Source organism: Lampetra fluviatilis, chromosome 3, assembly GCF_964198595.1.
Source record: "Lampetra fluviatilis chromosome 3, kcLamFluv1.1, whole genome shotgun sequence".
NCBI lineage: Eukaryota > Metazoa > Chordata > Hyperoartia > Petromyzontiformes > Petromyzontidae > Lampetra > Lampetra fluviatilis.
The window spans coordinates 29,878,809-29,935,027 of NC_136277.1; the positions used below are offsets into that span (position 1 = coordinate 29,878,809).

The window sequence follows — 56,219 nt, forward strand, 5'->3', positions numbered from 1 at the left end:
CGCACACACGCCGACACGACACTTTAACAGCTAAAAGGGGTACCAATTTGTACCTGCCGTTCTAATCCATTTATGTTGTGATACTTGTAACCGTAAGCTCTGGGATGAATTGTATCCGGTACGCATTTTAAAATAATATTCTCACAGCCACTCGTTTATTTATGAGTCTTGGAATTCCATTTGTAGCAAACGCCTCCAGTGAACGTACCGAAATATGTCCTGTTTCTGCATTTATAACGACCGTACCGCAATGGAATTCTGATTATCAGATTTTAATTAATTGGGGCAGAGTGTATAGTTCGTTAATAGGTTACTATTATCGTTAACAATCGTACATTGCATAAGGAAGGAGTAATTGGGCAGAAGCCCACAGTCATTCATTCACCAGCCACAATCCGCGAGTTCGAGTTTGAAGTTGTCGTGCCGACCTCCTCGCTGAACTTTGACGGGTCGTCCGTCTTGATCCTGGAGATGGAGCACTATTTGGAGGTTAAGGTCATCTTCTTGGCGCTCCTGTTCTTCTTGACGCTGCTATTTGGCCTGCTACCGCTCAAGTTCGTCAGGTCTTCTTCCAGCGCGTCGGGAGGACAACTGGAGCACGGTAAAAACAAGTTAACTCTCACATGGCACCCAGTGTTTTTATTTAACCGTCCGTCTCAACATTTGTTCTACCGCATGTGTACTTGTATGCTGAACTTCTTACTTCGAAACATACGTAGCTAACCGTGCTAATCGAGGTGGAAATGGTGGGGTGGATGGACAACAAACTAAATACACAACAAAAACAATCGGCGCTAAAGAAATTCGTTTTCAATCTGAGATGATTTTTAAAAGTGGATAGATCCCGGTAGCTTCCCAGTAAAATTTGAAGTGGACTTGGGCAGGACACGTTGCTGCGAGTGAACGATGGCACCGTCTCCCGTGGTCCAAGATTGAAGGATTTTTGGAGTAACATCCACAAAGCAGTGATCGGGCACATTTGCTCGGCTTGTGGAAAAGTCATTGTCACGACCCGTGAGAGATTGCGACGGAACTGCGGGGAGGCCCTCATCCAGCAGTGGATTGACCACGGGTTTTAAGCGTTTGTCTCTAACCAACAAAACTTTCATCCTCCCATTTTCGTACAATTGTTGTACGGCCGTGGCCGCAAAAGATGGGTCTTTGCTGTAATATCTGAAGTTTGTTAACATCATCATGCAATCTTGTTCATTTGTGTTCCACATGTGTTAGAAGTCGGGCGAACTTAAGTGTCACAAGTAAGGCAGTGGATTCCAACTGTTGCAATGTGAATAATATTGGTCGCGAAAGCCTACGTGTTAAACTGTTGCATTGTGCCCATGTCGTTTGGACCGCATGTGTCAATACGGATGCTGTGTTAGCTAATTTATTTAAACTAAACTGTAAACTGTTTTATTTGATCAGGTAAGGTGCACTGAGCTGTATAGCTCTTTCAGAAGCGCCCTGGCCACAAATGATAGCTCAACAAAGTGGCTTATCACGTGGAAATGTAATAGCAGCCAAATACTCTAAACGCATGTTTCTAAATGGGGAGGGGGAAAATCTGAGGACCCGGAGAAAAACTCCAAATATACAGCAGGCGCCAGGGTCGGGATCGAACTCAAGATCCTTCTCTCTCTATACCTGGCGAGGTAGTTAACATCTTGCCACCGTGGAGGTGTTTCCGCGCAAGGCTCTATTACCACATCAACAGGGATGTTGTGCCCGATCTCGTTTAGGTCTCGTTCTCCTTTAGGTATTGGAAATCCACGCACGGTTCAGACTGGATAGTCCTATTGATGGGTGACCACGAGGCACGCCAAATTATTATCATCGGCGGCTGCTGCGGGTCTTTTGTTATCTGGTGTGCTCATTACAGGGCAGTGTAGAGATTATCCATCGTTGTACTGTACTTGCGTGTTCCCGCGTCTGTGATCTCTGGCATCACCAACCAACCTGCACTGATCAGCGTGGAGAAGCATGGTCAAACAACCCCAACAATCTGCTTCGTGTGGGGTGGCCGTCGTGCGTTGACTTAAAGGGCTGTGCACACCCATTGGATTCTTTACTCGAACAATATGATCACAAGGGTTTCATCGAGTTATATCGGAATTAGAAATGTATCTAAATTATCAATTTGCCGCATTTCACTTTACATTTGTTCTTCTCTTTGGTCGTGGGTTTAATTTCTGTGCTATATTTTGTGTGTTCCAGGTCTGCCTTGTAAACAAGACATTGTTTTCTCAATCGTTCCTCCCCTGGTCTCCTCTGCTTGTCTCTCTAGACAGGCCCCCATTAAAGTTGCGAGGCCCCTTCTGCCTGCCCTGGCCCGAGTGCTGCGTCACTCACGGCTGGACATTTTCTTTTTCGTTTACTCTTTGAACACTTTCCGTCTAAGATGAATGCATTCGCTCGGTCCATTTGTCTGTCCGTCCGTCTGTAGAAGGGGACCATGCTAACCCTTGTCAAGATGATCAAATATAAATACAGTACACCAGGGAATGTTAGTTTATAGTCGTGGTACTCTTACGGACTATTTCAATAGTTAACTGGCCAAATTGACAAAAAATAGTTGCCAAAAACCTGGTGCTAAAATAAATCCAGCGTTTCTCGAATAAGCCTTTTGACCCTGGGTGAAATTGTTACGAATTTAATGCAGTATGTATTTTGGAAAGTGATTCACAAAAGCTATGCATATGCATGCTTTTTAAATCCTTTATATTAAGTTCGCTTGCTTGCTTGCGTGCTTGCTTGCTTGCTTACGACCGTGCAAATCTTTCGGTCGTTTTTTAACCCACTTCCCGTGACCCAATCGAGCTGACATTTTCCACACAGACTCGTTGTGCGTGACAATTAATTTTAGTGAAACAATGTTTCCAAAATTTTACACTGTTTAGGGAAAAAAATTTAAATTTTTAATTACCAATTGCTTAATGCTGGCAGACAATCATCTGACCAATAGGTGCCAGCCATCTCAAGCCAGAGGACGAGAGGACTCTAGCCGCCACGCATATAAAGGATTTAGAGTGAAAAACTTTGTTTTTACGGGTTAATTTTTTCTTCTTTGTTTGAGAATCAACCTGTACCCCCACCCCCTCTGCCCATCCAGGATGTTCCCACTCGCTTGACCCGTGGCACACCTGCTGCTGCTGTGTCATGGTTGCCAGGTGTCTTCTTTCTGTTTCACAGGGAAGGGAGTGATTTATTGTGTCTTACCTGGTAAAATAAAAATAGGTAATAATGTAGATTTCTTGACCATACTTCACCACGCTGTTCGGCGTGGGTTGAAGTGGAAGGCTGGGACAGACAGGGCTATGACTTGCTACAGATGTCAGCCATGGCGGGGAATTAAACTCGAGTTGCTGGGTTCATAACGCAGTGCTTTACACATTCGCGACACGAAACTCAACACATTCGTCAAAAAGGCTTTCAGAGGAAGCGTATGATGGGCGACGTTTCAAGCAATGGCCCATCTTCAAAGAAAATCGTGCACCACTGCCAACGCAGTCACCAAATAATTGACGCGTGTGTGCTTTGCCGCACATGGTGGTACTGTACACACCTGTAATCTTAATTAGTTGGGGTCCCACACAAGTGTGTGTGAGATGCCTGAATGCAGTGTGACAAGATGCCTTGAGGAGGTAGCGGCGCAGGGTTCTTCACAAGCACTGTGTGCAGACAGCAGGCGGGTGTTATTTGTCTCTAATGTGCACGTTTCTCTGGCCACTCCAGTTCACTCCCAAAGGCAACATTTTTGTTGTTTTACCGAGTTGACCAAACCTCCCTAAAAGCATGACCCTCTGGAGAGGTCACAAGATTCTGTTGAGCTATTACGGGGTAAACAAAGTAAGTACACCACTTGTGTTTACTGTATTGTTTCACGTTTGTGCTATACGGCTCTGCAATGATGTGATTTTAGGTTATACTCATGGCCTACTGCTGATGCAGCTTTAAAACAGTCTGCATCAGCAGTAGGCCATGCTTTCCCACCTGATGACGGACGCTTGTGTTGCGCCCGAAACGTCGTGATCTAATTTAGTTGTTTTCATTTATTTTATTTTTTACCTACGTGACTTTACCGAAAAAACCAAAGAGTATGATTCTTTGCCGTCACGAAATCTTCAAATCTAGAATTTTAGGTTATACCGCGTGCTGTTTGGCACGGGGGGGTGGGGTGGTGAGTGGCCAGCACCATGCCCATCCGCCTTTGTCTCCCCAGTGGTGATGTTTACACACCGCAACAGGTACTCATTTGAGGCTGAGTCGACCTAGGTAGCGGAGGCCCAGGACCGGTTCAGATATTTGTCACTGGTGTTGGTCGTGAGTGGGAATCGAGCTCTGGTCGCCGGGTTCGTAGGGCAGTGAACTACTAACTTCGACACTACTGCTCCTCACAGTAAATAACTAACACTCGTAGGAAGTCTTCTTGGTTCTTTCGGTAAAGTCACGTAGAAGGGAAATAATAAAATAATAAAAATGAAACATAATAAAATACAATTCTCATTATTATGTTTTATTTTTATTACTTTATTATTTCCCGTCTACGTGACTTTACCGAAAGAACCAAGACGATGAATCCCTGTAGTCACGAAAGCTTTAAATCGAAACTCGTAAGAAGCTCCGCCGCCAAAGACCCCGTGGTCTTGCCACACCACCCTTTTTATCGCCCCCCCCTCACCCCGTTTCTTTTAGAACCTTCCAGAAGGTTCTCTGTCTGCTTCTCTTCATCAATCCAATCCCCTTATTTGCTCACCTCCCCTAACCGTCTTTCACCTCGTCGTCCCATTTTCTTACCTTTTTCCCCAATTAAACCCTCCGCCAATTCCATGTCCCACTTCCCAGAAACTGTCCCATTCTGATCCATCCTCGCGTGGTCCTTACAAAGATGAGATTCATTGTCTAAGGAGACACAAAAGCGGGCCCACTTATTGTTGATGGCACGATGATATAGTTAGACGTGAGTGAACGCCACGTGTTTTTTTCGAGCTTGACCCACAAGGGAGGTCGCTTGGATTCGTAGTCATGGTGACTGGGAGACGCTGAGGATTCGGGTTTAATCTGCGCGCATGTGGGGAGGCACGTGCTGAGGTCAGTGAACCCATTCAGCTGCGCGGCACATGGGTTTACTGTGTCCAGTGCTCAACGGGTACATGTAGGAAGAGCGTATAAACTGATAATTTCGGATTTGAGGCTTTTAAAGTCGATTTCAGATATATATTTTATTTTCAGATCGTTCGCATTATATTGCAATTCAACATTTTCATCGCGCAAACAAAAGTGGAATAGCACGCAAGTTGTGTGACGTGACGCTGCTTCCTGTGACAACATACTTTCGGATTATTAAAAAAAAAAACTGGATCATCTGAAATTCATATCAAGGCCTGGTTTTAAGATATATTTTTTATCAATCCAAAAACAGGGAACGCATCATTTGTACGGGACATTGTAAATGTCCATATAGTATTTGTGATAGCTGTTCCCACCATTACTCCGGAATAAACAATTCGTACCAACGTGCAAATATCATTCCGTATTACCTGCTGTAACATATGGCTCATAGACATGGACATTGGCAAAGAAAATGGAGCGACAGCTGAAAAGGGGTGTTCAACTAATCAGGGAAAGGTGTACGCTTGTAATTAACACCGAGAGACCAGGGAGGGAAATTCATGGATCAGGGAACGTTTGCAAGTTGAATTGCATCGTATTGACTGTTGAGAAAGTTAGTGGGCTTTGGCAGGACGCGTTGCTAGAAGTATGATGGTCGTGACAACCACTGAAGTGGCAGCCAAAGCAGGGAATGTACCCGGGAGGACATCCACCACAGGGATGGGGCACTGGAAACGGCTCGAGCTCAGGATCCAGATGGATTGCAGCATTTCGGCAACGTGATACATGGCGATAGCTTGGCGAGACCTTCATACAGCAGCGGATCGATCGTAGCTTACGTGAATAAGAAGCTAGGCGCAGTTGCGCACACTTGTAAACCAGGTGGCAGGATTTGTGGCGAGTGCTAAGATCATGTCGTAGGGACACCCACCTTGATGAAAGGTAGGTGGCATTTTTAGGCAGTAATGACTGACAGTTATTTTAGCGACTGGGATCAACGCTTCCATGAGAGTAAAGCTGCCTGTCATCGTTATGGTAACCGTACAATCCAGGGACATGGGTTTAATTGCCATGGGTATGCCGTATTGGGACTGAGATTGTCTGGAGGTGTGCTGTGCAGGACGGTGCGGGTTTACACAGGATTAAGGAACCCTCATTCGCAATGTTGACCTGTCTTAAATATGACATCAGTACACGTGCTGTGCACCTGTAACATTGGGACTGTCAAATAGACCGAGGATACAGTATGACATTCAAATGTAGACCTTTGAAGAATTAATATGAGAATTTATGTTTTTTTTTCAAATGTTATTGTAGCTTCAATTACAACCTGGTCATCATAACTACCCTTTGGTGTCAAAAAGTCAAATTGTGCAGCTCCAATATCTGGTCTCCATCCGATACTCCAGCAACGTGGAATCTATGGCCCACAACTTATTTTCATCTGGCCGTCGGCCACGTGAGGCCAACCACTTAAAAAGAGCCTGAAGGCAGTATTTACACCGTCACTGCAAACATCGTAGCTGCACTTATCGGGTACTTGAGTGTAACATTTTCGACCGGGCAACACTGTGTGTCTAATTTATTACACTCTGTAGCCCGTTGTCTTTCGCATAGTTTTGAGCACACGTTCAATGCAAAGAGTCCTAGCATTATATACGATTAGTGTTAACCAATGTGTGGCCCGCCAATGGTGTTTTAGAGTCTAATGCAACCAACAGTAAATAAAAGGTTACCCACCCTTATGTTACAGCAACGGTTCCCGGAAGCTAGATACTATTCTTTAGTTCCTTGTGCCGTTAATATCTTTGGAATTTTTTAATTGCGAGTCGTTTGCACACGAGACGGAGAGTAATACACAATCTAATTTCCTATAAACATACATACAACAGATCATGTTCACATTGCTCTTATATTTCCGCGAATAGCTCCGCAGCCCGTGTGGTAACAGTCTCTTGTGTCGGTGTCCAATGTGACTGGACCTTCCTCTTTTAACTATTGCTTTTATTTCGGATGCGCCAAGGCAGTTTTGACACACAACGACTCGCTGTCTCACTGTTCACGTGAAATGTGGCGTTAGCTGAAATTGCAACAATACGCTTCTGGGAATACGTGACTTTGTTCGCCCCGCGAGGACATCTACGTTGTTTCAAAAGTTCCCCCCAATATTATTTCCCAATTGTGATTTCTCTCATGCCGCTTGTGATCAGTTTTTGCATATTTTTTTTTCGCTATTCTCCCCAATTACAATCTCACATCATGAGATAACGTTCCCATGTGGGATTCTCGCAGCTCACAAGGCACCATCTTGTGTTTTGGAAAGGTTCTGGGAAGATCACATGAGTGAACGACGTATATTGACACTTCGTTAGGCCATCAACATTGCATCCTTACATGTCAAGCCTTTTTATCAATTCACTGTTGGATAAGGACTTCACAACGCTGGCTCATGTGGTTTGTGAAGGTGGGAAGCATAGATGTGGAAGCATAGAGCAACAATACAACCGTTGATTTTTTCCCCATTGCTCTCTGATAACAAAATAGACGTTTTTCATTCTTCATCTGGAATGAGCCAAATTAAGACCAAAACCAAAATTAAGAAAAAAAAATTGTAAGCAGTCATTGATGACCAGACTGAGGCCATCCACTCACTACGTTCGTGATCCTGGGTTCATCACGGATGGACGACACCCAGAATCAAACATGAGCCCTCGCTGGTACCACCAGCTCATGCCCAACCTAGCCACTTCCACGCTTGTAGGTTTGCTTTCATAACAATTTCCGTCTTCATACTCATCGTGGGGTTAACGTGGTTGGCATTGGCCCTGGTGCAGGGAATGATATGGAGGCCTCTGTCTAATTTGCCCCCCTCTTTTTGTAGCCTGGTGGCTGACCTCGTCCAGCCATGGCTGGTCCCAATTTGCAGTTGCCCACCCCCCTTGCACACCCAACTGCTACCAGAGGTCGCAACCGGGTACCCGATACCCGTACCCTACCCGATACCCGGCAACCCATACCCGGCCGGGTACCCTGGTGCGGCCGGGTACGGGTACGGGTAGGCCGTGAGTCACTGGTGAGTAACCGTTTGTCACTCATTTCGGGTAGGGTACGGGTACGGGTAGGGAACGGGTACCCGTACCCGGCCGGGTATGGGTACCCATTTGCGACCCTGGTGCGGCCGGGTACGGGTAAGGAATCAAAACCCGTTTGCGACCTCTGACTGCTACCCCACTGCACCATTTTACCTCTTCGATTGCGGTCCTCTTTCGTGCAGTGGATTTCTTTGACAATTCTGGCTCATCGCCTGACGAGGGCTGGTTGTAATCGCCGGCGAAACGTGACGCTCGAATTGGAAAACGTCGTGAGTTTACTCTGCAACATAACCAGTGTGCTGAACTAGTAACAAATTGGCATGTTTTATTTTACGTGACAAACCTTACTTAATTGGCTGTGTCAGGTGGTGGCAAGTTTAATGACACATATTTACGTGATCTAACCCAAAAAAAAATCTTTGCTATAGAGACAAAATAACAAACTCGTGTTCAATCACATTGGTATATGAATGCATTTTCTACAGTTGAACATTCCCATTCCATGCTGGATCCTACGGTTGTGACACAAATGGCGACGATTTTCCTGGCAGGCCTTCGAAGCCGCCTCTTCCAGCTGCTGAGCAGCACTACGGCCGGCGTCTTCCTCGCCACGTGCCTGCTGGACCTGCTGCCCGACTACCTGGCCAGCATGCAGGAAGCCCTCTCCGACCTGCGCGCCACGGTGCGTGTACAAACACGCACGCGCGCGTACAAATACGCACGCGCGCACACTTTGAACACATTAACGATTCACTCTGGCGTCCCCATCGACTCGAGGAATTGCCAAGGTTCATGATCTCGGTTTGATTTGGCTTGATTAATTTTTCGTGCGTCTCGTTTTTTTTGACAGTCTCATTTGTATTGTTTATCGTTGTTACTGTCTCGCTTGCTTGGTTTTGTGTATTTCGTATAATTCGGATGTCATTTGCAGGTAAATTCCAGAAATGATAAGTAATCGATTTTCACACGTTTTATTCCATGTATCGCTCTCACCATCACCATCATCATTGTAGGAGCCAATGTTAATGAATGATTCACGATGTGCTGTTTTAATAATACAAATAGTAAAAATGCTCACATCTCGGATTAGCACGGTTGGCTATGTAGGGTGTGAAAGAAGTTCAACAGACATACATAGACAACATAAATTGCAGAAAAGTCTTACTGACGCTTCAGACTTTTTCCAGGGAGCGTCCTGCATTGGGACGGTGTGCGTGGACAGAGGAAACCAGGGTTAGGAAAGAAAAACTTCTGCCTAGTTTGAATCCACAATCCACGTTCTCTTCCGCCATCTCCTGACCACCGAGCGACCACGCAGCTGCAGGAGTTTCACCAACCGCTTGACCTTCGAAGTATGCATGTACGTTGAGTTTCTTTCGCACAGTACGTAGCCAACCGTGCCAATAGGAGGTGCGGGGGAAGGACAACAAACTAAACACCAAAAGCAGTTCTAAGGAAATGCGCTTTCAATCTCAGGATTTAAAAGTGCATAGCTCCAGTGGCTTCCTGATATCGGAAAGCAAGAGTGCACCTGAGATCGCGCGATGCGTTGACCGTCGATGTTTGATGGCCAGCCATAATCCCCTGCTGCGAGGATGACCGGAGTTTGCACGATGGTTTATGCTCCTTGACGAGATCAGCAAGGCATCGTGATTGTGGGGTGCTACGGTGGTGAGATGTTAACTACCTCGCCTGGTATACAGGAGGTTGCGAGTTCGATCCCGACCCTGACGCCTGCTGTATATTTTTGGAGTTTGCCTTTTTTTCCGTGGTCGTGTGGATTTTTATCCGGGTGTTCCGTTTTTTCCTTCCACGCTTAGAAACAGGCGTTTGGAGTGTTTGGCTGCTATAAATGTCCACGTGATAAGCCACTTCGTTAAGGTATCATTTGTGGCCAGGTCACTTCTGAAGAAGAGCTATATAACTCGGTGAACCTTACCTGGTAAAATGAATAGATTTGAGTTCATAGTTTAATTTAGAACGCTTCGCACATCTACTGCCACCACCCATGACTAGGGTAAGCCTGCTATGGGGTGAGGGCATTCGTGTCATGAAATGAGTGGATTTATTTCGTCCAAAGAAGTGGCCGGTGCACGACCTGACCAATGTTGGCGTGGGGTGCAGTGCACAGTGCAACTAAAATTCTTTGAGTCAAGTAACGTTTTGTGCTCCAACACAGAGGGCAGATTGTAGAGACATAGAGTGCGTGACAAATTAGTCCTCGCTGCTTTCGAATACTGCACTCCCACACGCATCGAGTCCGCATCAACAGCGTTACGTGTCTGTGTCTTTCTTTTTAAGGGGGCCATGGGGTAGTGGTGCGGGACTGCTGGTCATGAGACTTCTTAACCGAACCGCCTGTCACATGCCTGCGAAAAAGTACAAATGTCAAGCTCACGCGATGGCTTTGTGCGTACGCAGTCATGGTATGCATTACGATGGGAATGTTAGCTTCTTGCTCTCAAGATACTACTGTTGCAGCGCACTAAACTTACATGCCATTCTTTGTGCAATAGAGGCTCTCGTTAACAAAACAAAGCATACTTTTGCATGTTAAAATGTAATCGTCTGCAATGTAGCTTGGTTTTTGAGCGATTCGCAAAATTCGGTTCATAAGTATGCCACATGGCCTTGGAAGGCTGGACAAGGAGCACTTCATGCCCATTTGGCATTCGTACTGTTTGCGCAGTCGACCCGAGTTATTGGAAACTTGAGGCACGTCTGCATCTGAATGCAGCATCTGTTCAAATAAATGTTTTCAAATAACAGTACACTCATGAATGCAGGTACATCTACACTGGCTTTGGCGATCGTACCGTTAGCAGGACCTAGTCATGATGAAGCTGGCCTTGTACATTACGGGTCATGGTTTTTGTTGATGTACGTTGCTCATTTGCGGATGTCCGTGTCCCCCTGAATAGTATGGAGAGCAAAAGAGCACGCAGGAACACGTGATCGGAATTAAACTGAGAGAAAGATTAGCACATGGATTAGAGGAACATGCACAAGTCGAAGACAAATTATCGACTGGTAAGAAAATTAATTGGGCATAGGACAGGATGTGTCTCTCGAAGGGATAATCGCTGGTGGCCGAGGCCAATTAATAATCGGCAGCCAAAGGAGGCAACACGGCCAAAAAGATGTCGGTTCCGGAGATAGAATAAGTTAATGAACTCGTGCGCAGGAACTTGATGAACTGTTACATCGCAGTAACATAAGAGATTGCGGCGGCTTCGGCAGACTTTCTTGCAGCCGTGGATAGATCATGGCTGGTCATGACCTCGGATAGGCGAGCGAGACATCCATAAGCAACCCTTCACTTCGCAATCATCCTGATTTCCCGTTCTATTGCGATTCTGATAATTGTCATTACTCTGCCATCGGTAAGTGACATTGGAAGTCATTCCCGCTGCGCCAGGTGAAGGGTGCCCCCCCGTTCTGAATCGCGGTGCGTGCTTTTAACACCGCCATTTGATTCCGCAGACTGCTTTCCCGCTGGCCGAGTTTATCCTATCCGTCGGCTTCTTTGCGGTGATGCTGCTGGAGCAAGCCGTGCTTTCCTTGCACGGCCGCACGATGACCTTGCCAGTGGCGGCGGCGGCGGCGGCGTCATCAAGGAGCAGCAGCTCGGAGACACGGGCGCTCCTCTCCCCCGCGAGCTCGTCGCCCGCCCCAGAATCCCCGCACGTCAAGGCCGTCATTCTGCACCCGCCCACCGCGTCGAAGTCTGCCGCCGCCGACCCGGAACCGGGCCGCTGGGCCTCGGGGGGCCCCGGCGCGCCCGCCGAGGACGCGGAGGTGGCCGCCCACCTTCACGTGGACCGCAGCTCCCACTCGGCGGTGCGCGCGTGGGGCCTGCTCATCTCGCTGGCGCTGCACTCGGTGCTCGAGGGGCTGGCCGTGGGGCTGCAGCAGCCCGGCCTACCGGGGGCATCCCTGGCCGGCCTGGTGGGGCTGTGCGCCGCCGTCGCGGTGCACAAGTGCGCCGTGGCGTCGGGCCTGTGCGTGCGCCTCGTGCAGGCGCGCCTGGGCCGCCAGACGTCGTTCGCCGCGCTGCTCGGCTTCGCGCTCACGTCGCCCGTCGGGGTCACCGTCGGCATCGCGCTGCTCGACTCGCCGGCGCTCGCCGAGAGCCACATGCCCCGCGCCGTGCTCCAGGTGCGCTAGATCACGCGCGGCCGGTCGTGTGCGCCGACGTGCGATCGCCGTCGGCCGAGCCTGTCGTGGCGTTGTCAGTGGCCACTGTCGTCTATTTTCGGTGCTTGTTTGGGCATGTTGGCTACCTTTGTAGTGTTATCAGTGAGCGCACTATTATGTTGGCTACTGTCATAGTGCGAGTAGTGATTGCACGATCATGCATGCGGGGGAGCGGTGGTGTGGTGGTTGGCATGCTGTGGCATGAAACCCGGCGACTTGGATTCCCGGCAATGGCTAACATCGGGCAAACGCGATATCTGAACTAGTCCTGCATTTCTACGTCTATGTTCCTCATCTTCAGCAACCCGCACTGACCAGGTGGGCGAAGTATGGTCAAACAAACAAACACGCATGATCTACCTGGAGTGGAGGGGGGGGGGGGGAGCCTTCAGCAGTGGATTGGAAAAGTAGTAACACTTTTTTTTGTATGTAATCATGCTGGTCACCAACGCATTATTATCACCATCACAACTGTGAGGCATACCGGATGATCTCAAAATCTGCAACAGCGCTTCTTGGCCCAATCACTTGCGCATGTCAAGAGGAAGATCTTTGCTCGTGTGTAACTGCGTGTTTGCATCTTGTGTGTGTTGCCAGGGCCTTGCGACAGGAACCTTTCTGTACGTCACCTTCCTGGAAATCTTGCCACATGAGCTCAACAGCCAGCACTGCCGGCTGCTGCGCGCCGTGTGCCTTCTCGTTGGCTTTTCCGTCATCACCGTGACGCTCTTCGCCACTACCTGAAGAAAATCTTCCCGCCGGGCCTCTCTCTACGAGAAGGCCAAGGCTCTGCCGCTGCACCGTCGGGGATACTTGCCTGGTTCCCTTGCATCGTCACTGATCCCTTGCCCTCTCCTCCTCCATCTACTCCCCTCTCTGCCCGTTCACATTCTCCACTGCCGCCACCTCGTCACATGGGTCGTGGGTGGTACTGCAATGCTATCCTTTGTTGCACCAAAATAAACGAAACCCCCGGTGCGTTGTTTTATGCAGTTAACACCGCCTGTTGTAACGCTTAACTCTGTTGGACTTTACTTACAGACGCTCGCGCAGTGGCGCAATGCGGTTGGCATGGGCCACGGTCCCTTTTCAATTTCCTCTCTCTGTAGCCTGGTGGCTGGGCCCCCGTCTTTGACCCGTGGGACCCCCTGTGCAGTCGCACCGCCTGTACACTCGATAGCTACGCCACTGCTCTTTAGCCCGGTGTATAGAGGTTATCCGTTGTAAGGTAAATTGATTCAAGATAAAAGAGTGAATCGCGTGTAATTGCATTGGTGTATTAATACACGTTCCAAAGTACAGCATACGCTGTACTATAATCTGGCTTGCACAAACAACAACAACGTGACACGTACACGATTGCCACACATCTCATTATTCTGAGACTGCTTGAAAGTGAAAAAAGTATTTTGATAGCCATCATCTATTAATTGGTCTTAATGAAATGGCTTTGATCGGTAGTTGAAACGGACGCTGCTTCGGCGTAAGTGCAATGTTTTCGCGTGTCACGTGTTCTGTTATGTTTCCCAAATGTTTCGTTTCGTAAATAGGAAGGATGCTTCAAATAAAAGTACATTTTTACGCTCGCAACACATGCATCAAGTTGCGTGTGTAAGAATGTATGGGTTAGTCTGAATGTATGTAATGGGCTTGCGTCACTCCGGGTGCTACGTATATTTTACTTGCACTGTTTAAATACTGAAGAATCGATTTGTTGAATATAATCATGGACATAAACCGTGACAATAGAATCAACAAGGATGATGCATTGTTCCACCCGTAATCATAACTTTCCTATTCCAAAACAAAGTTATAGGATTCTATCCCATACCAGAGAATCTACAGGTATGGTGAATTGTTCCACCCATAATCCAAAACTCCCTATTCTGACTCTGAAAAGTTATACGACTCCATCCCATACCATTTACATGAAGTATATCACATTTTAGGAACTGTTTTCAGTGGTGTAAAAGCATACCATTGAGCGTAAATGTGTTACCAACATCATAAACTAAAACTGCCCTTTTAGTTAAAACAATTACTGTGTAATAATCTAATGTTTTTCATCTACAGTGTTTCTTAAAAAATAAGTCGTGCTTAAATGATGTATTGTGTATTCGCCAGAATAGCAAACAAATTATATCACCAAAAGGTTTGTTTTTTCTCCACTGCAATATTGTGACAATATTCAAAAAATATAGTCATTGAAGATATACAACTATATGTTATTCGTGGTAGAGCAGCAGCTACAGGTATTCAATTCGTGACCACGGCTAATATCAGTGGCGAGTAATTGGGTACCTGTTAAACCAACCTACGACCATTGCGGTGAAGTATGGTCACACAACACCCATGACCGACGTGGGGAGGCCATCATCCAGCAGTGGATTGATACAGGTCTGTAGCTAATATCGTATGTTGTGAATAATTGCGTAATGTATACATGTGTGGCAAATGGCAGGTAGTTTTCAAATGTCAATTGAAAGTTAAGATAAACGTAACAGTAACGAGTGTAATGTTTGCAAGTTAAACAGATGCAGAAGTTTTGGAGCTGCTAAAAGACACTAATAATTTAAAAGCATCCATAAGTTGCTACTGTTTTGTTTTACAACCCCTTAATATAAGAATTGAATGTTTATAATGCAGAAGCAAGTACAATCTCCGTGGTCTTTTGAACATTTGACTGCTTAGTTTCCACATTCGTAGGACAGGGAAGTAGTCTGTATCATATAATACAGTAATCATTGCAGAATTACACCGAGTGGTTCTGCCTTATCACTTGTTTGCCTATCTTACCGTCTCAAATTTATTGCCAGAAGCGTGTGCACTTTTTTGGGGCCTGTGACCAGATCGCCAAGGATGCACCCGGTGTTATCAAAGCTCAAAAGCCAAGCAGGTGTTAAGCCTGGATAGTACTTGGATGGGTGACCACCATACGCACACAGGTTGGCGTGTGGCTCAGTGGGGGGCCGATCAGAACGTCTTATGCTTCAACCAATACTGGCCATTGTGGTGACGAATGGTCAAATAACCTTTTGCGACTCACGTGCCATGAAACGGCCGTTATCCAGCAGTGAATTGTGGCGCCATATTGGCATATGTTAACAACCTCGCCTTGTATACAGGGGACATGGGTTCGATCCCGACCCTAATGCCTGTGTAATTGTGGTCGTGTGGATTTTTCTCCGAGTCCTCCGGTTTTCCGCTCCACATTTAGAAACATGCCTTTTGAGTATTGGGCTGCTATCAATTTCTACACGATAAGCCACTTCATTGGGCTATCATTTGCGGTCAGGTCGCTTCTGAAAAAAGAGCCATATAACTCCGTGGGCCTTAACTGGTAAAAAAATTAACCCGTAAAAACAAAGTTTTTCACTATAAATCCTTTATATGCGTGGCATCGGGGCGGCTAGAGTCCTCTCGTCCTCTGGCTTGAGATGGCTGCCACCTATGGGTCAGATGATTGTGTGCCAGTATTAACCAATTGGTAAATAAATATTTAAAAAAATTTCCCTAAACAGTGTAAAATTTTGGAAAAAAAATTTCACGAAAATTCATTGTCACGCACAACGAGTCTGTGTGCAAAATGTCAGCTCGATTGGATCCCGGGAAGTGGGTTAAAAAACGACCGAAAGATTTGCACGGTCCTAAGCAAGCAAGCAAGTGAACTTAATATAAAGGATTTAAAAAGATAAATAGTTCAATTTAGGCTTGATAGATACGTACGAGTACAGCTTTTATGAGTGCAAAAGTTGCCTCGTGTTGCATGCACGTGACTCTGCATCAATTTTTATTTCCCAACGCATAGAGAGAAGACAACCGGAAATACGAATGTGTGTGTAGAACTGGAGGTATGGAGGAACGGGACTTACAGAGACTACCGTACAAGAGTTAAGAAATCTGGAAAGGAAGCTTTGTGCACAGAATCGTTCCGTTTTCCCACGCACAGCATGTGGACAACCATGCTTGCCAGCTGTGACATGCGTCACTGGTTTTGTGCAAATTCCAAATGTTTACACTAAATTTCACAACTTCCCATTTTTATCTTGTCAACTTTTAATCGGCCTTAATTTCAAAAGGCACATGCCCACTGCAAATCGCATTCGCATTGGTGGACACGTACAGGCCTTTTGTCAGTCTAATGCTAGATGAGGCTCTAACGCACGCCTTGCGGATCATGGGGATTTATTTGACCATAATTCATACCCGCTGGGAAATGCGGATTGGTAAAGGCGGGAAGCATAGATGTACAATACAACAATGGGCTTTGCTGCATTGCCATCTGTTGACAAAACAATTCCACTGCAGCTGACCACACCTGTTATGTCAGTGTTTGTCACGAATTTTGAGGGGTGTGAGACTTTTTGCCGATGAGTCATCAGTATGAGGGCCGCCACACATTTGAAACCATCTGGTTTGACAGCATGATGGGGCGTTTACACATTTGTGCATTATCGGGGGCCGAACTAAAGGCTATCAGTGGCCTGCGGGCCTTGCAATGAAGAACACTGCATGGTGGTCACCCATATAAACACTCTCCAGGCTCCGCCTGCTTGGCTTCAGAATTCTGACATTGCTGGTTATTTGGTAATCGGCATTTGACACCTTGGCAACTGCCAATCTCGTCTGCATTAAGAATTGCGGGTCATTTGAATAAACAAAGCAGTTACAATATTCCAAAGACTAAAAAGACGTTTGTGCCCTCTTGCGGTTAAGCGATGGTAATGTCCGTTGATAATTATTGGCACAGCGCTTGCCAAAGTGCCATATAGGCATTGGCCACCAGGCGACATCAACGAACGTCCTATTGAATTAAAATCAACGAATTTCCCTGCGAGCATACCACTTTGCGGCTATGCTCTGGGTGTATCTCCCACCCCACCACAGAACCCACACAATTCCACTTGGGGGCAGTCAGAATGCGTGGGGGGGGGGGTGGTTATGAATGTTTTTCCACGTGGGAGAAGTACTTGCTTCCAAATTGCCCCCTTCCATTCTGCTCCAAGCCCGCGACTCCCACATGACATGATTAATGAGGGCATTACCGTAATTCCAAGAAGGCTCGCAAATGGTTATCGGAAATGATCTCATGGCAGGTTGTGCGCCAGTTACGTGAGCGGTCTTATTTTAAATCCCCATCAGCACAATTGCGGCACGGCACTAGGTTGCCTGAGGTCAACATCCCATGACCTGATGGCACATAATTGACTAATGTCCTTGATTTAAACCAGTTGAGAGAACATTTTAGACCATGTTTTTTTGCAAGGGAAAGATGAGAAAATTATTTGGAAATATTATGATCATCAACCCTATCGGACTTCATCGATTACGGGATTTCCAAGCTGTCACTATACATTTCCACATGATAAGCCACTTCGTTGAGCTGTCATTCGTGGCCATGTTGCATCTGAAAAATAAGCTGTTAGCTACGTAGGCTTCACCTGGTAAAATAAAATAAAAGATTAGTTTTAGTTTTTTTAGTGATTTGCTTACCTTTCCGATACAATACTTTGTACACATATCGTGGTTTTGTATTGTTGTAACTTTCTGACCCGCCCCTACTGGACATCTGTGAAAAAGAGCTTCATAGTTCATCGGATTCTTTGAGTATAAATAAAGATGCGGATTCTAATTATGTTTGTCTCATCTTCTTGGTTCTTTCGGTAAAGTCACGTAGAAGGGAAATAATAAAATAATAAAAATGTAACATAATAAATAGAATAATTTTATTATGTTTTATTTTTAAATAGAATTATTTTATTATGTTTTATTTTTATTATTTTATGATTTCCCTTCTACGTGACTTTACCGAAAGAACCAAGAAGATGAATCCCTGCAGTCACGAAAGCTTTAAATCGATGTTTGTCTCGACCACCAGGCCATCGTCTTCTCTTGTGGGATCTGTGGTCCTGTGCAAGTCGCCTTGAGTTCGTGTATGTTCTCTTTGATCACACTTACATAATGCAGAATTATGAAATTACTACTATAACGAGCCAAGAATATTTGTTTGTGTGTAATGCGCGTGACGTCACTCCACATGCCGCACCCCTCCCCCCCCCTGTCATTAATATTCATGAGCTGGTGGATTTTTACACTCACGCAGGTCGAGCGGAAATACAAATTGTTTCTCCAATTCGCTTTAAGTTTGACGTTTCTTTATTGAAAGTGAATCTAAAAAATAATTATACGCAGCAACAAAGTGGATTTGGTGTCTTTATTTATTTTTTCAGCAGTCGAGACAAAAGGTAAGTCTAGTTTATGCTACATTATGGTAAAATAGACATTTCTCGGCGATTTTCCAGATACAGATATTGTATCGAATTCCAATTTATTTAAACCCCAGCTACCGAAAGCAGAAGAAAATAAAATATCAGTGCAGTGAATTTGAACACATTAAAGATCCGTTATATACAGTGCTACAATGACATGAAGTGAGGTGTTTGATGACATACTTTCGTGCAAGATTCACTGCCATACTCTGCTCAATTTTTTCGTAAATATTACAGCTTCCGTCCTAGAATGGGCAAAGACGCTAGTGCTTAAAGCACAATCAATAACCTCAGTGCTACAATGTTAAAGCATATTATCAATACCGTACGGTGTACATGAATGCTTTACAATTAAATGCTTTACAAAGTATGTGTAAGGTGGAATCTAATTGACAATTGGTCACAGAAAATTATTTAGTTTGAAGTATATCGGATTCGCTTCACCCCCCAGATAATTTTATTTTTAGACATTTACGTTTCCTCCCTTCTCACAATTAATTTGCTAAATTAGCAGTTGCTGTTTTACAGGTGTGTACTTTTATTACACGCAAGCATCTTGGGACAACTTGTGAAAGGTGGTGTATCATATGTATGTATTATAATTAGTATCACAGTACAGTACTACATTATTAGGAATCCTGGGAGGAGTAGTGACCCTCTTGTTAGTGCACTGCACTATGGACCCAGCAATCTTTGATTCCTGGATGACATCAGTGGCGAGTGATGTCTGCACCCCTCCTGGGACTCCCTACACTCGGTGGCTAGGAGATGTTAACTATCTCGCCTGGTATGCAGGAGGTCGTGGGTTCGATCCTGACCCTAACGCCTGCTGCTCTATATTAGGAGTTTGCATATTCTCTCTGGTCTCGTGGATTTTTCTCTGGGTGCTCCGGTTTTTCCCTCCAGTTTTAGAATAAAACATGCCTTCAGAGTATTTGGCTGCTATATATGTCCACACGATAAGCCACTTTCACAATTGGAACCTCCTTTGCCAGTAGCAAAATATGATAATTGTTTTTTTACCCTTTTATCTGGCAACAAAACTGACACCTTTTTTTACAAGGAGTCATATTTGCATTGACCACAATACCTGCAGTCGGAATGCAAACAAAAACCACAACTCTGATAATGTATGCACTGTCCTTGAAATTGATTGGTCCACACCCGAGACAGCTTTCCTTAGAGCCTAGTCTCACATGGTGTTGGACCAGATGACGCCAAAAGGCGCACTTTCAAGGACAGTGCATACATTATCAGAGTTGTGTTTTTTGTTTGCATTCCGACTGCAGGTATTGTGGTCAATGCAAACATGACTCCTTGTAAAAAAGGTGTCAGTTTTGTTGCCAGATAAAAGGGTAAAAAACCAATTATGATAAGCCACTTTGTTGAGCTATCATTTGTGATAGCCATGTGGCTTCTTAAACAGAGCTATATAACTCAGTGGGCCTTACCTGCTAAAAATATAGTTTTAAAACTCCGTTCCCCAACTCATACTGACCAGTGTGCAGTCGCCCACTCCCCCACATGCCCAGCACGGCGTGGTCATACCCTCATCCAGCGTGTACAATGCATGAATGCTGAGTCATCCATAACACCATGATTACCCCATCCCCCTGCAGTCAGGGTTTAATATTGTATGTTAATGAACACCTAGACCAGGGGTCGGCAACCTACGGCTCCGGAGCCGCATGCGGCTCTTTACGGGCTGCTTCTTGACGATATGTACGTATGTACATAGATGCATTGCGGCTCTTGAAATACTGAATTTTGTACCGAATTGGAAAGAAATGGCTCTTCTTGTTATTTTGGTTGCCGACCCCTGACCTAGACCAACAGTTGGGTCCATGGAGGTTTGGAACGGATAGGGATAATGGCAGACCCGGAGGCAATGGGAGATGGCCACAAACGTGGATCTGGCTTGTGGCCGTCGAATTACAATTACTGTACTTGATTAAATGCAGGTCTGGTACAGGGGCAGCTGTTGTACATTCCATTCAAAGTCGGAACATCTCCACTCAAAGGCTGCTGAACGTCCCGATTTGACGAGGTTGGTTCCATGTTTGGGAAACACTGGTCTCTGTTGTCCAATTTAAAATGTTCTGCCCTCATATTCTCAACTCATGACACACGAGAAAAGGACGGGGGGGGGGCTACTTGAGTATCAGGCGGAGCTAAATGGAGCAGTGATTCTAGATTTGAAGCTTTCGTGACTGCAAGGAATCATCTTCTTAGGTTTTTTTTCGGTAAAGTCACGTAGAAAGTAAAATAAAATAAAAACAAAAATCACGACGTTTCGGAGGCAACACAAGTCTCCGTCATCAGGTGGGACCGTCACAGCCAGATTAGCTGTATCAAGTGAGGCAATGATTCAAGATGTAATCCCTTAAAAGCGAGTTGAGGGGGGAGGGAGAGGGAGGGGGGAGCTCATCAGACTATGGTAGCCAATGAAAGGAACGTATCGGGAGGGAGGGGGGGCGAGGCCAAAAGGGTGGGCGATGGACGTGGAAGCGCTTGTGCCCAAGCGCCCACCCTTTTGGCCTCGCCCCCCCTCCCTCCCGATACGTTCCTTTCATTGGCTACCATAGTCTGATGAGCTCCTCCCTCCCTCTCCCTCCCCCCTCAACTCGCTTTTAAGGGATTACATCTTGAATCATTGCCTCACTTGATACAGCTAATCTGGCTGTGACGGTCCCACCTGATGACGGAGACTTGTGTTGCCTCCGAAACGTCGTGATTTTTGTTTTTATTTTATTTTACTTTCTACGTGACTTTACCGAAAAAAAACCTAAGAAGATGGAGCAGTGATGCCACTCACTGTGTGAGCAGCACCAGTGTTTGGGTGGGAGTGGCTATGTATACGTGGGCGGGGATGACGGGGGGGGGGGGGCTGACAGGCGGGGGGGGGGGCTGACAGGCGGGGGGGGGGGCTGACAGGCGGGGGGGGGGCTGACAGGCGGGGGGGGGGGGCTGACAGGCGGGGGGGGGGCTGACAGGCGGGGGGGGGGGCTGACAGGCGGGGGGGGGGCTGACAGGCGGGGGGGGGGTTGCTCGCTGACCACGTGTCCCTCCCAGAAGTGTCGGTGTCGCTTTACTCAAGACGCATGGTGACGGTGGCTCTTCACATCACTGAGCGATTGGTGAAATTCCACATTCTCATTATGGCCAGTGGTTCTGCACTAATTTACAGAGGGGGGGGGGTGCTTTCGCTGATAAGACATCAGTGTGTGAGGGCCACCATTTTAAACCATTGGGTTTGACACATGATGGGGTGGGGTGTTTTCACGTTATTTTGTGTATTGTCGCAGGCCGGTACATCAGGGGCCCAACTAAAGGCCACCAGGGGACGCCATTAGCCCACTGGCCTTGCAATGAATCACTGCTTTTGGCCCACCACTGGTAGCTTCCCATGAAGTGGTACTTACTTTTTTTATCGACTCAAAGCATGATGGGCCGAGACAATCCCATGATTTGAACTACTGTAATTCTAATTGTGAATCGACAATATTGATCAATTATGACAACGCAATGTGATGATTTTTCATGACGATTGAAATTTCATGCGTGAACTAAACGGCGATGTAAAGTTATAAAAGAAGACTTTGCCCTCTATGATGCATTACTATCTCGCAGAGGCCAACATGTTATTGCCTGATGGGTATGAGTTCTGGCCCGAGCCCTAACACGAACTTTAAACCCATTTATATTTTATTATTAAGGTGTATATGGGCACTCAGTGGCGGCTCGTGACATTTGGGGCCGTTGTGAGTGACCTCTGTTACACATTGTATTATTGTACTGTAGTATCGTGTGCATGATCTATCGTTATTTATTTAAATTTCGTATGCCATTATTTTCCTTTGTTCCACTACATTGCATTTGTTAATATATTCTTATATAATGGTGATATATCATAGTTGTAATTACTGACAGAATGAATACAAATCCCAGTTATGGAGTGAACCAACCCAATCACCCCCCTTCGGTCGATACAATTATTACCACTTTGTAGAAATTAAAAGAACCCTCGTTCTATACAATATACTCGTTCCCATTAGACACGTAACATTTCCACCACTATCTCCGGGCCGTAAGCAGACGATAAACAACTAAATGCAAGCGTAATCGTGCATTCCATCAACATATCTGTCAGCCTATACGGTTTACCCCGTATTCTTGTACAGGGATATTGAGTTAATGTCCACACGGCGTACAGCCGTTTCAATACGGACAAACATTTTTTGTCTATTTGTTTCTGTGTTTCCCTTGTGATGGGACTTTGTAAGATGAACGTTGAGATTTCTAAGGGCAAGGAGTAATAACAAAAAAAAATTACATATTCAAAGCGCTTTTCATCAATGATCTCAAAGCGCTGTACAGGACACAGCAGCAGCAGACACTCAGCATAAAAAGAATTATATTATAAATATATATTCTTGGTTCTTTCGGTAAAGTCACGTAGAAGGGAAATAATAAAATAGCAATTATAATTTTATTATTATATATTTATTATTTTATTATTTCCCTTCTACGTGACTTTACCGAAAGAACCAAGAATATGAATCCCTGCCGTCACGAAAGCTTTAAATCAAAATATTATAAATATGTTAAGAATCATTCACTAAATGAACTAAAAGTTGAATAAGCGGAAGCGTATAAATAGGGTTTAAGGCGCATTTTAACAAAAAATTCCACAGGCTCAGATATCCCTCTGATATCTCGTAGAAGAGCGTTCCATAGCCTGGGGGCTACTTGGGAAAAATCTCGGTCACCCTGAGACTGAAACCTCGACCTTGGCAATACGGAGAAGCTCTGCATCACTAGAGCTTAGGGACCTTGATGGGACATATGGGTGAAACCACCTCAATGCGGCAAGACCCAATAAGATCTGGATTGGTCTGTAAAAAGGTAGGCACTGATAAGGGGTTAACAGGTAGGCATCAACATTGTTCATTATATAGGTTTTTTAGGGTTAGATCGCGTAAATATTTAAATGGTTCATCATGGGATCTCCTTTGCCAGTACCAAAATATGAGAATCGGTTTTCCCTTTTTTCTGGCAATAAAACAGGTGTTGAGATGTTAAAACACCAAACTGAAACCTTTTACAAGGAACCATGTCTGCATTAACTACAATGCTTGTAGTCAAATACAAACAAAAACCCTACTCTGATAATATATGCATTGTCCTTGAAACAGATTGATCCACACCAGAGACAGCTTTCTTTTGAGCCTAGTTGCAGCGTATTTTGGCGTCCTCTGATCTAACACCGTTTGGGAATAGGCTCAAAAGAAAGCTGTCTCTGGTGTGGACCAATCAGTTTAAAAGACAATGCATATGTTATCAGAGTACTTTTTTTGCATTCTGACCACAAGTATTGTGGTTAATGCAGACATGATTCCTTGTAAAAGGTTTCAGATTGTTGTCTTAACATCTCAACACCTGTTTTGTTGCCAGAAAAAAGGGGGAAACATATTCTCATATAAATGTGTCGTTAACCCCGCCACCACCCAACACAGCCCAATTAGTGAGGTTTGTCACGTAAACAGAACATGCCAATTCGTTGCTACTACAGCACACGGGTGGTGGCGGGGTTTAACGACACATTTATATATTTACGTGATCTAACCCCCCCCCCAAAAACCCCATGTATTATGGATGATATTGGTCGCGAAAGCCAATAGTAACGTTTCTAGATTTGAAGTTTTCGTGACTGTAAGGATTCATACTCCTAGGTTTTTTCGGTAAAGTGACGTAGGGAAAAAAATAATGAAAATAAATAATACAAATAATAGAAATAAAATAATAAAATGAATATTTTGTTTCTGTTATTATTTCTATTATTTTTATTATGTATTTTTATTATTAATTATTTTTTTTCTATTATTATTTCAATTATTTTTATTATTTATTATTTATTTTTCCCTACGTCAATTTACCGAAAAAACCTAAGAGTATGAATAGTAACGTGTTAAAAAAAATCACCTGTTAGTATCGCACAACATTTCCCACACCGCATAGGCGGCGTGGCGCCGTGGCCCCCCAAAGCTCGCTCTCGTCCAATGGGCGACGCGCACGGCTCGACACTCAGCACGTGATCGCGCCACGACCAATCAGAATCAAACAGAGCTCTGTGGGGGGGAGGGAGGGAGAGAGCTGCGCGAGCTTATCCGCTCTATGGAATCAAGTGAAGAGGTTAATTTTTTGTATCTTCTGGAGTGGGACAAGGTCGAATTGTCCCGTCGCTTCAACAAAAAAACAACAACAACCACCACCAACAACAACCAACAACAACAACACTTTAAACTCACCCTCAGCATGGAGAAGGCGAGGTCGCGAGACGCCTCTGTGGACGATGGCGAAGTGGCGGTGCAGCTCGACTACGGTAAGAAGCGCGCTCACTGCTCTTGCTCCAACAGAATGTTGAAGGCTATACGGGGGAGCTTTGTCTTTGTGGCCTTCATAGGAGGTGCTACTCGCTAACAGCACTTGCCCCAACAATGTTGAAGGCTATACGGGGGAGCTTTGTCTTTGTGGCCTTCATAGGAGGTGCACTCGCTAACAGCACTTGCCCCAACAATGTCGAAGGCTATACGGGGGAGCTTTGTCTTTGTGGCCTTCATAGGAGGTGCTACTCACTAAAAGCACTTGCCCCAACAATGTTGAAGGCTATACGGGGGAGCTTTGTTTTTGTAGCGTTCATTGGAGGTGCTACTCGCTAATGCACTTGCCCCAACAATGGTGAAGGCTATACGGGGGAGCTTTGTCTTTGTGACCTTCATAGGAGGTGCTACTCGCTAACAGCACTTGTCCCAACAATGTTGAAGGCTATACGGGGGGTATTTGTCTTTGTGGCCTACATAGGAGGTACTACTCGCTAATGCACTTGCCCCAACAGAATGTCGAAGGCTATACGGGGGAGCTTTGTCTCTGTGGCCTTCATAGGAGGTGCTACTCGCTAATGCACTTGCCCCAACAGAATGTTGAAGGCTATACGGGGGAGCTTTGTCTCTGTGGCCTTCATAGGAGGTGCTACTCGCTAATGCACTTACCCCAACAGAATGTCGAAGGCTATACGGGGGAGCTTTGTCTGTGTGGCCTTCATAGGAGGTGCTTCTCGCTAACAGCACTTGCCCCAACAATGTTGAAGGCTATACGGGGGAGCTTTGTCTTTGTGGCCTTCATAGGAGGTGCTACTCGCTAATGCACTTGCCCCAACAGAATGGTGAAGGCTATACGGGGGGTCTTTGTTTTTGTGGCCTTCATAGGAGGTGCTTCTCGCTAACAGCACTTGCCCCAACAATGTTGAAGGCTATACGGGGAGCTTTGTCTTTGTGGCCTTCATAGGAGGTGCTACTCGCTAACAGCACTTGCCCCAACAATGTTGAAGGCTATATGGGGGAGCTTTGTTTTTGTGGCCTTCATAGGAGGTTGCTACTCGCCAACAGCACTTGCCCCAACAATGTTGAAGGCTATACGGGGGAGCTTTGTCTTTGTGGCCTTCATAAGAGGTGCTGCTCGCAAATAGCACTTGCCCCAACAATGTTGAAGGCTATACGGCGGAGCTTTGTCTTTGTGGCCTTCATAGGAGGTGCTACTCGCTAACAGAACTTGTCCCAACAGAATGTTGAAGGCTACACGGGGGAGCTTTGTCTTTGTGGCCTTCATAGGAGGTGCTACTCGCTAACAGAACTTGTCCCAACAGAATGTTGAAGGCTACACGGGGGAGCTTTGTCTTTGTGGCCTTCATAGGAGGTGCTACTCGCTAATGAACTTGCCCAACAGTATGTCGAAGGCTATACGGGGGAGCTTTGTCTTTGTGGCCTTCATAGGAGGTGCTGCTCGCTAACAGCACTTGCCCCAACAATGTTGAAGGCTATAGGGGGGTCTTTGTCTTTGTGGCCTTCATAGGAGGTGCTTCTCGCTAATGCACTTTCCCCAACAGAATGGTGAATGCTATACGGGGGGTCTTTGTCTTTGTGGCCTTCATAGGAGGTGCTTCTCGCTAACAGCACTTGCCCCAACAATGTTGAAGGCTATACGGGGGAGCTTTGTCTTTGTGGCCTTCGTAGGAGGTTGCTACTCGCTAACAGCACTTGCCCCAACAATGTTGAAGGCTATACGAGGGAGCTTTGTCTTTTATACGACAATCTAATCCCTGCATGTAACCACGTGACCCTGTAACCATCCATAGACCCTCCACTCATCCACATACCCTGTGTATGTGACCATGTGACCAACCCTGTCTTTAACCATGTATTTCACAATGGGACCCTGTATTTAACCACTAACGCTGTATTTAAATCTGATGTAGTCCAGGATGTTAGCGTGTAACAACCACGTCTTTAACCACGTGGCCCTATTTTTAACCATACAATTGGGCACCTGCCACACAGTATTTACACATTTAACCATGGGGTCGATATGGTACACTGATAGTGTTCACTCTTGCCTTTATTTAACCATGTGGCCCTGTATATAACCATGTAACCCTGTATTTAATCATAGGGGGAGGGTGCCCGGTACGGACCATGCTAGGTTCACTGTCCTTAATTTAACGGTGGCAGAGGGAACGTGGTACACGAGCAATTTCACTCCACGTGTCCTTTAATTCAGAATATATATGTATACTCGAGGAATCCAATTAACTGTAAAGCTATTCTTTTCACATGTCAAATTATGAGTGGGAACGTGGTTTACGGGCAGTAGGTAGTACTGCGTCTTCACTGTGCGTTTAATCATTATTTAATGTCACCGTTAGAGGGAACGTGGCACCTATCTTGGCAGTGTTCAGTCGTTGTGCTTATTGTCCTTCGTATAACCAGGTACTGCATACCTGTCAAAGCCTTATCAATTACAGACCAATTCAGACCTTATTGGTCACCCCGTGCCCTTATAAATCTCAACGTTCAACTTTAAAAGTCCCATCACAAGGGAGAAACAATACCAAAGAGACAAAAATGTTTTGGCCGTATTGAAACGGCTGTACGCCCGTATGGACCTGAAAACTCAATTTCCCTGTACAAGAATACGGGGTAAACCGTATGGGTTGACAGGATGATAAACCAGGATGACGCCCACGTGGTATTCGCCACACTGGCATTCTTCACAGCCAGCCCTCTGTGTTGAGTCATTTGGAAACCAACGTGCACCATTGGAACTTCATTTGCCAGTATCAAAATATGATAATTGTTTTTTTACCCTTTTATCTGGCAACAAAACTGACACCTTTTTTACAAGGAGTCATGTTTGCATTGACCACAATACCTGCAGTCGGAATGCAAACAAAAACAAAACTCTGATGATACATGAACTGTCTTTGAAATTGATTGGTCCACATCCGAGACAGCTTTCCTTAGAGTCTAGTCTCACATGGTGTTGGACCAGGCGCATCTGGTCCAACACCATGTGAGGAGACTAGGCTCTAATATCATCATCATCAGAGTTTTGTTTTTTGTTTGCATTCCGACTGCAGGTATTATGGTCAATGCAAACATGACTCCTTGTAAAAAAAGGTGTCAGTTTTGTTGCCAGATAAAAGGGTAAAAACCAATTATCAACCAACGTGCATTTAGATTATTTGGCTGCTAAACATTTCCGCATCATAATAAGCCACTAAGTTGAGCTATCATTTGTGGCCAGGCCACTTCTGAAAAAGAAGCATTATGGCTCCGTGGGCTTTATCTGGTAAACTAAAAATTTAAAGATATTTTTTCCACACGATAAGCGACTGCGTTGAGTTATAGTTTATATTTAATGTTTAACTTATTTGCTTACGTTTGCTATACTTTGTACTCCCATCGTGTTTTTGTCTTGTTTGTTGTTTTAACTTTGTGATCTGCCCCTACTGGACATCTGTGAAAGAGAGTTTTACAGCTCATCGTATTCCTCCTCGTATAAATAAAGATTCTGATTCTGATAGTCTCATTTAAGAGGGTACGATGTACCCAGGCAATGCGCTCCATGCCACAACCCTCTTGCGTTCAGTCACTCCTTTATTGAAGCAGGCGAGAAAGGAACGTGGTTAACGGTTGCTCCAACTCCTAACGTTTATTTTAAGCAAGTGTTATTCTCTTTGTTTCGTACTCTGTCCGTGCCAAAAAAAAAATCCAGCTTCGCGTCCGAGATCTGACGAGAGCGGGCGCATTTTTGGGTGATTTGGTGACGTTCAGTGACTTATTTTGTCCATCCGTTGTTGGGCTTCGGGAGTTACTTCGTGAGCAGCAGATGGCAGTGCAGTGAAATGAAATGCTGTACTTTTGTGCTTCCACGCCTGTGCCCACTTCGCAAATCCGCACTAAACCAGTGTGGTTGAAGTACTGTATGGTAGAATGACCTTCATGACCCGCACAGGCGGGAAGCCATCGGAGCTATGCAGCTTTAAATCTAGATTGAAAATGTATTCCTTTAGAACTGCCATTTTGTGTGTCCTTCTCCCGCACATCCGATGAGCGCGGTTGACTATGTAGCAGAGGTGTGGACTCGAGTCATGTGACTTGGACTCGAGTCAGACTCGAGTCATGAATTTGATGACTTGCGACTCGACTTGGACTTGCATAACAATGACTTTGTCCCACCTCTGCTATGTAGGGTGCGAAAGAGGTTCAACATATATACCACACACAGACAATCCAGTTGTGTATTGACAAAAGGGCTAAAACGACGTATACTTGTGCACGTTTATACCCGTGTCCTTTAATTAACCACGAGAAACACACGTGGTGCCAATCGCCGCAATGCCGCGGTACGCACGCAATGCATTCCGCGTTTCCGGTCTCTGCGGTCAATCCCCTCCGTGTTTCGTTTTTCGCCTCTGATTAGGGGCCGTCCATAAATGACGTCACACGATTTGGGACGATTTTTGACCCCCACCCCTCGTCACACGGCGTCACAAAAAGTCAGACCCCCCCTCAAATATGACATCACAAAGCTCTGCCCCCCCCCCAAAACCATAATTCCATTTTGAAAATAAAACATGCTTTAAATCGCTTTAAACTAGTGTCATTGTAGTGTGTATTTAATGTGGCGCTGCATTCTGATGTTGTAGGAGAAAACATTTTTTAAAAAGTCTATTTAATTAAGTAGAACGTGTTGTCTATATTTATTTAAAGTTGCGCATTTTTATGTGATGTCACATTTCTCAACCCCCCCCCCCTCGTCACACATCGTCACAAATGTCTGCCCCCCCCCCCCCAGGTGCGTGACGTCATTTATGGACGGCCCCTTAGCCCAGGGTGGGGTTGGCACCCAAAATAACAAAGGAGAGTAATATTTTTCGAATTCGGTAAAAAAAAAAAGAACCCTCAGTTTCTCAAGGAGCAGTAATGCACACTTCAGTGAATACATAGCAATCAACCCACACGGTTTACCCCGTATTCTTGTTAACAGGGAAATTGAGTTTTCAGGTCCATACGGCGTACAGCCGTTTCAATACGGGCAAAAAAATTGTCTATTTGTTTGTGTTTCTCCCTTGTGATGGAACTTTGTAGGATGAACGTTGAAATGTATAATTGCACGGGGTGACCAATAAGTTCTGAATCGGTCTGTAATAAGGTTGGGCACTGAACAGGGGTCGGCAGGTGTGTGAATACGAGACTCTGGGGTCCTTAATAAACAGCGTCACGAAACACTTCTTAAAGAGACGCACGCGGCTCAGGAACCGCAGGTCGCCGGCCCCTGAATTGACCAAACGGGAATGGACGTGGTTAGTGGTACTATCTAGGGTGCTTCAAAAAAATGTCAACACTTCTGAGAATTTGTAACAACACCACAAGAAATGTGCCTCCGGGCTCTGGAGACCACCTGGAGAAGATTCCAGGCACGCGTTGACAATGATGGCGAACAAGTGGAGACTGACTTTTAGAAGTGATTAACGTTACATTTGTTATCATGTCCCAGTGTGTTATCCGTTATTTTTCCATTAAAAACGATAGTCCCATTTAAGTGTTAACACTTTGTTGAAGCACCTTGTATTTTTTTTAACACCATCGTGTTCACCCTGCGTCGCCTATGTTTATCCAGGCATAGGGCACACATTGTACCCATGCAATACGATCCGTATCCACTTTGCCCATCACCGACTTTATTTAACCAGGTGAGAGGTGGCACATTACACTCTCTCTGTACAATCTGCGTTCATTTTGACTGTTGCTCCCCTCTCTATATAAACCTCTTTACTCTCCTCTGTCCATTCTTTCAATCAGCCTTTCTCAAAGATGCGAGTGTATCTACTTGAATCAAGAAAATGTGCGGATGTTTTTATTTTTGCAACTTGCGCATTCAACGTTGTCATTCAGTTTTCCATAACGTAACCTTTCGGGAACTTCCTTGCCTTGCAGCTAGCTGCACTCTGTGTATGCATCCGAGGGTCCTCTGTTATCGTCAGCCCAGAGTGCCCATAGTAATTGTACTAATCCTCACGTTGTCATCGGTCCCCAGTCGGTGCATGATGCACTATGAACTATTACTTTGTTGTTTAAATAACCAGGCTCTCACCATACCCCACTCAACTATGTTACTACTCACCACACGCCCACGTACCACTTACCTGTGTACCACACCACACTGCAATCGACCATATACCACTTGTGTACCTCGCATTGCACTATAACACCACTGTCACCACTTGCCACCACGTGCCACCACGTGCTACACCCCACTATTTGTTGAAGCAACACCCCGTAATTTCATCAGGCGAGAATGCACGTGTTATCCACACACACCGTTAATCTCTCCGTATTTAAACGAGGCTTATAGATAGATGCACGTGTCACGTTTAAATAAACACCTCTTGTGTGTGTGTCATCACGGCGAAGCATTTCTCCGTGGCGATTCAGCTTGGGATGGATGTGCGATTGGCATGCTTGTCATTGGCCCATGTATCATGGAGTTCCGTTGCCCCTACAGGAGTATTCTTCATTCATTTTCAAAGGGGGGGGGGGGGGGGCAATTTCGCCGATAAGACACCATCAGTGTGAGGGTTGCCACATATTTGAAACCTTTGGGGTTTTGACAGCAGCACGATGATGATGGGGGTTGTTTTCACCGTTTGTGTATTGTCGGGGGCCGTACGTCAGGGGCCGCACTGAAGGCCACCAGGGGCCGCCAGTGGCCCGTGGGCCTACGCAATGAAGAGCGCTGCCCTACTACAGTGTTGTCTCGAGGTAGGGTTATCATTGCTAATATCTTGCCGACCAAAACATGCCGTGTCCTGTCGGTTTCCGTACGGTGCCAAATAAGTTCTTCATACAATACAGTTGGACGTCAAGAATCCTGCCGCATCAGGAAGCAGAAGTTATCAAACGCACACACGTAAACATTTTATAAAGGTTTGTAACGATTGAAAAAATGTTGTTCGCTAGTATTATCCCAGTTGTGCTAATGGCATCATGTCATGAGCCAATGTGTCTATTTGGATCTCTCCCAGAGCAGTGCAACTCACGTGTTGTAGAATGGCCCACGTAAACGGATATCAACAGCTCCTTCTGAGACTCCTTGTGGTGAGCGCCGGTCCTCAGAGCACAAGAAAAAACTATCCCACCAGCTGTTTAAAAATCTCAAAGCTGGAATTTATCCAAATTTAAGTGCCATGACCAGACATAATGTTACGGGGGTTTTTTTTGTGTGCAGTCATTGGTAACTGGTCTGAGGCCATCAACTCAAATACATTTCAGAGACCAGTTTAATCACAGGGTGGCTGCCTAGATTTGTGCCCCGCATCTCAGCAGTGTCAGCTCAGCGCTTTAACCTCTGAGCCACCCGACTCCCTCGTGCAATGTAGTTGTTAAACACACACACTGTGGTGAAGTAAAGGATGTTTGACTTGCTTGGTTAATCCAATAATTAGGGGATGAAGTCTTAATGTAGGCGGAACCCCCAAAACAAACAGGTATTGTACACACTTAGACTGTGTGTTCTGGTCTTTTCTTTTCTCGTTTGAAGCTGTCAGAAAAAAAAACATTTAAATTAATGGTCAGAAGTGGCCCAGTGATTTCACCGTGGTAGCACGACTCTGTTGGTTTTTAAACATCACAGAAGTGACATCGCAAGATATTACATGACTGTTACACTTTAAATGTTTCTTTTTTTCATTAACAGCGTTTTAAACTCACGTCGGATAGCCTAGACATTTGCGACCTTGTACAAGAGCTGTTTTTTTTGCGTGGCTTCATTAAGGACAGTTATGAAATATGATTTTCGTTTTCCGAATGTGTCAGCGCATGTATGACGAATCGGCCTGAGGAAGAGTAAAGGGTGGCCGGGATATTGCGCAAGGCGTGAACATTACGTAAGTTATTCCGCAAAGGGTCCGGAAATGTGAGAACCATTGCCTCCCTGGTGTCCACCTCCCTGTGGTTGGTTACAAGCCCAACAGAGGCAAGGAGGATAATCGAGCACGCGTACAGATCGACTGGGGAGGTGTTACTTGTCATTTTCTTTTAATGCAAGCAGTTTCAGAAGTTCACGTGTTAATACATTATTTCGTGTGTGCAGTTTAATAATCTGTCATCACTTAAAAAGGGGGCATATCTATTGTAGGCTGTGTGTGTGCGTGTGCAACTGTGCCTGCCACCAGATAACTTGAGCCCTCTCGCTCACATTGAGCCTTGGGTGGTCACTAGTCAACACGAACATGTAATAGTTACTGAACATGCTAATTGAATGATGTGATCGGAGGGGGATTGGTTGACCTGAAGGCCTTACTTACCCTGCAGTAGAGTTTGGCTTGGGGATTGGAATTTGCTTTGAGGGTTTCTGCTATATTCTAACTGCACAACATGTCCACGCGATAAGCCACTTCGTTGAGCTATCATTTGTGGCCAGGTCGCTTCTGAAAAAGAGCTGTATTGCTCAGTGGGCCTGACCTGGTAAAAAAAAAATGTTTATTTTTTTTAAATAAAGTGTTCTTATCCAAGTCCATTAACGTGTCTGAACAGTCTATAATTATCTATATGATTTGTGTTCCCGAATCCATGTGTTCTTCCTCATTTTTAGTCACTCAGTGTGATTCCAAGCATACTTTTCTCTACGGTCCGTTTTTCATATATTTCAGCTTTTGTTCCATTTTCTTTTCAATATCCGTGTTTCTGATCCATATGTCACAGTGGGTAATATGCATTGATTGGAAAAAAAACGTCTGCTTCAGGGACACTGGTACGTTGCTTTTCTTTGTTAAATAAAGCTTTCCAAAAATCACTGCATCCGGCCGACGTGCAGATCCTCATTTCATTTTTTATCTTTATTAGCCGTAAAATATTGCAGCTTTCTTTAAGTTCTACGTCATTTTCTGTTGTTCATTTGTGTTGATTGTTCACAATATCAAATACTATTATGTCTACCTATTATAGACCATTTCAATCATGAATCCAGGCTTTCATAAACCAAGGCCGTAAAAACAAAATATGTATTATTAGCATTTATAAAGGACCTAAAAGAAGGGAGATTGCAAAAGACATTTCGAAATTAAGATAAGAAGATATGCTTGCATAAAGGCTACCCACAGCAACAATAGAACAACCTTCCCTAAAACCTAATTTGCAAAATAAAGACAAACTGAAAAAGTATTAGCAAGCAATGTTAGATTTGCTCAGAGCATAATCCTCGTAACAATTAAAATAAAATATTCGAACCTGACAATTGTAGTTCATAGGTTTGTTTTTGGGCGATTTTTTTACGTTTAAAATTAATGTGTTTGGTAAAATAATACATTGTAACTTCCAAACAAAGAGCTGGCAGATATTTTAATAAGATTCCTCCATTCGGCTGCCATAACGTCTGTCATAGCACAAGTGCAGAAATACTTTGCATTTATCTAATTAGTGGAATTTTCCAATATATTCTGACACGTACTGTTCGCTGATACATGTGTATATTCATCGGTGGTTTCTTGGTTCAGTATAGGTTTCATAGTGGAATATATATCAATAAATAGATAAGTGGATTATTTTCTTAATTAGTACATTCATTGTATATTCCTAGGTGGCTGGCAGAGTAAATATGTTTAATTGTCTAATTAAACATATTTGTTTTTCAAACTTAGCAAAACGAACGTTTGTTTAAACCATGTTCAAAGTAATTTTCAACCGCAAAATTGCTTCATAAATTGCCATAATTGGTGTACAAACTTGTGTAAGGCGTAACTGCCAAGTCTTAATTGTTTGTGCATGTTATTTACATAGTAGTCCGTGTAAAACAACTCCAATGTACATTCGGCGTCGAAGCATTTATCCACAATTATAATATTAAACTCTTTGTCAGTTCACTGCTGGATGAAGGCCTTCCCATGTCAAGCAAGCGATTGTTTGACCATACTTCATCATAATGGTCAGTGCCAGTTGGTGAAGGAGGAGCGGGTCCCAGATCTGGTTCAGATAGCACTCGCTACTGGAGTTAGTCATCGCCGGGAATCAAACTCACATTTTCATGTTTTTGTAGCATCGCGTTAACCACCGGGTAACAGCTCCACACGTACTCTTTGGTTCTTTCGGTAAAGTCACGTAGTTAGAAATAAAATTAAACAAATCACGACGTTTCGATCGCAACACAAGCGGTCGTCATCAGGCACGGTTTAATAATTTACAATTATTTGTATGTATGTTGCACTTCTTTCACACGTCGCCAGCCGTGCTAATCGGAGGTGCGGAAAAGGTTATTAACTTTAATTTTAAAACAACTCATTACAATAACATAAACATTCATTACACTTTACCAATGCTAATAATTGTGGATAAGACTTAAAAAAAACACTTAAAAGTAGCTTACCGGGGCTGTTAAGTAATCGTGAGCTTTTGACCTCTGCTTTAGATTAACATTGCTCTAAAAATGCTTCGTCAGCCTACGTTGGTGCTCAAACCTCCCCCAACGTCGGAACCGCCGGTCAGTCCCCCAGCTTTCACTGGGCTCTTCACACCGCAGGGACTCTCTTCCCCCTTTCCCGTGCCCCAGCAGACTGCAGCTTGGGCCACCGCGTCGCAGATTCCCTGAAGGTCATCGAGGACGCGGTGCGGACGTACGGGCTTGCCCAGCTGTGCGTAGCCTTCAACGGCGGAAAGGACTGCACGGCCTTGCTGCACCTGGTCCACATTGTGATGCGCAGGTGCGCTGACCCCTGCGCTCGCTCGCCCCCCCTCGCCCCGCTCGCCCCGCTCGCCCCGCTCGTCCCGCTCGCCCCGCTCGCCCCGTTCGCTCCGCTCGCCCCCACTGGGCTTCCTTACACCCTGCTCCTCGGGGAGGTTTCGATCTCGACCCCGACGCCTGCTGTATATTCGGGGTTTTTATGTCTCTCTCTCTCTCCCCGGTGCTCGTGTAGACTTTTAGATTATTTTGCTGCTATAAATGTCCACGCGATAAGCCACTTCGTTGAGCTGTTATTTGTGGCTAGGCCGTTTCTGAAAGATAAGTTAAAAGTTCAGTGGGCTTTACCTGGTAAGAAAAACTGTTTAGTTTTATTTTTTATTTTCGCAGTGATTTGTTTACCTTTCCTATACTTTGCGCTCCGATCATGTTTTTGTATTATTTGTTGTTGTAACATTCTGACCCGCCCCTACAGGACATGTGTGGAAATGAGCTGTACAGCTCATCGGATTCCTCCATTAGTAATAGATATTGTGATTCTGGCTTCGTCACCTACCACCAGCCCCCACAGCCAATCGAATGGTGCATCCCACAGCCCTGCACACCACCGGCTGTCGAGTTTATCTATCTCGTGCCATCATCGTCATCATTTATTATTTATGCCACACTTCCCATGTAGTGCATCTCGAGGCGCCAGAGCAAAGAGGCGTTTGAGATAATTACTCGTGAAGGGAGTGATTGCGGACCAACTATTAATGTTCAAAAATCTATATCGACAAAAAATACAACAGGCGAGAATAGAAAAATAAATTTAAACGGCTAAACTGTTGCTGTGGCTATGCTATTTTTGTTTGTCCACTTTAATTGAGTTATCGTACGATCTCGGAAAATAACGTCTTTAGTTTAGTCTTAAATTCATGAATTGTGGGTGCTTTCATAATATTTCTGGGTAAGCTGTTCCACAACTTTGGTTCCAATTTAAGTAATCCTTAATTTCGTCCAATGTTCTTGTTAAAAAAAAAATATGTCATCACCCTCATAAGTGAGTGTTGATGCCCGTGACAGATGCTTTCCATCTTTTGTGATCTTTAGCATCTCTCATGGAGAGCCCCATCCCGCTGCTCACATTGTCCCACTGACCAATCTGTCTCCTACCTCTTCTCCTGCTCCCTTTTCCCTTGCAGAATAATCTCTCATATCTCCATTTTTGACCCTTATATAATGTCTTCTAAATGCCACCTTCATTTGCCTCAACCATTTCAGCAAGCCCTGCTTTGTTGCCATTCTCTTTCAGCACATGTCCATTCAAGTGATGGTTTATAAGGCTGCTAATACTTTATCAATGTCACAATCATTGACACACGCTCAAGGCGGTTGTAAAATATTCCCTTTTGTCTCATTTCTATGACCAGCGCAGAAATTAGTGTTGTGTCACCGCATGGCCGCTCGCCGAGGTAGTACCGTTCCAGTTTAACACCAGAAGCAAGCCACAGAGCTCAAACCAAGCCGCTTGTTTTCAGCCGACGACGTTGGGTTAATGAGGAAGCAGTAATGCGTTGTGCCATGACGTCGCTAAATGGATAAACTCCCTGGTTTTGTCATCACATAAAATACGCTGGTCAATTATATAAAATAAAGGTTACAACTTGAACAAAGTCAGCCTGGCGATAAACAGCGTAACCGATGGTAATGTTTAACCACTTTAAAAACGATTTATTTTCAAGGTTTTTTCCAATAAACAGTCCCCGTTCGCAAACAGCGTGGGTGAAGAAAGGGGCGACGGTTCGAGTCTGGACCAGGATGAGGCTCCATTGGCTGAACTCAAGGAGCCTCATGGCTCATTGAGCATGGGGGCATGGCCCCTTAATCCAGGTTCTTTGCTGGGCCAATCCTGAGCCAGCAGAGACAGGTTCCCATCTCTTTCTACACCACTGCCGACAGTCTCGGTAAATACATTTGAAAATTTCAACTCGATTCCCTGTCACTGTTCATCCATAGATTTACTTCTCTTCAGTTGTTTTCCCACTAATTGCCACAGAGTTCGGGTCAATCACTTTAATGTGTAGCAAGTCAAACCAATCGTGGTATTTGTGGGCTCTCTGTCTCTGTTTTGAAGCGTGTCCATGATTGTTTTTAAAAAAATATTTGAATGGTATAAACGTTGTTTGTGCTATACACAATAAGGCCTTTATGTAAACGAGGGCTCGGATGTTGTACTCTTTATTTTGCCAAAAAAAACAGTTTTCTTGGAATGTGTGATGATTGTTATCAGAAATAAAAAATCGTGTGCGGGTAAATGCCTTCTTTGTGAGAACCTTAACGTGCCTTCCGACGGATATTTTTGAGCGCGGCACTGCCCCAAGTACAAGCGCAATGTAGCTCTCTTTGAGGTCTAGAAAGTTTAATCAAACGAAACAGATGTAGCAACACCATAATCTTCACTTATGCTCCGCGGTGCATTCAATATTTTTTTGCAAAAGATGTTTTGTGATTTGCACTCCCAAGATAGGCAAGGTCAACGTTTTTCTTTGCCTCACTGTTCACTCTCAAATAGGTAGTTTGCAAAACAGTCTGGGCAGATCGAAATAAACATTGTCATGTTTTGCACAAAGGATTCCCTGTCCACAGGATGTATACTTTGCAAGATTGGCTGTTACTCTGTAAGAGAATAAAAAGTTCGCCCCTTGTTGCCGGTGTGTTCACGCAGGCTATGCTTGGACACGGGGGAGAAACTGCAGGCTCTCTACATCCGTGGAGCGGCTCCCTTCCCAGAGATAGAGAGCTTCGTGCAGGAATCAGGCCAGCGGTGAGTTCGTTCGTGCTCACTGAGCGCCAATGACGATGCACACTCAAATATGCGCGAATTTTCTTTGAACCCAATAGGTCGCACACTTCCCGCAGTAATTTAGATGAAAAATTCTTCCCTTGGTCGATCAATAGACGCTCAGGAGCACCCTTGTCCAAGACATAGCCATGAAGAAAAGCGTCAGTGATGGCAGCCGCCGACTGGTTGGGGAGTGGCCAGGCCATAGGCCAGCACGACAAATACCCCACCCCTACCAGCAAGTATGTATTACCCTGAGGGGTGGCAGGAAAGGGACCAAGGATGTCCAGAGCGACAAGTTCATTAATGCGGGATACCTGAATCGATTGTAAGGGCGGACAGGAGGGTTTGACCGGTGGTTTCCGTCGCGCACACTGCACGCAACCCTGCAGCAATTCAGCCACATCCTTTGCCGTGCCCGGCCAGGAGAAGTCAAGCTGGAGCGTGGCAAGGGATTTGTGTATCCCCAAGTGCAAAAGCCGTTCATGGACGGCCCATACAACCTTACCCCGCAAGGCGGTGGGCACAACAACTTTGTAACGACGCGTGCTGCCATCCCAGCACATCAAGAGGGCCATCCTTCGGGATGACAGATGCGAAACCTCCACGGCCCTTACCCCCATCCGAGCGCGCAACGCGGTAGCGCAACTTGAGAAGGGAAGCACCCTCCATCTGAAGGCGCCCCCACTCAGCGAGTTCAAGTCCAAGGACAGCATCCCATGCCACCGAACCGTCAGCCACCTCGGAGGAAGCCACCTCGGCTGACGCTACGAGGGGCGGGGACGAGCCGTCGACCGGCCCTTTACAGCGCCCTGAGCCAAAAAAGCATGCACACTTGTCGCTCGGTGGCAGCCACGACAAGGCATCGGCGTTCGAGTGCTGGGTACCCTTCTAGTAAGACACAGTGAACGAGTAGTCCTGGAGGACCTCGAGCCAACGAGAAAGTTGGCCGGATGGCTGGTCAACCCGCAACCCATACTGCAGCGCAACGTAAAGTGTCTGCCATATAAATACGGGCGGTACTACTGAATAAAAAAAACGATCGCCAGGAGCTCTCGGCACGTGACACAGTAGCGTTGCTCAGCCGGAGATAGCACCCTGCTGACATACGCGACAACGCACTCCACCCCGTCGACGACCTGGGACAGAACCGCGCCAATGCCGGTGTTGCTCGCGTCCGTGTCAAGGCTGAACGGCGCGGCAACGTCGGGGTAGCGGAGGGGAGGGGCATTAACCAGGGCCTCACGAAGCGCGACAAACGCGGCTTCTTCCTCCTCCCCCCCAATGAAATGTCTGGCCCTTGGCCGTCAGCGCGTGGAGGGGCTTTGCGATGGAAGCAAACCCAGCCACAAAGCGGCGATAATAAGATGCGAACCCAATGAAGCTTCGCACCTCTCCCACCGACGTGGGGGTCGGCCAAGTCCGGACGCACGCCGTTTTTTCCAGGTCCGTAGCAATCCGTGATTTGCTGACAACGTGCCCAAGATGACATTTCTGGGGCTTGAATTTGAGATTGGCCGCCCGCATTTTGACAAATACAGCCCCCGGCTAAAGACGATGACATCGTCCAGATATATCAAACACAAGTCCCACCGAATTTCAGCGGGGACTAGTTCCATCAACCGTTGGAACGTCGCTGGCGCGGAGTGGAGACCCATCGGGAGTCGATTCAATTCGAAAAGGCCCTGTGGCGTATGGAAGGCCGTTTTGGGCCTGGAGGCCTCGTCCAAAGGCAACTGCCAAAATCCGGGCAGAAGGTCTAGCGTGGAAAAGTAATGGGCACCCACTAGGGTGTCCAGAGATTCGTCCATCCGAGGAAGGGGGTAAGCGTCCGCCACCGAAATTTTATTGAGTTTACGAAAATCTACGCAAAAACGCAGGTTGCCATCATGTTTTTTAACGAAGACGATCGGGGCCCCCCCACGGACTGCTAGACGGAGAAATGATGTCCGCAGCCAGCATGTCATTAACTGCTCCTCCACGGGGCTCAACTGGTAGGGGTTCTGCCGGATGGGAGCGGCGTCGCCCGTGTCAATATGATGGCTTAACAACATAGTGCGGCCAATGTCGAATTTACTCCTGATAAAAACATCATCGAATTGCCGCGCAGAGCACCCTCAATTTATCTCTCTGGGACTCGGACATGTTCCCAGCTTCCGAACAAAGGGAATTTATCCACCGGTTATCAGGATCCGTGCGCGGTGGCGGGAGAGGCTCGGCCCCAACATGTCCCACAACAGAATCACCCCGGAGTGCGGATGTTGCGTGAGCGAGCACGGTACCCAGTGGGACGACGGAAGTCCGCAATCCGGCATTCAGGACTTGAATAAAGGGTTCCCTGTCATTGGACACTAGGGTTTGCGCTCCAACCAGCTCCAACCCCCGTACAGCCGTATTTGAAGGTCCCAAGAGGATCCCCCCCCCGCAGTCGCCGCCGGATCGAGTGGCTTGCGCAAGCGAAGGGGAACTAGCATTTGCGCCCCAGGGGGAATGCGTACCATCCGGGATGTCAACGCTTGCACGGTGGCGTAGGCCGTGCGCAACCAAGTGGGGGAGGGCAAGAATGCCATGCGATGGCCAGACGGCAATTCGATGCATCCTTGGTCGATACAAATTTTACCCAAGAAATCGGTCCGCAGCAAGCATGGAACAGCAAGGGACGAAGAATCAGGAATCGGGCCCGTCAATTTAACATCGCCAATGCAAATTGGAGCTGTAATTTGTCCAATGATGCCCAATGATCCTCCGTTAGCGGCGAAACGCGGCACTTCAACGGGGCATAGGGAACGGCATTTGTCGGCTAAAATGTTGTAAATGAGTTCAGAAATGATGGCCTGCGGGTCCTCCGGTTTTTCCCTACACGTTTAGAATCATCATCGCGCGTTTAGAGTATTTGGCTCATTTACATTTCCACATGACGACGAGCCACTTCGTTGAGCTATCACTTGTGGCTTAGGTCCCTTCTGAAAAAGAACTATACAGCTCAGTGGCTGTTACCTGATAAAAAATAAGTGTACAGTTGAGTTTAACCGATTTAATTACTCCCAGCTTCACATTGGACGTACTATTGTCCAATCCCGCTTTTCATGTGTTTCTCCTCACAGCTACGGGCTGCGCATGCACACGGTGGAGGGCGCGGTGCGAGATGCCCTGGCGGAACTAAAGCTCCGGGAGCCGGGCCTACGCGCGGTGCTCATGGGGACGAGGCGCACCGACCCGTACTCGCACACCCTCACGCCCGAGTGCCGCACAGACCCGGGCTGGCCCGAGTTTATGCGAATCAACCCTATGCTGGTAAGGGGTCTCGAAAGACCGGCCTCCCACTCTGCCATCACCCCTCCCCCCCCCACAAATTAACGGTGCTGAATGGCAACAAAGCTTGGAACGTGTGTCACCTCGTGCCTCTCTTCCATTGTACTGCCCTACCAAGCCAACCCGCGGTGTGGCTTACGAGGGCACCAGGTTTTATTTGCGGTACCAAAGCCGTGCCGCTAATGTCACTTGCATGCGGTGAGTGTGTGACAAAAGCTATTAATCCCGCCGCTAACCCTGCTTGGCCCCGAGCCAGATTCAGATGTCTGGTGAGGCCAGAGGAGCACAGTTTGGTTCTCCCTCAACTCAGAAAATAGCCAATGAAAAACCACCCATACCAAGAGGGTCCTAAAAAAAAAATTTACCCAAAACATCTGTGCTGTCAACTGCCTTCCTCTGTCCAAGTTCAGGTTCAAGGCCTTCCCGCGTTCCCTCTGTCTATGGCTGACTGCCGTTCTCGTCAAAATAAATATTCCCACGGGTTCTGCTGATCGTCTTGAGATGCGGTTGCATTAATACGCTGTCTTGAGTCCGCATCGTTTTGTATTGCAATGTACAACCTTTTTTTTATTTAAGAAGAGCGCACTGTAGGTGGCGCTGGGCTTACTGCATACTGCACTCAGCCTCGCGGCCCGAGGTTTATATTCAGCATAGAGCGAACATCATTGGGCGAGTGATATCTTATCTGGTCTTGGGCCACCCGCAAGACCGGTATGGTGAAGTATAGTCAAACAACGCCGCATGGGGAGGCCTTCATCAATTAGTGGATAGACAGAGGGCTGTGAATTATAATATGTTTTTTTACTATTATGCAATAGTATATAGGAGCACAGGTTGTTTCCATGAATGTACACATTCAGGTAAATGTTTAAGGGAAGGTTTGAGCTCGTAATCATTCGTTCTCTTTTCTGAACATGTGGAATTTCCCGATACATCACCTCTTTAATATTTACAGTGCATATTTTTCATTTGAAGGTATTTTATTGCTCGTGTGACGAGTGACAAATATTTTAACCCTAGATAATAATAATAATAAACATATATTCCCAAATCGATCCTTGCGCTTTGCACCAAAATAATGACAATAATTTATTTAATATTTGAATGAAACAAAAGGGCGTTAACATTCGAAGCGCCCGTAGCGTTTATGGCAAAATTATCAATGCACTCTTTTTACTTGACCTCCTGTATACGTGTCCCTGTATTCTTTGACCCCCATTTAATTTCTCATTGTAATTCCCATCGCAATTGCATGGCGTGTAACTGTGGAGGCCCCTAGAGACTGCTGGGGGGAGAAACGTGTGTGTCTGACATCCTTGGGTGGTGAGTGGGTTTTGAGAGCACGGCTGTTAAAATGGCTCCGTTTCAACGAGACGTTCCCAGCAAGCACAGCGCAACCTTAATACCGCGCAGAAGAAGAATGCTGTGTGCAGGTGCATTCGTAGCTGTCATCACTTTCTCCGGCTGCAAATTACATGCCTTTTGCTTCGCTCATTAAAAATACTAATGGTGCTACAAGCCGCACTCATCCCCGGCATGTGATAATGTACACCTAGATTGGAAAGCGCACGAGCGTGGGAGGGGAGGGACGGCGACGCGAAATGAAATCCGCTTTTACTCCGCCGGAGTGAAAATTGCGGTGCCCGTGTCGCTGTTGTGATTGCGAGCGGCCTTAAAAAGTGTGTCCCCTGTTCAAAACCCGTTTCAGGAGTGGAGTTACCACGACGTCTGGCGCTTCCTGCGTTCGTCGAATCTCCCGTACTGCGTCCTGTACGACAACGGGTACGAGCGAAGCGTCGCCCGCACGCGACAGGAACGCCTCGTGTCCGTTTCAACACTCGAGATCCACGAAACACAAACAAATGCTTTCACGCGAGCGTGACTAATCTTTGTTTTACATTCCGGTTTATAAAATGTTTACACTGTCCTCTAGCAAAAAAAAAATTATATTCCTGCTTGCCTGTCTTGTCTCCAATTACCTTGCCGGGTTTTTTTTTTCTTTCCGTGATGAAGCTACACGTCCCTGGGCAGCGCCACCGACACGTGGAAGAACGACGCGCTGCGTTACACGGACGCACGCGGAGAGGAACGCTACCACCCCGCTTACTCGCTCGAGGACTCCGAGGAGGAGCGCGCATCACGTAGCTGACACGACCTGTGACATGCAGGGGAGTGCCCAGCTTTGCTCCGTCCGTCCGTCCGTCCAGGGGCAGGGACCATTGGTTGCCAATCATGGTGCCACGGGGTGGGGGTGGGGTGTGTCTTGATTTGAACTTGGTGAGTCGAAGCGTCTTGCTCGTGCCACTGCGGGCAGAAGGGCCTCTGCAGGTTGGCTTGCTCTGTTCATCCAGCGGTCAAGAATGCCGAGTTTTGCCAACTGTCGGTGCGGCGTCGTCTGTGGACTCGGGACTCGCGCCACCGTTCGGAAGCACGTAAATGATAAGAGAGAGCTCTTCGAGAGCGCCTTTAAGAGGGTATTTTGGCCTACAGTTTGTACGCAGAGAACTTACACTTTACCCCACCACACATGATCTGACGATTAACAGTGGTGTACATAATTATACTGCCCCCCCCCCCATAATTAGAGGTCTTATAGTGTCAGGGTGCAGAGGGAGGTGGGTGGTTTGTGGCCAGGTGGTTCAGGTGTCAAAGGCTTGAGAACGACACCTATCAGAATACTAGGGAATACCACCTGGGATTAAACTGGTTTCTTAAGGTTAGTTGGCTGAGTTGATGGTCTCAGTCTCGTCACTAATGACTGCACCAAATTTTGGGTCAACTTCAGCATTGAAAATACTGTATACGACTGACTGCCATGCAAATGAATACATCTGTAGAGCTGCGAGCGTGAGAAATTGTGTACCCGCTCTCGCGTGTGGATAAGGCGTTCTGGGATATCTCCTCTCCCAGATCATTGAGGCCCTGTGAGAGTTCCCGATTGGACACTTTGCACCCTGCTGCGGTGCATTACAACAAAATTGGGAAGAGAAAATACAACAGATATTGCGGCTTGCAAGCATAGTTTGCTGTTGCATGCAGAACACATGGCAACAGCACTGAACTGTCGACTCTGGGCTACAGATGTAACCATTGAGAACTAATCATAGTGGAGAGAGGTTCATTATTCATTGCTAATAATCGAAACTGTTTTTGTGAAGTGGTCTGTCAAGAAAACATGAAGGCTATATGATAATGAGCAGCTAATTTTTTACGAGACTGCACCCAAGGAGAAATGAGAAAATGTGGACTTGAAATTTGGTAAAATAGATAAATGCTGATGGTGAACATCCTGCTTTTCTGAGGCCTAAAATTAAAGACTTGGATCTTGGTCACCTGGTTCAAACAATGCGACTGAATGAGTTTTTAACAAGTGAATACTCCTTGATGTGAAATACTTTTTTTTATTTAACTTGAATTCATGTTTAATTAGAGTTTGTTTTTTAAATGTACTTGTGTCCAGATGTATAGTATGCAATGATAAAAGTGTTTTAGAAGGAAAGGGCAGAGAGGTCCTATCTCCACTGCTAGAGGTCCTATCTCCACTACTAGAGGTCCTATCTCCACTGCTAGAGGTCCTATCTCCACTGCTAGAGGTCCGATCTCCACTGCTAGAGGTCCGATCTCCACTGCTAGAGGTCCTATCTCCACTGCTAGAGGTCCTATCTCTACTGCTAGAGGTCCTATCTCCACTGCTAGAGGTCCGATCTCCACTGCTAGAGGTCCTATCTCCACTGCTAGAGGTCCGATCTCCACTGCTAGAGGTCCTATCTCTACTGCTAGAGGTCCGATCTCCACTGCTAGAGGTCCTATCTCCACTGCTAGAGGTCCTATCTCCACTGCTAGAGGTCCGATCTCCACTGCTAGAGGTCCGATCTCCACTGCTAGAGGTCCGATCTCCACTGCTAGAGGTCCTATCTCCACTGCTAGAGGTCCTATCTCTACTGCTAGAGGTCCTATCTCCACTGCTAGAGGTCCGATCTCCACTGCTAGAGGTCCTATCTCCACTGCTAGAGGTCCTATCTCCACTGCTAGAGGTCCTATCTCTACTGCTAGAGGTCCGATCTCCACTGCTAGAGGTCCGATCTCCACTGCTAGAGGTCCGATCTCCACTGCTAGAGGTCATATCTCCACTGCTAGAGGTCCTATCTCTACTGCTAGAGGTCCGATCTCCACTGCTAGAGGTCCGATCTCCACTGCTAGAGGTCCGATCTCCACTGCTAGAGGTCCGATCTCCACTGCTAGATGTCCTATTTCCACTGCTGGAGGTCCGATCTCCACTGCTAGAGGTCCTATCTCCACTGCTAGAGGTCCTATCTCTACTGCTAGAGGTCCTATCTCCACTGCTAGAGGTCCGATCTCCACTGCTAGAGGTCCTATCTCCACTGCTAGAGGTCCGATCTCTACTGCTAGAGGTCCGATCTCCACTGCTAGAGGTCCGATCTCCACTGCTAGAGGTCCGATCTCCACTGCTAGAGGTCCTATCTCTACTGCTAGAGGTCCTATCTCCACTGCTAGAGGTCCGATCTCCACTGCTAGAGGTCCTATCTCCACTGCTAGAGGTCCGATCTCCACTGCTAGAGGTCCTATCTCTACTGCTAGAGGTCCGATCTCCACTGCTAGAGGTCCGATCTCCACTGCTAGAGGTCCGATCTCCACTGCTAGAGGTCCGATCTCCACTGCTAGATGTCCTATTTCCACTGCTGGAGGTCCGATCTCCACTGCTAGAGGTCCTATCTCCACTGCTAGAGGTCCGATCTCCACTGCTAGAGGTCCTGTCTCCACTGCTAGAGGTCCGATCTCCACTGCTAGACACTTAACACTCAATCATCTGTGTATCCTTAATTTAGTTTTTTGCTGTATTTGTCATAGCTGCGGGGGTGCTCCCTTGAAAATAGAGACGCTTGGTCTCAATGGGGATCTCGCCTGGCTTGTAAATAAACGACTACTACTAATAGATCGTGCGAGAGCTCTTGAGACAGCAGGCTGCGGAATTCAATGAGAGATCGGGGGGGGGGGGGGGGGGGTAATAAACGCGCGGTGCCGGTTTTGTTGTGGTGTGGGTAACTCGATCAATGGGAAGGGACGCACTCGATCTGTTCATTCTCGTTAAGCATGGCGATGCAGATGTGAACCCCAACCGTCCAGGTGAGCAAGTGGGACACTGCCCTGCTCTGCTCGGGGTAACTCAGTCCTCTTGACCACGGCTGGGCATCCGACATGACCAAGTTGAACTTTGCTGTTAGCACACTGGTCCAAGGCCTCCTGGAGAAGCATTGTCACCACTAAGGAAATCCAGTTGATCTCACTCAGTTATGCAGTAGATTTTGCAGATATTGCAGTGCAACGATTGTAATTTAAGCTTGACGAATGTGTAATAAATTGATCATGTTTATAAATATGTATGTGTTGCATATGTGTGCATGGGGAGGGCACGGGTAAAAATTCTGTACGCATGCAGATTGCAATTGAAACAACTGTCCAGCAGATGTCAATGAACCACACACAGGAGTTAAAAAGTATTTACCTGAATGGAAACTAATACAGCATTGTTCCCACATTGCTAACCATTTAGTATAACTAACTAAAACTATTCAGTTTCACCACGTGTGTACCTCACATTAACATATCTCACAAAATGCATTATAATCTTAACCATCTAGTATCATTATGACTTGTTTCATCAGAAGTATCAACACCTTTATATTACCGAATGTAACAATTCATTTTCTTGGTTCTTTCGGTAAAGTCACGTAGAAGGGAAGTAATAAAATAATAAAAATAAAACAATTAAATTATTTATTTTTATTATTTTATTACTTCCCTTCTACGTGACTTTACCGAAAGAACCAAGAAGATGAATCCCTACAGTCACGAAAGCTTTAAATCGAAATTTAACAATTCATTGTAAGCTACAATTCTTGTGAATACATTTAACCGTTTAAGTATAACTGGCTACCACTCCCCGCTCCCATTTGGAGGGGGCGCGTATTGATGACATCACACCACCCATTCAAGGCCCAAGTACTGGAGGACACATTTTCACAATTCTGACCAATGCCTGATTATGCTGGTTGCAGCTATCGGTGAAAAGTCGGACCAAATTGTTCAATGTTGTGAGATTTCTGTCCGACAACACCGGTGATGCCGAAGAAGCAATACATATGTCACGTGTCTCTTCACGTGACAACTCCATTGTCTGTGTCGGGTGGAGGAGGGTTTATGACACATTTACTTGCACGATCTGACTGAAAAATCCATTGCGTAGCACCACTTGCCTGATAAGCCAGAGGGCCTTTGTAGAATGCAATCTATTTGCCTTCGAGTAAATAGTTGATGTTGCCATTCTCAAGTCACACTTCCCTCCAAGAAATACCACGTTCATATCGCTCATTAATACAGATCTTGTTTGAGCTGGATCGTCAAATATTTGAAATCTCCATAAACATTTACACGCGCAAGTATTGTTGGTTATTCCTGCGGAACTGACTGCGAAATGAAGTAGTAAACTTTCATTTGTGCATATCCTGAAACGATAAATTCCTACCGACTGAATACTCCGATGTAAGAGAAACATCTCGACATGGGCTTGAGATCGGGTCAGATTTGCAGGAAGGGCAGGGCTGCAGGTCACGACCTGTTGCTTCCTGGCTGGGCCAAATATATTTTCGAAAATTTGTTTATTCAAGAAACCCTTCCCATGTCTTAAGGTCTTTTTCAGGAGTGTCTTGCAAGAGATGTGTATCGTGTGGGAAGGGTAGTGAATTATCACTGCGTAGGTTTTTTTTGCGGTTGTACCACATGCTGGACACAACACGTGGTACAACCGGAAAGCTCCCAGCCACAAGGAGTGAAGGCTTGGACATCATTACATTTTTACTATTTTTACTTTCCCAGGTAAGGCCCACTGAACTACGTAGCTCTCTTTCAGAAGCGACCTGGCCCACAAATGATAGCTCAACGAAGTGGCTTATCGCGTGGTAATTTATAGCAGCCAAATATGCTCCAAACGCACGTTTCTAAATATGGCGGTAAAAACCGTAGGACCTGGAGAAAAATCCACGCGACAACGGAGGGAGAGAGAGAACACGCAAACTCGAAATATACAAACAGGCGGTCAGGGTCGTAATCGAACCCACGACCTCCTGTATACCAAGCGAGGGAGTTGACATCTCCTAGCCACCGTGGCGCCCAACCAGACAACACGGCGGAGAGGATAAAGTTCTGGGGAGGGAGCCTATTCACACAAAGTAAGAACTCAAAAACTCCTCACTGTTAACGACTGTTAGACCGACTTGCTGTACAGACTTCCACTAAATACCACTTTGATGCTCCTACAGCGGCGCGGCATATGATCGACGTTGCACGATCCACCCCACACACTGCCTCCTGTGTGGGTGGATCGTGCGCCAACAACGCAGCGTTGCAACCTCGCCCAACCTCCGGCATCTCCCTCTAAAACATTTCGCGTGGAATTTTCCCAACGTGAACGATCAGCGGGTGCCCCCCTTTTTAAAAACAAACCACGTGGTCGCTTGCAGCTGTAGCAGCGGCGGTCGCTTGCAGCTGTAGCAGCGGCGGTCGCTTGCAGCTGTAGCAGCAGCGGTCGCTTGCAGCTGTAGCAGCAGCGACCGCTTGCAGCTGTAGCAGCAGCGGTCGCTTGCAGCTGTAGCAGCAGCGACCGCTTGCAGCTGTAGCAGCAGCGACCGCTTGCAGCTGTAGCAGCAGCGGTCGCTTGCAGCTGTAGCAGCAGCGACCGCTTGCAGCTGTAGCAGCAGCGGTCGCTTGCAGCTGTAGCAGCGGCGGCGGCGGCGTGCGCAAGAACTGCGTCGCATTTGGGTGCAACGCAAACCTGGCTGTCGCCTGATGAAGCTGGTTGTCATTACTGGCGAAACGTCGTACGCAGATTGTAAACGTGGTGGCTTGGCTCACCAACACACAACCGGCGTGCTGTGCTAGTGACGAATTGGCCACGTTCTGTTTACGTGACAACCCTAACTAGTTGGCTGTGTCGGGTGGTGGCGGGTTTTAACGACACAACATTTCTCTATTTACGCGATCTAACCCAAACAACCTCTATTGTGGGTGCAACACGTTGACTGAAAACAACGACGAACCGCATCGACTGCTTGACGGCGGAGACAAACATCTCCTCTGACACGCAACGATTTCAAAGTATCTTCTTGGTTCTTTCTGCATCCAGACGCTGTCTTTCCGACAGACATGTTCTTCACCTGAGGACGGCTGCTTGCGTTGTGGCCGAAACGTCGTGAGAATTATTTTATTATGTTTTATTTTTATTATTTTATTATTTCCCTTCTACGTGACTTTACCGAAAGAACCAAGAAGATGAATCCCTGCAGTCACGAAAGAAGCTTTAAATCGAAAGATTTCAAAGTAAACAAAGCAAACGGCTCCCCACCCTCCCCCTCCTCTCCCCAGCTATGACGGGCAGCAACAACAATAAACAACAACTAAAATCCTATAAATCACACCCGAAAAGCCACCGCTGAAAAGCTCCGTTTTGTGCGAGCGAACTGGGCTGGGCAGTGGGCGAAGGAGTCGGGGTGGGGTGGGTGGGTGGGTGGGGGGTGGGGGGTGGCCGCAGCGGGGCCCGTGTGAAAGTCGCGTGGGCCTTTGCCGGGGAGACGCTTCCCACGCCGGGGGCCTCATCGGCGTCGGCGGCTACGATGAGGCGGGCGGGGGGGGGGGTGGCCACCCCGGGCCGGGCCGGGCCGGGCCCCTTGGGGTCTCAACTGAAATCGTCTCGGCCGCTGTCACCGATCGCTCCTCCCACTGCTTCTTAACTTCTCGTATATTTATTTATTTGCCCTTAAAACCTCGGGGATTTAAGGGAGAATTTTTTTTCTCTTCGCCTGCAATCTTTTTTTCTCCCCCCCCCCACTACCTCCCCTCTTTACGATAATTTACGCCGACGGATGAAGGGGTGGTGGTAGTGGTGGTGGTGGTGGAGGTGGTGGCGGTGGTGGAGTTGGTGGTGGGGGTGGTGAGGGTGGTGGTGGTGGAGTTGGTGGTGGGGGTGGTGATGGTGGCGGTGGTGGTGGCTTTATTCCAGCCAGGTTTGTCTGCGTTCGGTAAATCCGTGCAAAAATATTTGCGCACTCGCCACACATCACGATCCGGCGCGGCTGTTGCTTCGGCTGCGGCGATTTTCTTGGTCGCACGCCACCGTGGTGCGGTCTGCCAGCGACTTGGGTGGTGGTGATGGGGAAATGTCCACGGAGACGAGGCATCACCACTGCGTCGTGGTGTCGAGACGCGGTCGACGGGCGTTGAGTGTTGTGATTCTCCCCCGTGCCAGATCACAAGGTGACATCCTCGGATTTTTGTTCCTCCTCTTTCTTCCTTTCTTCTTCTTCTTCTTTTCCTCCTTGATGACGAGAGCCTTCGAGGGGCTCGACTCGCATAACCGCCTTAGAATGATGATCTCGTGAGGCTGAGCGAGTGACTTAGCGCGTCCCTGTCACCGCCCGAGCGAACCGTGGCAAATGGGGCTCCAGCGACTTAAGTGCGTAGCGAAATGTGTCAGGGCTGAACACGGGGTGGCCCAGATGTCTTGTGATCCCCCGCAATTAAATTGACCTAGAAATGTTTTCCTTTTTTTTCTTTCGCATATTCATTTTTGTTTTAAAATAAACCTTCCTCAAAATTTTTTTATTACGTTTTAGAAAATCAAATGGGGGTTCACAAGACATCTGGACCACCCTGTACATTGATCACTGTTGTGTATATATGTAAATTTTCTTCTCCGGGTGGATACCATCGTCGTCATTTATTGAAAACATCGGGGTTTGTTTGTTTCACGTGGGAACCCAATCGTTCGAGTGTGAGACCCTGAAGCATCCCTGACATCGCCATAGCCACACTGAGGCACACAGCACCACACCCACCCCCCCACCCATTCACCCCCCACCCCTTCGATTTTACGATCAAAATGATCGGATGTAAATTAGATTTTAAATTGTGTTCGTTATGTTACAACACGCCGTGGCCCAAAAATAGAATGTGTGCCAGACAGAGGTGTCAAGTGTAATTCGCATGGACCCCTTAGGTAATGTTGGGCGAAAGCAATATTTTCACTATCGACAGAGCGGGCACCACCGCTACTCTCCCCCAGAACACCCAACACCACTACGGAATAACCTCTCTGCTCAGGGTTTTTGGGTCATTACGAGCTCGTGCGTTGGGCTTCGGCATTACAGCGACGGGCTCCGGGTTAGAATGTAGGTTCGCCTTTCACGTGAGAGATAGACTCTCAAGGACAGCACATTACATTGACGGGGGTGGTGGTGGGTGGGAGGGGATGTTCCCACAGCATTGCCACTCGTTGACGAGAAGCAGGAGAACAGGTCCAGCCGGCACGGCAGGGCAGGGCAAGTGGGCTGGGAGGACGAGAGAGAGAGAGAGACGTCGGCGCCGATGACCTTGCACTGCGAGGTTCGGGACGAGTTGACTCATGCGCAATCTCACCACGATCCCCGCCATGCGCAGGGCACACAAGGGGCTCGCTCTGTCGTCCAACTCGTGCCAGCAAGAGGGGCTTCCCCACGCACTTTGACCACGCATGGTCAGCGCTGGTCGGTCAAGGCGGTGAGCGTAGGCGGATGCGTGCAGCGTGTTACAGTACAGTCCAACAATTTAACACGTAGGCTTTCTGGCGAATTGCCCGATGATGCTGGATGCAATTACCAGCGAAACGTCGTACTCAAATTGTAAATGTTGTGGTTTCACGCTTCAACACACCGGTGGGCTAAAGCAGTGAACTATTTGTCTTTTGTCAACGTGACACTTTTTTACTCATTGGCCGTGTCGGGTGGTGGAGGGTTACGACACATTTATAAATAACGCGATCTAAACCCAAAAACGTTGATTATGAACAGTCCAGCAATTAGTTTTTCTCTTATTCTTCTTCGCGGACCGCCCTCTTGCTTGACAATGTAGCTCGGCTCAGCAGCAGCAGCTCACGGCCCACGTTCCGTGCGCTGTGGTCTACCGAGATCGAGCGCATTGAGGGCGATTCGACCACAGGCACGACCCCTGGCTGGCACGGCGACCTCCCAGCGTCGCCACTTAACCTGACCACTCGGATTTGGCCGTCCAGGTGAGCACAATTATGCGATGGAGAAACCGGTAAAACTTACGTCCCACTCCCTCACTCGTCAGCGACGGGCAAGCCGGCTCAATTGGGGGGGGGGGGGGAATGGCAAACCGCAGGGGAGGCCGATGAAGCGGAGACAAAGATCCCCCGTGTAGCCTTAACAGACCGAAGGGTCAAGTGCGGTGAGCGAGGAGCACCTACGAAGGTCGGCACGGCACAAGGAGGGGGTGGGTGGCCAGCACCACGCCCGGCGGCCTCTGGCTCCCCTCGTGGCGACGTTTACACAAAGCGCACCAGGTGAGGCACTCATTTGAGGCCTAGTCAACCCGAGGCGAGGCTCAGGACCGGTTCAGATAATCGTCACTCGGTTGTTGGTGGCCGCCAGCGGGAATCGAACTCGCCGGGTTCGTAGAGCTCATCCCAAGCACGCTAGACCCACACGCGGCATGACGCGGATTTGGCCATAGTGCATCTGCATCTCAGTGGGGGTATGAAGTTCATAAAGATAGAGAGAGACAGACAGTCAGTCAGTCGGAAGATGGAACTAAATAAATAAATAAATAACACGGTCTTCTTGAGCCCCGACTTTGAGCAGAGGCGGGGAGTCGAGAGCACGCACGTCTGGGTGAAGGAAAGCTTGGGCTGTGGGAGATCCAGTGGAGAACGAGTGAGATCCCACCGAGGGAATTGGTCGACCTGAGCGGCTTCGACAGAGAGCCTCGCTTGGCTGCCGCCGGCGGATGCAGGTAAGGGGAGCAGAGCATCGCTGCTGAATGCGGATCACATAGCAGCCAACGAGCGGCTTCCCACCACAGAGCGATAAATATGAAGACGCGGTCGCATCGAGCGCCGCTGATTTACCCACGGCAGACCCGGAGTGACGTGCCTCGGCTCAGACAACCCCAGGTGGAGTCACTCTCAATTTACTCGGTCTCGGGACATTTGCGTCCCCCCCCCCCCTTTTCAGCCCCCAAGCGATCTGGGTACGGAGACTTTCAGCGTGGCTGGATGACGTGAAGTGGGCGTGTGGGTGAGACGGGCAGCAAAAGGGGCATGCTCGCTCAGCCAAGCGTGCACACTGACGACAAACACAGAGAACCCCCCCCCCCACCGCCACCGCCACCACCCACCCGTATCGCCCTTTACAAACTGTTGGGGCGAGGGCTGTTAGCGAGCACCTATTAAGGCCGACAATACGTGATCCACATAGGATCTGCACACATCTTTCGGCTGTGCTCGTAAGATGGCTTTCGGTTTGGGGAGGCATTCATCCGGCAGTGGTTTGATCGTGGCTGATGATGATGATGAATAAGGCCTGAATGGTGCAAGGAGGGATGGTGGTAGTCAGCAACACGCCCGACCGCCTTTGTCTCCCTAATGCCGATGTTTACACACCGCACTAGGTATGCATTTGAGGCTGAGTCAACCTACCGGAAAGCCCAGGACCGGTTCAGACATTCGTCACTGGTGTCGGTGACCGTGAGCGGGAATCGAACTCGGGTGGCTGGGTTCGTAGTGCTGTGCGCTAACCACTACACCACCCATAAACATCCTCACAACACAGATATGTGGCACACACACACACACATGTACGCATGGTTGCTTGCTCTACAGCGTGCGTTAGCACTTACGAATGCTCGGCTGCACGTGGAATACATGTCATGCTGTCCTCCTATTCTTCCCTTGTTCTTTTCTCTCTCTCTTATATTTCTATAAGAATTCAACCAACTGAACGCAACTTTGCAAATTATTTGAAACGTCATTTACAAAGTACATCGTAGCGATGGAAACTCACTGGCCACTCCCGCCGAATGCGCCAGGGTTCGGTCAACCTTCCCACCCCCACTCCCATCTCAAATCGACCACAGATTATTTCGTCAAATCTAGTTTAGAATAAAAAGTAACTCAAGGGTGAGTGTCCAAAGTGAGCACCGAGGATCGAGGAGATTGCTTAATGACTCGGTGGCGCGTTCGCTGCTCATTGCAGAGGTTCACGGTTTCAATTTTCCAACGGCCGCCCTGGTAAATACTACGATGTGGTTATTAGTCCTCGACGTACACGGCGTCTGCTTCACCGGAGATGTCAACAATCCCGTGACATCATCCGCAAGGTCGCCGCGGTGACGAGATGTTAACTACCTCGTCTGGTATGCAGGAGGTCGTGAGTTCGAACCTGTTGTTTCTATTTGGATTTTTCGTGTTTTCTCTTTCTCTTTGTGGTCACGTGGATTTTTCTTCGGGTTTATCCGGTTTCCCCCCCCCCCTCCACGTTGAGAATCGACGCGCCTTTAGAGTATTTGGCTCGTGTACATTAACACGTGATCATGAGCACTTTCGCTGTGCTCACATTTGTGGCCAGGTCGTTTCTGAAAACGAGCTATATAGGTCAGTGGGCCTTACCTGGTAAAATGTAAAATATATAGTTGAACATAGTTTTAAATAGGCCATTGGGTGCCAGAGTCTCGATGCTATTTTTTTTCCCACAATAGGGGAAACGACCAAAAAATGACTCAATTGGGATTACACAGCAGAATCATTCATTACCCCCCCCCCCTCCCACTGCAAAAATCTGACAGCCCCCCCCTCTGATAGAGAGTCACGAGACTCATTGAGGCTTTCCTGAGTAAAGCAGCGAACTCACAATGATACAAGAAACACATTTGGTAGAGAAATAAGACCACGTGGCTTAAAGAACCCACACGGGTTAAAGGCGTAATTTTAACTTAAGAAAAGTAAGTGTTGGCTTGGGCAAGACACATCATGGGACTCCAAGGGGGCTGATGACCATTCGTGGAACTTGCTGATGCACCCCAACCGGACATCTGTGAAAAAGAGCTTAATCGCTCTTCGGATTTTTCCTCTGGTCGAAATGAAGGTTCTGTACTAACGACGGAGTGGCGGTCACCGAGGAGATTTGGCGATGAACTCACCACCTGTGTGCAGGTGATGGGTGGAGCGTTACAGCGCAGATCCGCCAGAGATGGCAGCCACTTGGAGAAGTCCTCATCCAGCAGTGGACTGATCACGGCTGATGATGACGGCTTCCCCTTAGCTGCCTCTCGGTACAAAATAAATGCGCCGACTGGTTATGTAAAGCGTCCTGAGATGCAGTCACATTTTCGAAGGTGCTGTATGTTAATCCGCGTTGTATCACGGGATTTTTTTTGGGCCACTGGTAAGTTTTGTTGAACTTCTTTCGCGCCCTACGTAGCTAACCGTGCTAAACGGAGGTG

General features: G+C 47.0%; 2 protein-coding genes across 2 annotated transcripts; both read left to right on the top strand.

The window, feature by feature from the left end:
- Positions 1-441: 441 nt before the first annotated feature.
- Positions 442-14,338, top strand: SLC39A1 (solute carrier family 39 member 1). The gene is made up of 4 exons (XM_078879736.1): positions 442-601; positions 8,750-8,880; positions 11,682-12,356; positions 12,993-14,338. The coding sequence occupies exons 1-4, from the start codon at positions 472-474 to the stop codon at positions 13,137-13,139; spliced, it is 1,083 nt and encodes a 360-aa protein (XP_078735862.1). The 5' UTR covers positions 442-471; the 3' UTR covers positions 13,140-14,338.
- Positions 14,339-24,854: 10,516 nt separating this feature from the next.
- Positions 24,855-45,571, top strand: LOC144930985 (FAD synthase-like). The gene is made up of 6 exons (XM_078854817.1): positions 24,855-25,046; positions 35,609-35,756; positions 38,442-38,540; positions 41,663-41,852; positions 43,579-43,652; positions 43,884-45,571. Exons 1-6 carry the CDS (start codon positions 24,980-24,982, stop codon positions 44,017-44,019), a joined length of 714 nt encoding a protein of 237 aa, XP_078710943.1. The 5' UTR covers positions 24,855-24,979; the 3' UTR covers positions 44,020-45,571.
- Positions 45,572-56,219: the final 10,648 nt, after the last annotated feature.

Bases quoted from the DNA above. Each gene is read 5' to 3' on its own strand.
- SLC39A1 (XM_078879736.1), top strand. From the start codon at position 472: ATGGAGCACTATTTGGAGGTTAAGGTCATCTTCTTGGCGCTCCTGTTC. The intron at 8,881-11,681 runs GTGCGTGTACAA...TTGATTCCGCAG, and splicing joins TCTCCGACCTGCGCGCCACG to ACTGCTTTCCCGCTGGCCGA. The intron at 12,357-12,992 runs GTGCGCTAGATC...GTGTGTTGCCAG, and splicing joins TGCCCCGCGCCGTGCTCCAG to GGCCTTGCGACAGGAACCTT.
- LOC144930985 (XM_078854817.1), top strand. From the start codon at position 24,980: ATGGAGAAGGCGAGGTCGCGAGACGCCTCTGTGGACGATGGCGAAGTG. The intron at 35,757-38,441 runs GTGCGCTGACCC...GTGTTCACGCAG, and splicing joins GTCCACATTGTGATGCGCAG to GCTATGCTTGGACACGGGGG. The intron at 41,853-43,578 runs GTAAGGGGTCTC...AACCCGTTTCAG, and splicing joins TGCGAATCAACCCTATGCTG to GAGTGGAGTTACCACGACGT.